At 41.0% G+C, this 72089-nt stretch overlaps 1 long non-coding RNA gene across 3 annotated transcripts; it reads left to right on the top strand.

Moving 5' to 3' along the window:
• The first annotated feature begins 23297 nt into the window (after positions 1-23297).
• On the top strand, positions 23298-68460 carry LOC147349839 (uncharacterized). Of its 3 annotated transcripts, XR_015150209.1 has the most exons (5): positions 23298-23497; positions 30770-30830; positions 36349-36453; positions 50311-50370; positions 67800-68460. It is a non-coding gene; the product is annotated as an uncharacterized LOC147349839 (long non-coding RNA). The 3 variants fall into 3 exon arrangements; XR_015150210.1 differs by lacking the exon at positions 30770-30830; XR_015150211.1 differs by lacking the exon at positions 50311-50370.
• The last annotated feature ends 3629 nt before the right edge of the window (positions 68461-72089 follow it).

Below are 72089 nucleotides of genomic sequence, written 5' to 3'. Positions count from 1 at the left end.
AAAAGCACACAGTCTTAGAAAGTTGTATCTTTCTAAAGAATTTGTTCATTTCTTCCAGGTTGTCCACTTTTTGCATATAGTTGCTTGTAGTAGTTGCCTATGATTCTTTGTATTTCTGTGGTGTTGATTGTAACTTCTCATTTTTCATTTCTAATTTTATTGATTTGAGTCCTCTCCCTTTTCTTCTTGAGGAGTCTTGCTAAAGATTTATCAATTTTGCTTATCTTCTCAAAGAATCAATGTTTAGTTTCATTGATCTTTGCTATTGTTTCATTTGTTTCTAAGTCATTTGTTTCTGCTGTGATATTTATGATTTTGTTCCATTTAAATACTTTGGGTTTGTTATTTCTTATTTTTCTAGTTGCTTTAGGTGTAAGGTGAGGTTTGTTTATTTGAGATTTTTCTTGTTTCCAGAAGCTGGATTTTATTGTCATAAACTTCCTTCCTAGAATTGCTTTTGCTACATCTGGCAGGTCTTGGGTTGTCAGGCTTTCATTGTCATTTGTTTCTAAGTATTTGTTGATTTCCTCTTTGATTTCTTCAGTGATCCATTAGTTATTTGGGTCACTGAAGAAATTAGTTATTTAGTAGCATTTTTTTAGCCTCCATGTGCTTGTGTTTTTTACAGATTTTTTCCCCCTGTAATTGATTTCTAATCTCATATCATTTTGGTCAAAGAAATGCTTGAAACAATTTCAATTTTCTTAAATTTACCAAAGCTTGAATTACCAGGGTATGATATATCTTGGAGAATGTTTTGTGTGCACTTGAGAAGAAAGTATATTCTGATGCTTTTAGATAGAATGTCCTATAAACATCAATTAAGTCTACCTAGTCTATTGTGCGGTGCTTGCCAAGTGGCACTAGTGGTAAAGACGCCACCTGCCAATGCAGGAGATGTAAGAGACATAGGTTTGACCATTGGGTTGAGAAGATCCCCTGAGAGTGCATGGCAACCCACCCAAGTACTCTTGGCTGGAGAATTCCATGACAGAGGAGCCTGGCAAGCTACAGTTCACAGGGCCACACAGAGTACCACACAGAGTAGGAGATGGCTGAAGTGACTTAGCACACACACAGTCTATTGTATCATTTAAATCTTGTGTTTCCTTATTTATTTTCTCTCTGGGTAGTCTGTCCATTTGTTTAAATAGAGTGTTAAATTCTCCCTGTTATCATTATGTTACTGTTGATTTTCCTTCTTTAGGCTGTTAGCATTGCCTTATGTATTGAGCATAATTATGAATCTTATTTTTATGTCCATTCAATCAGTCTGTGTCTTTTGGTTGGAGCATTTTCCACTTACATTTAAGATAGTTATAAACATGTGTGTTCTTATTACCCCTTTCTAAATAGTTTTGGGTTTGTTTTTGTTGGTCCTTTTCTTCTCTGGCATTTCTTGCCTAGAAAAATTTCCTTTAGCATTCTTTGTAAAGCTGATTTGGTGGTGTTGAATTCTCTTAGCTTTTGCTTGTCTGTAGAGCTTATGATTTTGCCACTGATTCTGAACAAGATCCTTGCTGGGTAGAGTAATCTTGGTTGTAGGTTTTTCCCATTCGTTCTTTAAATATGTCTTGAAACTCCCTCCTGTACTATAGAATTTCGGCTTTGAAAAATCAGCTGATAACCTTACAGGCTTTCCCTTGTATGTTACTTATTGCTTTTCTCTTGCAGCATTTAACCCTTTTTTCTTTGTATTTAATTTTTATTAGTTTGATAGTACATGTCTTGGCATGTTTCTCTTTGGATTTATCCTGTATGAGAACCTGTGCTTCCTGGATTTGGATGACTATTTTCTTTCTTATTTTAGGGAATGTTTTGAATACAGTTTCTTCAAATATTTTCTCAGACTTTTTCACTTTCTTTTCCTCCTCTGAAGCCCACATAATTTGAATGTTGGTGCACTCAGTGTGGCCCTAGAGGTGTCTGACACTCTCCTTATTTCTTTTCATTCTTTTTCTGAATTCTTCTCTGTGGCAGTTATTTCCATCATTCTATTTTTCAGCTCACTTATCTGTCCTTCTTCCCCAGTCATTCTCTTATTAATTCCTTCTAGTGTATTTTTCATTTCAGTTATTGTGCTGTTCATCAATGTTTGTTTTTTAGTTCTTCTAGGTCCTTATTAAACATTTCTTGTATCTTATTGACCATTCTATTTCTGAGATCTTGGATTATTCTAACCATCATTACTCTGTATTCTTTTTCAGAATTGCCTATTTCCTCTTTGTTTATTGAATTTTATGGATTTTTATCTGGCTCCTTCTTCTGTAACATAGGTCTCTGCTGTCTCACTTTGTCTGACATACTCCATCTGTGGTCTCCTTTCCACAGGCTGCAGGGTGGCAGTCCCTCTTCTGTTTTCTGCCCCCTGCTGGGAGAGTTTTGTCCAGCACTTTATGTAGGCTTCCTAGCGGGATTGGTACCTGCACTCTGGTGGGTGGAGCTGAGTCTTGTCCCTCTGATGGGCAAGGCCACATCAAGTGGTGTGTTTTGGGATGTCTGTGAGCTTAGCATGGCTTTATACCTTTCTGCTGATAGTTGGGGCCATGTTCCTGTTTTGCTGTTTGTTTGGTGTGTGGCCTCTGGCACTGGAGCCTACACCCATTTGGGTGGAGCCATGTCAGGTCTTCCCAGGTGGCACTATGTTCCCTGCCAAATCAGGAGACATAAGAGATGCAGGTTTGATCCCTGGGTCGGGAAGATCCCCTGGAGGAGAGCATGACAACCCTCTCCAGTATTTTTGCCTGGAGAATCCTATGGACAGAGGAGCCTGGTGGGCTACAGTCCATAGGGTCACAAAGAGTCAGACATGATTGAAGTGATTGAGCATGCAGCATGCATATCTTGGTGTCAAGATGGAGACCTCTGGGAGAGTTCATGCTAATTTGTATTACCTGGGTATGGGAATTCTCTGGTGTTTCAGTGCCTTGGACATGATGCTATTACTCTGAGGCTCAGGCCTAACCCCTGGGCAGAGAACCAACATCCCATAAGTGCATGGCATGGCCAGGGGAAAAAAGGAAAAGAAAAAAACAAAAAAAGAAATCAAACAGGTAAACAAAACCCAAGACAAATTATAAAAGCAAAACCAAATAAAGAGAAGGAAAAATAAGGAAATAGAAAATCAAGAAAAAGCAGAAAATGTTAGTTGCTCAATCATGTCCAACTCTTTGTGAGTCCATGGACTCCAGTAGCCCTCCAGGCTCCTCTGTCCATGGGATTCTCCAGGCAAGAATAATGGAATGGGTGCAATTCCCTTCTCCAGAGGATCTTCCCAAACCAGGGATTGAACTCAGGTCTCCTGATTGCAGGCAGATTCTTTACCATCTGAGCCACCTGGGAAGCCCAGAAAATCAAGAGAACAACTTAACAAAGGAACCCCAAAGCAAAAACAAACAATAAAAAGAAAACTAGCAAAACAGGACAAAAACAGAAAGCAAACTAAAAAAAAAAAAAAAAGTTAAACAAACACACAAAAACAATTTTTAAAAATCTGTAAAGAATAAAAAGAAAAACAAGAAAAAAAGCACACACAAAAAAGTAAAGTGACACTAGAAAATGTTTAAAAATACACTAAAAAATTTAAAAAAGAAGGAAAAAGGAAAAAATTTTAAAACTTTAAAACATAATATAAAATAATACCAATAGAACAAAGTGAAACAAGAAAAGAAAAAGAAAAAAAATAATAGTAACAATAATATTTTCCTGAAGCCTCCACTGATAATGTCCTTGACTACCCACAGTGAGCCACAGCCAACACTCACCTTCCCAGTAGGCCCTCCAATGTCTCTGGGTATGTCTCTGGACCCATTGTGGGCACTGTGGGTACAACTCAGACCCTGACCTGGTCCAGTTCCTTCATGAATTTGCCTCCAAAGTCCACAACTGCCAAAGATAAACCCATTCTCAGCTGTTGGAGTACTTGTGTATTCAGATATTCCACAGATGCAAAGGTTTACTAAGCAGAGCATGGTGATTCTAACTGCAGCTTGTGCAGTTGAACAGAGAGATTTCCGTACTTCTTCCTTTTTTTTTTTTAATTTTAATTTTTTTTTACTTTACAATATTGTATTGGTTTTGCCATACATCAACACACATCCGCCACGGGTGTACACATGTTCCCCATCCTGAACACCCCTCCCACCTTCCTCCCTGTACCATACCTCTGGGTCATCCCAGTGCACCAGCCCCAAGCTTCCTGTATCCTGCATCAAACCTGGACTGGCGATTCATTTCTTATATGATATTATACATGTTTTAATGCCATTCTCCCAAATCATCCCCCTTTCCCTCTCCCACAGAGTCCAAAAGACTGTTCTATACATCTGTATCTCTTTTGCTGTCTCGCATACAGGGTTGTCATTACCATCTTTCTAAATTCCATATATATGCGTTAGTATACTGTATTGGTGTTTTTCTTTCTGGCTTACTTCACTCTGTATAATAGGCTCCAGTTTCATCCACCTCATTAGAACTGATTCAAATGTATTCTTTTTAATGGCTGAGTAATACTCCATTGTGTATATGTATCACAGCTTTCTTATCCATTCATCTGCTGATGGACATCTAGGTTGCTTCCATGTCCTGGCTATTATAAACAGTGCTGCAATGAACATTGGGGTACACGTGTCTCTTTCACTTCTGGTTTCCTTGGTGTGTATGCCCAGCAGTAGTTCTTCCTTAATTGCATAGCCCCTGGGGCTCAGCTTTGTTTTCCGCCCCATCTCTGCATGTAGGTGACTTTGTTGTGCATGTACCTTGCCCGGGTGAGAGGGAGCAAAAGCAGCAGCTGACTGAAGCCCTCCTGATGATTGGGGCACTTATTTGCTCAGGCTGGTCAGGGATAAGGCGACCACAACTAGGATATGCATGAAGTGCCTGTGGTGACAGAGACCAACAGAAAGATGCAACAGACTGGGACAAGCTTACTCTGGTGGAAGATCCTCCCAGTACATGCAGAGGCAGGGGCAGTGGGGGAAAGTAGGGGATTGTAATGGCGGCCCCGCTCCTTGTGCACCACTCAACCTCATTTCCAAGGTGATCATGCTTCCTCTAGGAGCTCCCTGCAGATGTGGAGCCTTTCGCCCTCATTGTCTCAGGTTACCTTTGCAAGGCCAACAGCAGTCCTCTCCCTGGGCCCACTCTTCTAACCCCACACTTTAGCACTCAGCCTCTGCCAGCACTGATGGCTTCCCATTTCAGGCTGTGGTGCCCAGGGCTGATTCCAGAGGAGGCTTTGACATTGGTGGCTCTTAGGACTCTGGAGCCTGCACTGGCCAGGAAGTCTTGGCCTGAGGGGCAAGCAAGCCTGCTCAGTGGGGAGCCCCTCCCAGTCCTCACGGAGGCAAGAGGCTGGAGGATGGGGAAGGGGGTCTCAACGTGCTTTGTGCACCACTCTGTAATGGCAGCTTGCTTCTGTTTGCGCCCTCGGTTTCTTCAGAAAACATTCCCGGCTGTGGAGGGCCTTACTCCTGTCCTTCAGGGTGTTCTTCACAGCCAGAAACTGCTCCCCTCCTGGGTCCTTTCTCTGAACCCCACTTTCTAGCAACCAGCACCCCCCTCCCCCTGCCCTCTGCACCAGAAGACACATGACTCAGACTGGATGTGAAGGGCAGTGGCATGTCATGCCCTTCTTACTGATCCCTGCCTTCCACAGGCCAGTTTCTGTTTCCCTTCAATCCTCCTAAGGTCCCTTTCTGTCCTGCTGGTTTCCTTGCCTTGAATGGGCTTTTCTGAGAGTGGGAATTTCTCCTCACTTTCGGTTGCCTACCAGGGGTGCTGGTCCTTTCCCGTTTCCTCTTCTTCTTTTTTTTTTTTTTTATTTTGTCCTACCTGGTGTGTAGCAACTTTTCTTGTTTTAGCTTTCCAAGGTCTTCCACTAGTATTCAACAGGTGATCTCTGAGAATTTTTCTATTTGTAGATGTATCCATGATGTACTTGTGAGTAGCAGTGAATTCCTGTCCTTTTATTCTCCTACCTTGACTCCTACCTGATTGTTGTTTTTTTTTGTTGTTTTTTTTTTTTTTATGTTGAGTGAGTTCTTTACATATTTTAGATGTTATCCTCTTACGGGATATATTTTTGCAAATATCTTCTCCCATTTAGTAGGCTGTCTTTCCTTTTATTAATGGTCTCCAAAGAAACACAAACTGGAATCAAGATTGCTGGGAGAAATATCAATAACCTCAGATATGCAGATGACACCACCCTTATGGCAGAAAGTGAAGAGGAACTCAAAAGCCTCTTGATGAAAGTGAAAGTGGAAAGTGAAAAAGTTGGCTTAAAGCTCAACATTCAGAAAACTAAGATCATGGCATCCAGTCCCACCACTTCATGGGAAATGGAGAAACAGTGGAAACAGTGTCAGACTTTATTTATCTGGGCTCCAAAATCACTGCAGATGGTGACTGCAGCCATGAAATTAAACGACGCTTACTCCTTGGAAGGAAAGTTATGACCAACCTAGATAGCATATTCTAAAGCAGAGACATTACTTTGCCAACAAAGGTCCATCTAGTCAAGGCTATGGTTTTTCCTGTGGTCATGTATGGATGTGAGAGTTGGACTGTGAAGAAGGCTGAGCGCCAAAGAATCGATGCTTTTGAACTGTGGTGTTGGAGAAGACTCTTGAGAGTCCCTTGGACTGCAAGGAGATCCAATCTGTCCATTCTGAAGGAGATCAGCCCTGGGATTTCTTTGGAAGGAATGATGCTAAAGCTGAAACTCCAGTACTTTGGCCACCTCATGTGAAGAGTTGACTCATTGGAAAAGACTCTGATGCTGGGAGGGATTGGGGGCAGGAGGAGAAGGGGACGACAGAGGATGAGATGGCTGGATGGCATCACTGACTCGATGGACGTGAATCTGAGTGAACTCCGGGAGTTGGTGATGGACAGGGAGGCCTGGCGTGCTGCGATTCATGGGGTTGCAAAGACACGACTGAGTGACTGATCTGATCTTACTATGCAGAAGTTGTAGTCCCAGTTGCTTATTTTTGTTTTGCTTCCTTTGCCTGAGAAGACATATATAGAAAGATATTGCTAAGACCAATGTCAAATAGTGTACTGCCTATGTTTTCCTTTGGGAGTTTTATGGTCTCAGGTCTTACATTCAATTCTTTAATTTAGTGGCTCAAGTGGTAAATAATCTGCTTGCAATGCAGGAGACCTGGGTTCACTCTCTAGGTTGGGAAGATCTCCTGGAGAAGGGAATGGCTACCCACTCCAGCAGTCTTGCCTGGAGAATGACAGAGGAGTCTGGTGGGCTATGGGGCATGGCTGAGAGATTAACACTCTGTGTATGGTGTGAGATGGTAGTCTAGTTTCATTTGTTTGAATGTAGCAGTCCCAGTTTTCCCAACCCCACTTATCGAAGAGACCATTCTTTCCCCATTGTGTGTCTTTTCCTCCTCTGTCATAAATTAATTGCCTGTAATTATGTGGGTTTATTGCTGGGCTCTCAATTCTGTTCCATTGATTTATGTGTCTGTTTTTGTCTCTATACTATGCTGTTTTGATTATTATGAATTTGTAGTACAGTTTGAAATTAGGGTTACATTCAGAAAACGAAGATCATGGCAACTGGTCCTATCACTTCATGGGAAATAGATGGGGAAACAGTGGAAACAGTGTCAGACTTTATTTTTCTGGGCTCCAAAATCACTGCAGATGATGACTGCAGCCATGAAATTAAAAGACACTTACTCCTTGGAAGGAAAGTTATGACCAACCTAGATAGCGTATTCAAAAGCAGAGACATTACTTTGCCAACAAATGTTCGTCTAGTCAAGGCTATGGTTTTTCCTGTGGTCATGTATGGTTGTGAGAGTTGGACGGTGAAGAAGGCTGAGTGCCGAAGAATCGATGCTTTTAAACTGCGGTGTTGGAGAAGACTCTTGAGAGCCCCTTGGATTGCAAAGAGATCCAACTAGTCCATTCTGAAGGAGATCAGCCCTGGGATTTCTTTGGAAGGAATGATGCTAAAGCTGAAACTCCAGTACTTTGGCCACCTCACGCGAAGAGTTGACTCATTGGAAAAGACTCTGATGCTGGGAAGGATTGGGGGCAGGAGGAGAAGGGGACTACAGAGGATGAGATGGCTGGATGGCATCACTGACTCGATGGACATGAGTCTGAGTGATCTCCAGGAGTTGGTGATGGACAGGGAGGCCTGACGTGCTGCGATTCATGGGGTCACAAATAGTTGGACACGACTGAGTGACTGATCTGATCTGATCTTGAAATTAGGGAGTGTGATATTTCCAATTCTGTTCTTTTTTCTCAAGATTGTTATGACTACTTGGGGTGTTCTCTGATTTCATATAGAATTTTTTGTTCTACTCCTGTGAAAGATGTCCTTGATATTTTTATGGGGTTTGCATTGAATCTGTTGATTGCTTTGTGTAGTATGGTCATCTTAACAATATTTGTTCTTCCAAAACAAGAGCACAGGATATCTCTCCGAATAATTGTGTTATCTTCAATTTCTTTCACTCATACATGGAATATTAAAAAAAAATAAAGAAACAAAAATAAATGAACAAATCAAACCAAACAAATGCATAGACAAAGAAAACAGAGTATTGGCTAGCAGAGGCGCAGAAGTTGGGAGAGTGAAATGGGGAAAGGGAATCAACTGTATGTAATAGATAAAAAAATGTGGGGTGGTAGTTGTAGGCTATACAGAAATAGAAATATTATGATGTACACATGTAACTTACATGTTTTCAATCAATATTACCTCAATAACAACAGCAAACATGAGTTTGAGCAAGGTCTGGCAGTTGGTGATGGACAAGGAGGCCTGGCATGCTGCAGTCCATGAGGTCATAAAGAGTCAGACATGACTGAGCAACTGAACTGAAAACAACAAAGAATCTCTACAATGGCTGAAAAAAATTTCAATCAGAAATGAATAATTTCACCTTTTAAACTCTAAGTACTGTGCAGTGGGTCATTGGCTGCATGGAACCTGGTTTTCTGGTTTGGGTTTTAGATGACTTCTTTCATATATCTCTTCTTTCTGGCCAATTTATTAGAGAGTGAGGAGAGAAGATGAGAATTTCAGTGTAGGGGGAAGTGGACTTGAGAATAGGATGTGAAACTTGCCTTTTAAGATTCTCTTGCATTGTAGTAGTTAACAACACTTGAGTGAATAAAATCACATCACTTAATTAGTGTGTTGGGACTTTTAGGAAACCACCAAAGAGGGGAAAGTTATACCTATTAAACATCATTTTAAGTAAGTGAAAGCAACACACCTAAATAGGTAGGCCCATTCTGCAAGCATTGGCCTTGTAGACTTGTTTTCTTCTTGCATAGGCACAGGTACCTGAGGCCCATTTTCCAAGAAGCACAGAGTGCTTCTGAACAGAGTGCAGTCTGAATGTCAGAAGAGAGTGCTCTGAGCACCCTGCGATGGTATGGCAGTGTTGCTGCTGACTGGCTTTTGTTTGTGATTAAATGAGCACATGTCTGGGGGTCCAATAACCCATTGTGAGTGCTGGGGCCATCAACCTGCATGTCACATCCCATCTGATTGACAGATGAAACTGATTGACACCGTGAGGAGAGACTCTAGGAGAATTCCAAGTAAGGTGATAAGATATAAGAGCCACTAAGCATAATGTCTCTAAAAAACTATTTCTTTTGCTAGTAAAATATGCATAATATAAATGCTGCCAAAAGAACTCACTGGTCATAGCAAACACTCTTTTTCAACAACAAAAGAGACGATGTTACACATGGACAACACCAAATGGTCAATACCAAAATCAGATTGACTACATTCTTTGTAGCCAGAGATAGAGAAACTGTATACAGTCAGCAAAACAAGACTCAGAGCTGACTGTGGCTCAGATTATCGGCTCCTCACAGCAGAATTTAGGTTTAAACTAAAGAAAGCAGGAAATATCACTAGGCCATAAGGTACAACTTAAATCAAATACCCTGTGAATATACAGTGGAGGTGATGAATAGATTCAAGGAATTAGATCTAGTAAACAGAGTGCCTAAAGAACTGTGGACACAGGTTCATAATATTGTACAAAAAGCAGCGAACAAAACCCCCAAAGGAAAAGAAATTCAAGAAGGCAAAGTGGTTGTCTGAGGAGGCTTTACAAATAACTGAAGAAATATGAGACATGAAAAGCAAGGGAGAAAGGGAAAGGTACACTCAAGTAAATGCAGAGTGCCAGAGAATAGTAAGGAGAGACAAGAAGGCCTTCTTCAATGAACAATACAAAGAAATAAAGGAAAACAACAGAAGGGGAAAAACTAGAGATCATTTCAATAAAGTTGGAAACATCAAAGGAAATTTTCATTCAAAGATGAGCACAATAAAGAATAGAAATGGTAAAGACCTAATAGAAGCAGAAGATATCAAGAAGAAATGAAAAGAATAGACAGAAGAACTTTACAAAAAAGTTCTTAATGACCCACATAACCATGATGGTGTGATCATTCACCTAGAGCCAGACATCCTGGAATGTGAAGTCAAGTGGGCCTTAGGAAGTATCACTATGAATAAAGCTAGTGGAGGTGACGGAATTCCAGCTGAGCTATTTCAAATCCTAAAGGATGATGCTGTTAAAGTGCTGTGCTCAATATGTCAGCAAATTTAGAAAACCCAGCAGTGGTCACAGGACTGGAAAAGGTCAACCTGCCACCCAGTTCCCAAGAAGAACAGAACTAAAGAATGTTCAAAGCACTGGACAGTTGCATTCATCTCCCACGCTAGCAAGGTTGTGTTCAAAATCCTACATGCTAAGCTTCAGCATCATGTGAACCGAGAACTTCCAGATGTTCAAACAGGGTTTAGAAAAAGCAGAGGAACCAGAGATCAAATTGTCAGTATTCTCTGGATCATAGAGAAAGCAAAGGAAATCCAGAAAAATATCTACCTCTGCTTCATTGACTATGCTAAAGCCTTTGACTGTGTGGATCATAGCAAGCAGAGGAAAACTCTTAAAGAGATGGGAATACCAGACCATCTTACTTGTCTCCTGAGAAGCCTGTATAGGGGTCAAGAAGAAACAGTTAGAATCTTGTATGGAACAACTGACTGATTCAGCGTTGAGAAAGGAATACAACAAGGCTGTTTATTGTAACCTTGTTTATTTAACTCATATGCAGAGCACATGATTCAAAATGCCAGGCTGGATGAGTTGCAAGCTGGAATCAAGATTGCCAGGAGAAACAGATATTTAGATGATACCACTCTAATGCAGAAAGCAAAGAGAAACTAAAGAACCTCTTGATGAGGGTGAAGGAGGAGATTGAAAAAGCTGGCTTAAAACTAATTTTAAAAAAACTAAAATCATGGTATGTGATCCCATCACTTCATGTCAAATAGAAGAGGAAAAGCTGAAAGTAGCGACAGATTTCCTCTTCTTGGGCTCCAAAATCACTGCAGATAGTGACTGCAGCCATGAAATTAGAAGATGATTGTTCCTTGGTGGGAAAGCTATGACAAATATAGACAGCATGTTAAAAAGCAAAGACATCACTTTGCCAATAAAAGTTCATATAGTTAAGGCTATGGTCTTCCCACTAGTCATACAGATGTGACAGATGGACTATAAAAGATGGCAGAGTGCTGAAGAACTGATATTTTGAATTGTCGTGCTGGAGAAGACTCCCGAGAGTCCCTTGAACATTGAGGAGATAAAACCAGTCAATCCTAAAGGAAATCAACCTTGGATATTCATGGGAAGGACTGATACTGAAGCTGAAGTTCCAATACTTTGGCCACCAGATGCAAAGAACCAACTCGTTAAAAGACACTCTGGTGATGGGAAAGATGAAGGCAAAAGGACAAGAGGGCGACAGAAGATGACATCTCACCTATCCAATGGACATGAATTTGGGCAAACTCCTGAAGATAGTGAGGGACAGGGAAACCTGATATGCTTCAGTTGGACGCAACTTGGTGACTGAACAGCAACAATACAAATTTTACCCTCTTAACTGCTTTTAAATTACATTCACACTGTTGTGAAACTATTATCCATCTCTAGATCTTTTTGTTCTTCCCAGACTCTGCCTAAATAACAACTTCTCAAAAGCCCCTCCTCCTTGTTCTTAGCAACAAGCATTCTACTTTCTATGAATTTGCCTTCTCTGCTGCTGCTGCTGCTAGGTCGCTTCAGTCGTGTCCGACTCTGTGCGACCCCATAGAGGGCAGCCCACCAGGCTCCCCCATCCCTGGGATTCTCCAGGCAAGAACACTGGAGTGGGTTGCCATTTCCTTCTCCAATGTATGAAAGTGAAAAGTGAAAGTGAAGTCGCTCAGTCGTGTCCGACTCTTAGTGACCCCATGGATTGCAGCCAACCAGGCTCCTCATGGAAAAGTCCCCATGGGATTTTCCAGGCAAGAGTACTCTAGGGACCTCATGTAAGTGGAATCATTCAATATTTGTTCTTTTGTATCTGATTTTTGTTACTTGGTATAGTGTCTTCACCTGTGCTAAAATTTTAAAGACTTAATAATAATATTCCATTGTATGGGTAGACCACATTCTGTTTATCCAGTCATCAGTTCATGACCATTTGGATTGTTTCCACCTTTTGATTTTTGTGTAATGCTACTATGCAATGGGTGTATAAGTATCTTCTTGAGTCCCTGTTTTCACCTCTCCTGGATAATTGCTTAGAAGTGGTAATGCCAGATAAAATGGTAATTCTGTGTTTAATTTTTTGAGGACCTACAACATTTTCCATAGTGGCTCTTTCCTTGTGGGTCAACTGGCAAAGAATCTGCCTGCAATGCTGGAGACCTTGGTTTGATCCCTGGGTTGGGAAGATCCCCTGGAGAAGGGAAAGGCTACCCCCTCCAGTATTCTGGCCTGGAGAATTCCATGGACTGTATAGTCCATGGGGTCCCTAAGAGTCAGACATGACTGAGCGATTTTCACTTTCACTTTCTACCATTTTGCATTCCCATCGGCAATGCATGAGGATTCCAATATCTCCACATCCTCACCAACACTTATTATCTGTTGTTGCTATTTTGTTTAACAATTATCCTATTGGGTGTGAGTTATTAATAATATTCCACTTAAGTTTTGATTGACATTTCCCTAATGATTAGTAGTTTTGAGCAAATTTTCATGTGCTTTTTGGTCATTTGCATGTCTTCTTTGGTAAAATGTCTATTCATACCTAGTACTTTTTTGTTTAACAAATATCTATTATTACAATTAGAAAGTTTCCTCACTGAGGAAAAATAGGATGAACAAAATAAGAATTGAAACCAAGTAGAAAGTGACACTTATGTCCAGTTTTTACTTCCTCTCAGTTTAACAAGGCACTCATTCCCTGGGGATTCTGAGCTGGTGGTCCTTGACCTGGGTTGCCCATGCCTCTATTAGAAACTTTGTAATGTTGACAAATATGGCTTGTAGTACTAATGTCAGAGTCATTGGACACACTGAAAGGATCCCCAGCAAAGATGCAAATGTGCTCAGAGTTAAATATTTCAGAAGAAGCTAGATGGAAATATCTCTTCCGAGCATTTGCCATTGCTCCCTTATTTTAGAAGAGAAGAGAACACCCATCTAGCAAAGAGAAGATTTACAGCGATGATCTTGATTTTGAATGGAAACTCAATATAGATTTCCAAGGAAGAAGAGAAATCCTCTTGAGTCCTATTTCCTCCAGCCACTGCATTGCAAGCAGGAGCCCATGTGCCCCATGAGATGGTGATATACATATATTGAATATTTTTCCATAAAGCCATTATAATTGTTGTTTGGTTGAGAAGTCAGGTCCAACTCTTTGTGATCCCAAGGGCAGTAGCACATCCCTGTCTTTCACTATCTTCTAAAGTTTGCTCAAATTCATGTTCATTGACTCAATGATGCTATCTAAGCATCTTTTCCTCCATCACCCCTTCTCCTTTTGGCTTCAATTTTTCCCAGCATCAGGGTCTTTTCCAACAAGCCAGTTCTTTGAATCAGGTGACCAAAGTATTGGAGCTTCAGCTTTAGCATCACTCCTTCCAAAGAGTATTCAGGGTTGATTTCCTTAGGATTGACTAGTTTGCTGTCCAAGGGACTCTCAAGTGTCTACTCCAGCACCACAATTCAAAATACATCTTTGTAAAACACACATCTGTGCCTTATTTTTCATCATTTTTGTCATTAATTCTGATATTTTTATAAGGATGATGTTGATTTCTGGGACCCAGACCTCTAGTGGATGCTATCTCACCCAAATGAAACAAGATCTACCCTAAAATGTCCAGGCTTGCAGCTCTCTCCAGGAACAAGTGAAACTATCAGACAAGTAGCCTGTGACAGCCTTAGGAGTCACTCTGGTAATTAGGTAAGATGAACATAGAAATCTTGAACCAGAGAACTCACTGTGACAGTTCTGAATTTCATAGCCATGGATGTGGCTCATGCAACATAGAAGCCTCTTCTTCTTCTTTGTCCCTTGTCCACTTAAAATTCTCCTAAACTGAAGCACTTCAGAGTATAATTGAATAAATATGCATATACATAATTGTCTAACTGGCCTATTAATAACTTGCAGACATATACTTCACAGTGTTAAGAAAAGGGTATTTGAGGAAGATTTATTTTATTTAAAATTGTATATTATTTTAATTTATTTCTTTTGTATCAAGTACCTTCACCTAGAGTGTTTATGCTCCCTTTTGTCTTCATGCAAACCTATGCATTATACATAATGCAGAATACATCATTAGCAGAGGGAGGTGTTGGTGGCAGCATTTCACAGCAACAGAAGGGAAAGATTGCTCCAGCTGAGGAGCCTGGCCTTGATCTGGCCAGTGCTGCCCAGGGACACCCAATGGAACTTACAGAGCTTTGTGTCCTGGGAATGCAGGCACCATGCTGTTCTGTGCTTTGGACTGCTGTTGGTGGGCATCACCCGAAACAGTGGTGCTTCCTCTACTTTGGACTCAGTGACAGTCCTCAGAGTTGACACCGCAGCTGCTAGAGTTGGTGCATTAATTCCTGTCTGACTGGCCAAATGCTGGACCCATGGAGGAAACCCGTGGGATCAATTCCTAAATCAGTATTTAAGGTCTGTTTTCAGAAAAGCAATCAGGTTTTGGTGAAATTAGCACCTGCCTGAGTAAGTGAATGAGTGAGCTCCATCTGTTCACAGCGGGGGAACCTTGGGGTGGCACGAACTCTGTCTCACCGGGCAATGGCCTTGAAGCACTCAGGGCACCACGAGCTAAAGGGACTCTTGCTATCTGCCAGGCTCAGTGCCAAGCACTCCATGTGTGTTTTCTCAAAAGCCTTGGATGAATATTATGAGCTGGTTCTCTCAGCATCCTATCCTGCAGATTCTAGAAAGCTTAATCTCATGCTGCACTGCAGATAGAGCTCTGAATGTGGTTTATTATTCCAGTCAGAAGTCCTTCCACATGATTCCCATAGATAAAATATTGCCACTGATGAACTCACAGTATACAGAAGGAAACAATTCACCATGAATGGAAGTCAAAAGACGCAATAAACTTTAAGGTTAGACTCTTGAAAATGTCAAGAAAGAGCAATGGTGCGGGTGCTGTCGGCACTGTCATCAGCTGCCTTCTAGCGGCTAATCACGAGCTGATGTCCAGAGGCAAGGCCGACGGTGTCCCTCGGGCTTGGGTTTTGCAAGTAAGGACTGGCAGGCACGTCTCAGCTGCGTTGCAGTGCAGCGGCCTTGTTGTCCCTGCCCACAGTGAACATCATGCCTCCTGAAGGCAGAGGCTCCCCTGAGTGGCCATTTCTCCCTTTCAGGGCATCAATTCCAGAGGCCAAGTCAAGAGCCAGCCCCTCTGACTCTGCCAACACTTTCTGTAAGCATTTAACTTCTCTGTGTGGAATTCCTTGCAGTTAAAATTTATTTTTTTCTGCAACTGAACCAACCAACCAATAAAGAAAAGATTTATCATTTTGATTCAAAAAGGAAGTAACTGGGGTTCAGTAAGGTTAAGAAAAAACAATGAATGTGTGTCAGAGGTTGAATTTAAATCTCAGTCTGTTATCTCCAAAGAGAACACATTTACACCGTGCCTTTAGATTTGTTTCCAAAGTGAGTCTAAATCAATAAAGATTAATGAAACAGAAGTTACTCTTCTTACAAGGATGTAGAATATAAGTCTGGGAAACCCTGTCTTTCCTCAACAAGGAAGGTACAGGATAAAGCCTAACAAACACTCTTTAAATTGATGTTTTTCTTTAGGGGGAAAAAAAAAAACAAAGTGAAAATGTGAGGCAATTTACAGAGAACTGAAAAGGATATGACAAACATGGAAAGTCAGCTGTGATTCAGTAGCTCAGCCTTGTGAAAAGTTGCTGCTATTGTTTGTAATTCGGGGCTTTGGTTATAATACTGATCCAGGTAAGGAGAAGAGGAATGTCTTTAGGCTGCAAACAGGTGCATATTTGAAACTGAGATTCACACATCAAACCTGAAATGTAAAGGTGCTACCCTCAATGAAAGCCTTAGTTGACCTTAGTCTGAGCTCTGAGTGAAGCAAATGCATGTGTTAGAACTTGTATCATTCTGTCTTCAACTATCATGGGTTTGGGGTTCAAATTTGTTTTGTTGGAGGAATATAGAAATTCTCAAGCTGAGAAATTAACATACAAATCATTTTAGGGAACATTTATATGGGATTTCTTGCAAGAAGTGTACGTAAGCCTTATTTGGAGGGTCATGTTCTCACATGATTCCCATACATAAAATACTGCCATTGATGAACTCACAGTATACAGTCATAAAGCACAGAAGGAAGCAATTCACCATCAATGGAAGTCAAAAACTGTAAGGTTAGACTCTTGAAAATGTCAAGTGATAAAACTACAAAATAAACACTATAAAATATTTTTCAAAGATTAAAGGCATACAAGATGAAATTGGAAAACATGAAAGAACAAAATACTATGAAAAAGAAAGGCAGATTTGTAAAGTAAAATAACTTCTAGAAATAAAATGATTAATACTCAGTGTATGAAGCAGTATGTTATACCCAGCTTAAGAATTACTGAACGAAAGAAATATCTAAAAAGTATACAGAATAGAGAAAAGCAAGAAATAAATTATGAAACAGATTATGAGTTTGACAAAGCATTAGTTGTTCAAATAATGTCCATCTATGTTAGACAAAGCATTAGAAGCTTCCGGGTAATTTAAAAAGGAAATCCTGGTGCTTCCTTGTCTCTGGTATGAGGGCAGGAGAGCACCTGATTGACTCCAAGTGGGTGTTGATCACAAGGTGTGGAAAACACTCACCTCATCATGCCTGGTCCTCCAGGTCCCCTCATCACAGGAAGATTTAGAATGATTGTTGTATTAATAGGTAAAATTCAGTTTCCATACACAAGTGCCAAATTGAATCTCAAGAGTTTTGGGTGAAGTGGAAAAGAAGAGCTTTGTTGCTTTGCCAGGCAAAGGGGCCACAGCTGGCTAACGCTCTCAAAACTGTGTCCTGACCTGAGTGGAGAAGCCCACAGGCCACAAGGAAGTGTAGCTCCTGCTTGCCACAACTGGAGAAAGGCCCGCATGCAGCAACAATGCAATGCATTCTTTAGCCTCCGAGCCACCAGGGAAGCCCAAGGAGACTGGACTGGGTAACCTGTCCCTTCTCCAGGGAATCTTTGTGACCCTCAGGAATCAAACCAGGGTCTCCTGCATTGCAGGCATATTCTTTATCAACTGAGCCACCAGGGAAGTATCACTATGAACAAAGGTAGAGGAGGTGATGGAATTCCAGTTGAGCTATTCCAAATCCTAAAAGATGATGCTGTGAAAGTGTTGCACTCAATATGCCAGCAAATTTGGAAAATTCAGCATTGGCCACAGGACTGGAAAAGGTTAGTTTTCATTCCAGTCTCAAAGGCAACACCAAAAAATGTTCAAACTACCAGACAATTGCACTCATCTCACATGCTAGCAAAGTGATGCTCAAAATTCTCCAAGTGAAGTTTCAATAGCACATGAACCGAGATCTTCCAGATGTTCAAGCTGGATTTAGAAAAGGCAGAGGAACCAGAGATCAAATTGCCAACATCTGCTGAATCATTGAAAATGCAAGAGAGTTCCAGAAAAACATCTACTTCTGCTTAATTGACTACACCAAAGCCTTTGACTGTATGGGTCACAATAAACTGGGAAATTCTGAAAGAGATGGGACTAGCAGACCACCTAACCTGCCTCTTGAGAAACCTGTATGCAGGTCAGGAAACAACAGTTCGAACTGGACATGGAACAACCGACTGGTTCCAAATAGGAAAAGCAGTACGTCAAGGCTGTATATTGTTACCCTGCTTATTTAACTTATATGCAGAGTACATCATGAGAAACGCTGGGCTGGAGGAAGCACAAGCTGGACTCAAGACTGCTGGGAGAAATATCAATAACCTCAGATATGCAGATGACACCACCCTTATGGCAGAAAGTGAAGAGGAACTAAAGAGCCTCTTGATGAAAGTGAAAGAGGAGAGTGAAAAAAGCTGGCTTAAAACTGAACATTCAAAAAACTAAGATCATGGCATCTGGTCCCATCACTTCATGGCAAATAGATGGGGAAACAATGGAAACAGTGACAGACTTTACTTTATTTTAGGGCTCCAAAATCACTGTGGACAGTGACTGCAGCCATAAAATTAAAAGACACTTGCTCCTTGGAAAAAAAACTATGACCACCTTAGTGTATTAAAAAGCAGAGACATTACTTTACCAACAAAGGTACACCTAGTCAAAGCTATGGTTTTTTCCAGTAGTCAAGTATGGATGTGAGAGTTGACCATAATGAAAGCTGAGCATCGAAGAACTGATGCTTTTGAACTGTGGTGTTGGAGAAGACTCTTGAGAGTCTGTTGGACTGCAAGGAGATCATTCAATCCTAAAGGAAATCAGTCCTGAATATTTATTGGTAGGACTGATTCTGAAGCTGAAGCTCCAATAGTTTGGCCACCTGATGTGAAAACTGACTCACTGCAAAAGACCCTGATGGTGGGAAAGATTGAAGGCAGGAGGAGAAGGGGACAGCAGAGGATGAGATGATTGGATGGTATCATGGACTCAATGCACATGAGTTTGAGCAAGCTCATGGAGTTGGTGACAGACAGGGAAGCCTGGCGTGATGCAGTCCATGGGATCACAAAGAGTCAGACATAACTGAGTGAATGAACTGAACTAAAATGACCTGGAGAGGGTAGTGAGGCAATTTATAGTAATAATTCAAAATTGTGAACAGTCTTTTGTTTGGTTGCTTGTGAGGTAATCTGCAATCAGCATCATTAACCTTCTAGTTCCAACTGGTCTGGTGTCTATGTGCTTGTGAGCAGCATAGTTAACTTCTTCCACCTGGTAGGTGTTTCAGTATGTACGAAACATCTCAGAGATATCTGTCAAAGATATTTTGTATCCCTTGAGTGGGAACCAGGACCCTGCCTCAAGGCTATACTATTATTTCTTAATTGCTTCTCCCTTGTCTCTGTATCCCCTCCCTTCCCTGATTAGCATCTATTTGAAACTGCCCTTCAAAACTCAGGGAAGTTCATGGAGGCTGAACAAAGCCTATTTCAAATGAATGAAGATTATTTCAAAATAATCTTATTTTGAAAGTTTGGGAGACACTGCATACCACGTCTCAGAGAGGAATTTTCTGGGCAGGTGTGTGAATTTGGTGTGAAGCATTTTCCAGCCACATGAGGTCACACACATCAGGTGTGAGGAACTGCACCAACAACACCTTTGTCTACCCTAGTTTTCTCCAGATGCATGTGACAACTATACAGGTACTACTAACATCCTATGAAAACAGTCTTCTATAAAAATGTTGCAGGGAAAAGCCAGTTCAAACTCAATGCTGAAACTTTCTTTGTTTTGCTTTTGTGATTATAATAACACACAATGGCCATCCTGAGAAAATCCTGCCCCTCTGCCTGACTGTTAAAGTGCCTTTGTTCAAAACCCTATCCACCTATGGATGGCAGGCAGGAAGAAATTAACACATACCCTACCTGTGGCTTGTCATTTTAGGAGATATTTGCAAGATTAATGACCTTTTTACTTTGTTTCCTCACCTCGCCATCTCTGATCTGTAAAAGTACCTGACATCCAGACTCTGATGAGATGGTTATTTTGAAAACATTAGTCAGCCATCTACTTGGTCAGCCAGCTCTCCAAATAAAGTCGTTTTTCTTGTCTCAGCACCTTGTCTCCAATTCATTGGCCATTGAGCAGCACACAGAGCAAGCTTGGACTCAGTAACAAAACTTCCCTCAGGAAGGCTGCTTCTATGGATGAGAAACCCAAAGCCAAGAATGGGGAGGACTTTCTTTTTTTTTAATTGTAGGATAATTACTTTACAATATTGTGGTGGTCTCTGCCATACCCGTTGAGGTCATCGCAGAGCAACAGGCTGGGCTCCCTGTGTTATACAGCAGCTTCCCAATTGTTACCTATTTTCCACGTGATAGTGTTTATATGTCAAAGTTACTTACTCAATTTGCCCCACCCTCTCCTTCCCATACAGCAAATTTGGAAAACTCAGCAGTGGCCACAGGACTGGAAAAGGTCAGTTTTCATTCCAATCCCAAAGAAAAGCAATGCCAAAGAATGCTCAAACTACCGCACAATTGCACTCATCTCACACGCTAGTAAAGTAATGCTCAAAATTCTCCAAGCCAGGCTTCAGCAATATGTGAACCATGAACTTCCTGATGTTCAAGCTGGTTTTAGAAAAGGCAGAGGAACCAGACATCAAATTGCCAACATCTGCTGGATCATGGACAAAGCAAGAGAGTTCCAGAAAAACATCTATTTCTGCTTTCTTGACTATGTCAAAGCTTTTGACTGTGTGGATCACAATAAACTGTGGAAAATTCTGAAAGAGATGGGAATACCAGACCACCTGATCTGCCTCTTAAGAAATTTGTATGCAGGTCAGGAAGCAACAGTTAGAACTGGACATGGAACAACAGACTGGTTCCAAATAGGAAAAAGAGTTCATCAAGGCTGTATATTGTCACCCTGTTTATTTAACTTATATGCAGAGTACATCATGAGAAACGCTGGGCTGGAAGAAACACAAGCTGGAATCAAGATTGCCGGGAGAAATATCAATAATCTCAGATATGCAGATGACACCACCCTTATGGCAGAAAGTGAAGAGGAACTCAAAAGCCTCTTGATGAAAGTGAAAGTGGAGAGTGAAAAAGTTGGCTTAAAGCTCAACATTCAGAAAACGAAGATCATGGCATCCGGTCCCACCACTTCATGGGAAATAGATGGGGAAACAGTGGAAACAGTGTCAGACTTTATTTTTCTGGGCTCCAAAATCACTACAGATGGTGACTGCAGCCATGAAATTAAAAGACGCTTACTCCTTGGAAGGAAAGTTATGACCAACCTAGATAGCATATTGAAAAGCAGAGACATTACTTTGCCAACAAAGGTCCGTCTAGTAAAGGCTATGGTTTTTCCTGTGGTCATGTATGGATGTGAGAGTTGGACTGTGAAGAGGGCTGAGCGCCGAAGAATTGATGCTTTTGAACTGTGGTGTTGGAGAAGACTCTTGAGAGTCCCTTGGACTGCAAGGAGATCCAATCTGTCCATTCTGAAGGAGATCAGCCCTGGGATTTCTTTGGAAGGAATGATGCTAAAGCTGAAACTCCAGTACTTTGGCCACCCCATGGGAAGAGCTGACTCATTGGAAAAGACTCTGATGCTGGGAGGGATTGGGGGCAGGAGGAGAAGGGGACAATAGAGGATGAGATGGCTGGATGGCATCACTGACTCGATGGACGTGAGTCTGAGTGAACTCTGGGAGTTGGTGATGGACAGGGAGGCCTGGCATGCTGAGATTCATGGGGTCGCGAAGAGTTGGACACGATTGAGCAAGTGATCTGATCTGAACTCCTTCCCTGCTGTGTCCACCAGTCTGTTATCTACATCTACGTCCCCATTTCTTCTCTGCAAATAGGTTTATGATCATCAAACTATTTTTATACATTTCATATATACGTGTAAGGGAAATGCTACCAATCTGGCCTGGAGAATTCCATGGACTGTATAGTCCATGGGATCTCAAAGAGTAGGACACAACTGAGCAACTTTCACCTCACTTCACACCATACTTGAATTTCTCTTTCTGACTTACTTCACTCTGCATAAGAGGCTCTAGACTCATTCACCTCACTATAACTGACTTAAATTTGTTCCTTTTTATGGCTGAATAATATCCCTTTGTATATATGTACCACAACCTCCTTATCCATTCATTGTTGATGGACATTCAAGTTGCTTCCATGTCCTGGCTAATGTAAATACAGCTGCAATGAATATTGGGACGCATGTGTCATTTTGAATTGTAGTTTTCTTAGGGTATATGTCCAATAGTGGGATTGCTAGGTCATATGTGAGTTTTGGGCTTCCCTGGTGTCTCAGACGGTAAAGCGTCTGCCTGCAGTATGGGAGACCTGGGTTCAACCCCTGGGTTGGGAAGATCCCCTGGATTAGTGTCGGGAGCCACCTTAGGGATTACTGACAAAATGGAGGCACAGCCCCCAGCCTCCTCTCCTCATTCCACAGGCACGGACCTGGGATTAAGGAGTTAGGCCTTGTAATTCTGACTTGTCTTTTCCCCTCCTGGGCTGACTTGACTGAAAAGGAATATTAAGGTGCTTATTGTTCTTGAGACGAGCATGAGAAGGCACAAAGCCTTCTGCAGCTGTGCTCAGAAAATAATTCATAAAGTTAATCACTGACATTTGTTAAAGGACTTTTACAAAAGAGTGTTCCAGGATGAGCAAATAGGCCGTAGCTTGAGGCCATGGGAGGGATTTCTATCTGAAGCCTATTTGTGAGGAGAATGTTTATGGCAAAGGAGTTTACTGAATTTAGGGCTTAGAAATAATTAAAACAGTTAAAAGTTAAAGATTTAAGGAATGTTGTAAAGTTAGCATATTTTACTATATCTTATAGAAGTTAGGAATTTTTAGAGATACTATAGCTAGAAGCCTTTTTAAGAGATAGTGAGCTCAGGATGTTAGGGGCAAACAGGATTTAGGAAGATAAGTAGTAAACTGAGGAATGTAACATGAGTTACAATGTAATCACAAGTTAACTATAGGACACATTAGAGGAGGTAAATAATAGATGATAAGGCTGATTCTGAGAGAAACACTGAAGCAGGAACTCTGAAGAGCAACAATGATTTGTGGAGATAATAAATCTGGGAGAAGGGGAACTGAAAAGGTCAAACCTCTGGCCTAATGTTTTTGTAAAAGTATAAAAGAGAATCTTAAACCTGAAATAAACAGTAAGTCCAAAAGAAAACTGAGAGGCTGCCTCATTGCTGACACCGTTCATCTCTTCAGGTTGAATCCCTGGCTGCTGGAGCTGGACTCCAGCAGAGAAGGAAATGGCAACCCACTCCAGTACTCTTGCCTGGAAAATCCCATAGACTGAGAGTCCATGGGGTCGCAAAGAATCAGACACAACTGAGCAACTTCACTTTCATGTGAGTTTTATTCCTAGTTTGTTAAGGAATCTTCATACTATCCTCCACAGTAACTGTACCAATTTACATTCCCACCAACAGAACAGCAAGATTCTCTTTTCTCTACATCCTCTCCAGCATTTATTGCTTGTAGTTTTTTTTTGATAATGGTCATTATGATTGGTGTGAGGTGATACCTCACTGTAGTTTTGATTTGCATTTCTCTAAATGAGTGATGTTGAGCATCTTTTCATGTGTTTGTTGGTAATCTGTATGTCTTCTTTGGAGAAATGCCTGTTTAGGTCTTCTGAACATTTTTTGACTGTGCTGTTTGTTTTTGTGATATTGAACTGTATGAGCTGCTTATGTATTTTGGAGATTAATCCTTTGTCAGTTTCTAAGGCTAACTTATCAATTTGTTTTCCTTTGGCAGCCCTTTCTGCCTCCCATGCATGTTCAATTCTATCATCACTAGAAAGCTGTGTGCTTTTCCTTTGCTGTAAGTCATTAAGCATTCTGAAAAATGTATTGATCTGAAAAAAGAGGAGGTGGACAAAAGCATTTGAATCCAGCTTTATGCCAAATAATTATTGGTGGGGTCTACCCAGTCCATTCTAAAGGAGATCAGCCCTGGGTGTTCTTTGGAAGGAATGATGCTAAAGCTGAAACTTCAGTACTTTGGCCACCTCATGCGAAGAGTTGACTCATTGGAAAAGACTCTGATGCTGGGAGGGATTGGGGGCAGGAGGAAAAGGGGACGACAGAGGATGAGATGGCTGAATGGCATCACTGACTCGATGGACATGAGTTTGAGTGAACTCCGGGAGTTGGTGATGGACAGGGAGGCCTGGCGAGCTGCAATTCATGGGGTTGCAAAGAGTCGGACATGACTGAGCAACTGAACTGAACTGACACATATGAAAACGTGTTTTTGAAGTCATGTAATTATGTATTTCATTGAATATTCAATAAAAGGATTTTATCCATCCCTTTGGGAGGTGATCATAGAAAACATTATGTCTAATATCAAGATCAAGTCCATTTTATAATTCGAAGTGGAAACTTCTTTACCTGACTCTAAAATTGTTTAGTCACTAAGTCATATCTGACTCCTTTGTGACCCCATGAGCTGCAGCCTGCCAGGCTCCTCTGTCCATGGTATTTCCTAGGCAAGAATACTGGATTTGGTTGTCATTTCCTTTCTCAGGGGATCTTCCTGACCCTAAGATTGAACCCATGTCTTCTGCATTGGCAGGTTGGTTCTTTAGCACTGAGCCACCAGGGAAGCCCTAGCTCTAAAATTAGAACTAGAATTTTTCTCAAGCCACAGACCCCAACAAACTTTTTACCCTGGGATCTGTCCCATGACTGTGAACCTACTCAGTGGGTTTTTTTTTTTTTTTTTTTTGGATGCTTTGCGGCATGCTTCAGTTCATACTTCAGGGCTTCCCTGATAGCTCAGCTGGTAAAGAATCTGCCTGCAATACAGAAGACCCTGGTTCAATTCCTGGGTCAGTAAGGTCTGCTGGAGAAGGGATAGGCTATCCACTCCAGTATTCTTGGGCTTCCCTTGTGACTCAGCTGGTAAAGAATCCACCCTGGATTGGGAAGATCCCCTGGAGAAGGAGTGGCTACCCACTCCAGTATTCTGGCCACCCACTCCAGTATTCTGGCCTAGAGAATTCCATGAACTGTATAGTCCATGGGGTCGCAAAGAGTCGGACACGACTGAGTGACTTTCACTTTCACTTGGCATGCTTGTGCCATATGCAAGGTCAGATGGTATGGCTTTCATGCTGCGTGCGAAGGCACTTCTGTCATGTTTGACTCTTTGTGACCCTATAGACTGTAACCCACCAAGCTCCTCTTTCCAGTGGAATTCTCCAGGCAAGAATACTGGAGTGGGTTGCCATGTCCTCCTCCAGGACATTTTCCTGAATTCTCAATTTCAGTGTTATTTAGGAAATTTAATCTTAGGGTCTTCCTCAGTTCCCTTCTTTCATGTTAATTTATTTCATGTCTGGCACAGTATCTTTACAAGTGTGTTAGTTGCTCAGTTGTGTCTGACTGTCTGCAACCTAATGGACTGTAGCCTGCCAGGCTCCTCTGTCCATGGAATTCTCCAGACAAGAATAATGGAGTGGGTGGCTATTGTATTTTCCAGGGTATTTTCTCAACCCATGGATAGAACCTGGGTCTCATGTATCGCAGGAAGATTTTTTACTGTCTGAGCCACAAGGGAAGCCCATCTGTACAAGAATCCTAAGGCTATCATGGACATAGAGATGATCATATGAAATGAAGCAAGTCAGACAGATAAAGACATGAGATCATTTATATGCAGAATTGAAGAAAATGATACAAATTAACTTATTTACAAAAAAGAAACATACTCACAGGCATAGAAAACAAACTCATGGTTACCAAAGGGAAAAGGTGGAGAAACAAATAAATTAGGAATTTGGGGATAACAGATACACACTACTAATATAAAATAGATAACCAATTAGGACCTATTGTATAGCACAGGAAGCTATAGTCAATATATCATAACTTATAAAGAAAAAAATCCGAAAATTATGAGAAAGGAGTATGGCAGGGCTGTCTGCTGTCACCCTATTTGTTTAACCTATATGCTGAGCACATCACGAGAAATGCCAGACTAGATGAGTTACAAGTTGGCATCAACAACCTCAGATATGTGGATGACACTACTCTAATGGCAGAAAGTGAAGGGGAACTAAAAAGCGTCTAGATGAGGGTGAAGGAGCAGAGTGAAAGAGCCGGCCTAAGACTACGTATTAAAAAACTAAGATCATGGCATCTGGTTCCATTACTTCATGGCAAATAGGAGGGGAAAAGGTGGAAGTAGTGACAGATTTCCTCTTCTTGGGCTCCAAAATCACTGCAGACAGTGACTGCAGCCATGAAATCAGAAGACAATTGCTTCTTGGCAGGAAAGTAATGACAAGCCTACAGTGTGTTGAAATGCTGTGGCCAACAAAGGTCTGTATAGTTAAGGCTATGGCCTTCCCAGTGGTCATGTATGGTTGTGAGAGCTGGACCATAAGTAAGTCAGAACGCCAAAGAATTAATGCCTTTGAACTATGGTGCTGGAGAAGATTCCTGAAAGTCCCCTGGACAGCAAGGAGATCAGACCAGTCAATCTTAAGGGAGATCTGCCCTGAATATTCACTTGAAAGACTGATGCTGAAGCTCCAGTATTTTGGTCATCCAATTTGAACTGAGGGCAGAAGGAGACGAGAAGGTCAGAGACTGAGACAGCTGGATGGTATCCTGATGCAATGATTATGAAATTGGGCAAACTCTGGGAGATGGTGAGGCACAGGGAGGTCTGGCATGCTGCAGTCCGTGGGGTCACAAGAGTCGCACACAACTAGGTGACTAAAAAACAACAACAACACACACACACACCTGAATCACTTTGCTGTACAAAGTGTTACCAGAAACTAACACAACATTGCAATCAACTATATTTCATTAAAGAAAAAAAGGCTATCAGTTTTGGGGTGAAAGAGAGGTATGGATGTGTATACCCTGATGGACTGTTGTATGTGCTGTTTAAGGAAAAGAATAAATTTAGTGAATGTGCTTGGAGGACAGAGCACTCACTCTGGAAGTGTAAAGTTATTTTTGTTGTGAGAGAGACATTTAAATTGGTTTTGTAAGAAAATACAGAAAAGAAAGGAGGGCAGGACATTTCAGAGAGTAGGAAGATTTTGGTTCTAAAATGTTATGGAATGTCAAGAAATCTAACCACATCACATAACCCTCTTCTCATCCAAGTTTTGAAGAAGTCTTGTGACTCTCAGCCCTGCCTGTGGTCCTTCTTCCAGAGAGGCATCCGCCTGGACACACACCCTAGGCTGCTCCCAAATGGGTACCCCACATACTGCCTCCAGCGTGCTCAGTCACATCTGACTCTGTGGCTCAGGCAAGGATACTGCAATGGTTGCCATTGCTTACCTCCCAACCCAGGAATGGAACCCATGTCTCCCGCACTGGCAGGTGGACTCTTTCCTGCTGCAACTCCTGGGAAGCCCCACATTACAATATCTTCCCTTCCAAATAGTAAATAAAATAATCATTTTTTAGTCTTTAATTTCTCTTTATAAATAGACACATCAAATTGCACAAAATACATATATCACTGTCTTGCATCTGTAGATCAGAAAATAGTTACTACTAACAGCCTATAAGGCAATGGCACCCCACTCCAGTACTCTTGCTTGGAAAATCCCGTGGACGGAGGAGCCTGGTAGGCTGCAGTCCATGGGGTCTGCAGTCCATGGGGTCTCGAAGAGTCGCACACGACTGAGCGACTTCACTTTCCCTTTTCACTTTCATGCATTGGAGAAGGAAATGGCAACCCACTCCAGTGTTCTTGCCTGGAGAATCCCAGGGGTGGGGGAGCCTGGTGGGCTACTGTCTATGAGGTCGCACAGAGTCGGACACGACTGAAGCAACTTAGCAGCAGCAGCAGCAACAGCCTATAGTTAGTAAACAGCACACTATTAGCATGTGATACTAATTTCTTTTCAACTTAAAAAGATACTACTTTACATTAGCATTTTTCATTTACTTCTTTCAAGATAATAATTTATATGTCTCTTTCACTATTCCAGCTGCAATATTTTTATACATTTAATTACATTCTTTGCAGCTAAAGATGAAGAATCTCAATATAGTCAGCAAAAGCAAGACCAGGAACTGACTGTGGCACAGATCATGAACTCATTATTGCAAAATCAAGACTTAAATTGAATAAAGTAGGGAAAAACACTAGACCATTTAGGTATGACTTAAATCAAATCCCTTATGATTATACAGTGGAAGTGACAAAGAGATTTAAGGGGTACAATCTGATAGGCAGATTGCCTGAAGAACTATGGATGAAGGTTTATGAAATTGCACAGGAGGCAATGATCAAGGCCATCCCCAAGAAAAACAGATGCAAAAGGCAAAATGGTTGTCTGAGGAGGCATTAAAAATAGCTGAGAAAAGAAGAGAAACTAAAGGAAAAGGGGAAAAGGAAAGATACACCCATTGCAGGCAGACTTCCAAAGAACAGCAAGGAGAGAAAAGAAAGCCTTCCACAGTGATCAATGCAAAGAAGTAGAGGAAAACAATAGAATGGGAAAGACCAGAGATCTCTTAAAGAAAATTAGAGATACCAAGGGAACATTTCATGCAAAGATGGGCACAATAAAGGACAGAAACAGTATGGATCTAAGGAGAAGCAGAAGATATTAAGAAGAGGTGGCAAGAACACAGAACGATACAAAAATGATCTTCATGACCCAGATAACCATGATGGTGTGATCACTCACCTAGAGCCAGACATCCTGAAGTGCAAAGTCAAGTGGGCCTTAGGAATCATCAGTACAAACAAAGCTAGTGGAAGTGATGGAATTCATTGAGCTATTCCAACTCCTTAAAGATGATGCTGTTAAAGTGCTACACTCTCAGTTCAGTTCAGCTCAGTCACTGAGTCGTGTCCGACTCTTTGCAACACCATGAACTGCAGCTGGCTAGGCCTCCCTTTCCATCAACAAATCCCAGAATCTACCCAAACTCATGTCCACTGACTCGCTGATGCCATCCAACCATCTCATTCTCTGTCGTCCCCTTCTCCTCCTGCCCTCAATCTTTCCCAGAATTAGGGTATTTTCAAATGAGTCAGCTCTTTGCATCAGGTGGGCAAAATATTGGAGTTTCAGCTTCAACATCACTCCTTCCAATGAACACCCAGGACTGATCTCCTTTAGGCTGGACTGGTTGGATCTCCTTGCAGTCCAAGGGACTCTCAAGAGTCTTCTCCAACACCACAGTTCAAAAGCATCAATTCTTCAGTATTCAGCTTTCCTTATAGTCCAACTCTCACATCCACACTTGACTACTGGAAAAACCATAGCCTTGACTAGATGGACCTTTGTCAGCAAAGTAATGTCTCTGCTTTTTAATATGCTGTCTAGGTTGGTCATAACTTTCCTTCCAAGGAGTAAGTGTCTTTTAATTTCATGCCCCCAAAAATAAAGTCAGCCACCATTTCCACTATTTCCTCCATCTATTTGCCATGAAATGATGGGACCGGATGCCATGATCTTAGTTTTCTGAATGTTGTTTAAGCCAACTTTTTCACTCTCCTCTTTCACTTTCATCAAGAGGTTCTTTAGTTCTTCTTCACTTTCTGCCATAAGGGTGGTGTCATCTGCATATCTGAGGTTATTGATATATCTCCCATCAATCTTGATTCCATCCAGCTTGTGCTTCATCCAGCCCAGCATTTTGCATGATGTATTCTGCGTACAAGTTAAATAAGGAGGGTGACAATATTCAGCCTCAATGTAGTCCTTTCCCGAATTAGAACCAGTCTGTTTTTCCATGTCCAGTTCTAAATGTTGCTTCTTGACCTGCATACAGATTTCTCAGGAGGCAGGCCAGGTGTTCTGGTATTCCCATCTTTTTAAGAATTTTCCACAGTTTATTGTGATCCACACAGTCAAAGGCTTTGGCATAGTCAAGAAAGCAGAAATAGATGTTTTTCTGGAACTCTCTTGCTTTTTCCATGATCCAACGGATGTTGGCAATGTGGTCTCTGGTTCCTCTGCCTTTTCTAAATCCAGCTTGAACATCTGGAAGTTCACACTTCATATATTGCTGAAGTCTGGCTTGGAGAATTTTGAGCATTACTTTACTAGCATGTGAGATGAGTACAATTGTGCAGCATTTTGAGCATTCTTTGGCATTGCCTTTCTTTGGGATTGGAATGAAAACTGTCCTTTTCCAGTCCTGTGGCCACTGCTGAGTTTCCCAAATTTTCTGGCATGTTGAGTGCAGCACTTTAACAGTATTGTCTTTATCTAAGTGATATTTTAGGGTAGTGTGTCCTGAACCTCCATCCCTGTGAATGTAAGTCAGTTAGAAAGCAAGAAATAAAACTGTACCAGAATTGTTGATTCATTTTGAGAGAGCTAATTATTAGGTAGGTTGATAGGGGTTCCAGGGCCCTCCAGGAGGAGGAAGGGACAAACATTTTTTTTTTTTTTTCTACATTTCTTTGTCTCAGTCACATAAGACATTCTTTCTTAAGCTCTAAGCTGTTATGGCAACAATCTATTCACCTAAGACTAACTTTTTTAAGTCTAGATCTAATGATTACACAACAAAACAATGCATCTTTTTCAAGCTATGTTTTTCCTTATGTTCTGCGCTAATGATTATATAACAACAGTGTGTCTTGACTGAGGACATGTTTCTCTTTCTTAACAGGAACTCATTCCTTCTGGCTAATCTTGTTATCTGAAGACTTTATGTTAGTGGAGTGGGCCTGGTAAGACCTTTACAACCTTGAAACATTCTTTGGATCTATTGTGAGTAACCAGTTGAAAAAGTATACAAATGCCTTCCTAAGACAAGTGAGGTGGCATCTTTCTGCCCTATCCTGGTGTCTGTGTCAGAGCATTTTCTATCCCTTTTTGCTTTCATAAAACTTTCGCTGCATGAAGCTCTGAGTGACTGAAGCCCTGTCTTGGGCCCCAAAGTGAAGTTTTCTCCTTTGGAAATCACAAATCTGACACCATTCACCATAAGCTATCAATTTCATGAACACATTTGAAAAATATCATTTCATTTCCATGATCATTAATTATGGGGAGTTGAATTAAAAATTAAACATTCATTTATATTTTGACAATTTATTCAGTGAAAACTGAGGGTGTATTTATGGTTTTTGGAGGATTTAATATACTTACACATTGACTCAACATTATTACATATAGGTGGTGAAGTGAAATGTAAATATCCATATGCTTTTTGAGAGAAGTGGTGATCACTTCAATGGCACATGAAATTTCTTTGCCCAAGTTCACCAACTAAGCTTCACCTCTAAATCTAATAGTGTTCCCTAATCTAACCTGACAACGGCATCATCCCACTGAGCTCCTTCACTCCCCTCAGCTCTCTCCTTCCCTCTCCCTCCCTATGCCCTTTCCTAATACCTTGGCAGCTTCCCCGCCATCCCTCTCTCACCATTGCTTTTGTTCAGACATCAGTCACTCCCCACCAGCACTAGGACAGGTTTTAACTTGAATCTTCACTTAGCCTGCCTCCAAAAATTGTTCTCTGTGCTGCAGTCAGATAAATTTTGCTAAAATACACACTGTGTCTTTTCTTTTCCTCTCTTGGCTATCTCTAGTGACCCTGCCACTGCAACAAAGTGAAAGCCATGAAAAGCCCTTTTCTCTCCCTTGAAATCTTGTCTGCTTCACACTTTGCTCACACTTTGTTCCAAGGGACTGGATGCACAGTGACAACCGTCAGTTACCAACACACTATGTTCCATTGTGTGAAACTCTCAAAAATACCCTGGGAGACAATATGATATGTGCATTTCAGGAGACATTCAGAAGTGCTCAGTAATTTGTACAAAGTCACATGCCTGCCTTAGTGTAAGGGAAGAGCAATTCTAATAAAAGGATTTTACCTTAAGGCTATGAACTTCCCCTTTGCCTTGCTGTTATTTCTGACAATTTCCAGGAATAAATCTCTGGCCTTTGAACAGAACTCTTTCATCTCCTATCTCAGCAGTAACCTCATCCCACCTGGCCCTGGGGTCCCTCTGACATTGGGCCTTAGTTCTTCACCTTTCTTAATCAGGTCCATCTGCCGGGCACACCCAATGACTTATTAATGACTTGGGTCCTTCAACATCTTTTACATTTGTGTCCTCCACCCTGGTGATAATTCTAACACAGAAACCATGCTCAGAAGGTGTCTATGCAAGTAAGAAATGAACAAATTTCAAGAACCCTTAGCAACTTTTGAGAGGTCAGTCCAGGCCAGGTGCCAGAGGGTGACAGTGAATGCTAAGACCCAGCCCAGCTTCCAGGGCAACCAAGCCAAGGGGCATGTGAGTCTGCTGTCCTCTGAGGTCTCATCAGACTGAATTTTACAACCATCAGAACAACCCCTATATTTAGCATCACACATATTGTGTGTTTGCATCCATAAAAGTGCCGGGTTGGATGAATCATAAGCTGGAATTAAGATTGTCAGGAGAAATATCAATAACCTCAGATATGCAGATGATACCACTCTAATGGCAGCAAGTGAAGAGGAACTCAAGAGCGTCTTGATGAAGGTGAAAGAGGAGAGTGAAACACCTGGCTTCAAACTCAGCATACAAAACACCAAGATCACAGCATTTGGACCCATCAGTCAATTCAGTCACTCAGTGGTGTCCAACTTTTTGGGACCCCATGGATTGCAGCATACCAGGCTTCCCTGTCCATCACCAACTCCCGGAGCTTGCTCAAACTCACGTTCATCGAGTCAGTGATGCCACCCAACCATCTCATTCTCTGTTGTTCCCTTCTCCTCCTGCCTTCAATCTTTCCCAGCATCAGGGTATTTTCCAATGGGTCAGTTCTTTGCATCAGGTGGCCAAAATATTGGACCCACCACTTCATGGCAAATGGGAAACAAGTGGAAACAGTGACAGATTTTATTTTCTTGGGCTCTAAAATCACTGCAGATGGTGACTGCAGCCATGAAATTAAGAAATACTTCTTGGAAGGAAAGCTATGACAGCATATTAAAATACAGAGACATCACTTTGCAAACAAAGGTCCATATAGTCAAAGCTATGGTTTTCCCAGTAGCCATGTATGGATGTGAGAGCTGAATGCTGAAGAAGGCTGAATGCTGAAGAACTGATGCTTTCAAATTGCATGCTAGAGAAGACTCTTGAGGGTCCCTTGGACTGCAAGGAGATCAAGCCAGTCAATTCTAAAGAAAATCAACCTTGAATATTCATTGGAAGGATTGATGCTGAAGCTCCAATATTTTGGCCACTTGATACAAAGAGATGATTCAGTGGATAAAACTCTGATGCTGGGAAAGATTTAGGGCAAAAGGATAAAAGAGTGGGAAAAGATGAGATGGTTAGATAGCATCTCTGCTTCAATGGATGTGAATTTGAACAAACTCTGGGAGATAATGGAGGACAGAGAAGCCTGGTGTGCTACAGTCCATGGGGTTGCAAAAAGTTGGACATGATTTAGTAACTGAACAACAAATTCATAAAAGGTACTGCAAAAAGCAATGCTGCAATGTGGGCACAAATAAGCAGGAATTGTCTAAAAATATCTTTTCAACCCTTCTTGGACACCTGTTCTGAAAGATTTTTATTCACTTAAATTCCCTGCATTTATTAAGGAATTTTCTATTTATGTGATCTCTTTTATATCATTTACATTTTGATTTTAATTAACATCTATAATTAAGAGCTCTAAATAGTATTGTGAATTGTTGGCATGAGGCTCGAGGGGAAACTCAAAAGCAGAGAGGAAAAGGGGTGAAAAGGGAGAAATCCCCTTACCATTGAAGAAGGGAGACAAGGCTACAGTTTGGAGATGGAGGCTGTAAGGTTTCTGTAGATTTGAGTATCCTTTCTAACTTTTTAAAATTTTGTTTTGTTATTTTATTTTACTCCCTTCAATTTACATTCAAGCTTAGCACTACATGGTTCAAGTAAAAATGTGCTTCTTTTCAGAGAAGGAAAGCAATAGTGGAAAAATTATGTCCCAGTTGAGCTCCAGCCTTGAAGGAGGAACTATCCCCAGGAACAGATTGGGTAGTCACAGGTGCAGAGAAGAGAAAAACAAGTTCAACTGTGCCCTGCAGTGAGAAGGAAAAGGTGATTGGGGACTGAGCTTGGCAAGAGAAGATATTTGCTGGAAAGCTGCTGAAATTTTCCAACATAAACTAGAGGAGAGGGTACCCCCTGTATATAAACACTAGTCGATTCCTACCAGGTTAACTCATGGAGACTTATGAAATCCCCTTCTAAATATCTACAAAGAAGTCATTTGCTCTCTCCCCTGAAGGGCAGGTCCTTCCCTTTCTCTTAGGGATGTCTTCAGTTTTAATTCAGCATAATTTATTTTACTTTGTTAATTAGGTTTGTGGCTGGCCCCTGGGATGTTAATTAGCTGGGTTTTATAGTTAGAAAACAACAGGACCATTAAGATGATAGCCTCATGATTTGCTAGACACATTTCATATTTTAATTGGAATCTACTACATTCATTGTTTCATGAAAGCTGTTAGTCAAACCATCCCTTGTCCAGACCTCTCAGGAAATTTTCGATGCCCATTATTACAACTCAAACACCCATGCATCTGCAAGTCACTTTCAGTGTACGATGTTTAACCAAATGTCACGCAAAAAAAATAATTAATATATGGAGCTGTAACCACCAGTGTACTTGGAGAATTAAATATCCATCCTCTAGACTTTGCTAATGTTGAACTAATAAAAATGAATAAAAGGCAGTTTGACTAAGGCAATCTATATTAACTTGAATAAAGGGGGAAATAGTTTTTTGCACGTAGAGAAATATCATGATTTTATCTCTCCTGAAGAAAGTATTATGCCTATTATATTGGTTTTTTAAAGTTTTTTTTAAGTTTTTTAAAGTTTAATTGAGAAAAATGTTAACAAATGTTATTTTTCAAAGATTCTTTTAGAATGAGTTTTTAACATTTTCTTGAAAAGGAAGTCTATTATAAATGTGTGAAGCTATTTTTAGGGACCTTTTTGGAGCTAAGTAAGATCTTAACTCACAGAATAATTTTCAAGTGGAAATTTGGCCTGGACATAGGAGGACAAGAGAAACATCATGATTTTATTTTGAGGTAAATCTGTGGGTGGTCCCAGAGGATCAGTGGTGAGCTGGAGTCTCCCCCTCCAGTAGGACAAGAATTTGTTCTAAGAGGTTTGGTGATTTAATGAATATTTCTGACACTTTGGGGCTTACCTCATGGCCCAGATAATAAATAATCTGCCTGCAATGTGGGAAACCTGGGTTCAATCCCTGGAGTTTGGAAGATCTCCTGGAGAAGGAAATGGAAACCCACTCCAATATTTTTGCCTGGAGAATCCCATGAACAGAGGAGCCTTGCCGGCAAGAGTTGGGAGATGACTGAGACTAACACACTTTCTGACACTTTGGACAGTAATTACTTTTACTGATTTCTCCAAATCCCATGTAATCCTTCATTGTGAGATGATTTAACCAGGCCCAGAATTTAAATCATCTATTTCTGCACTTGATAAATTTTTTTTTTTTTAAGGTCCTTATTCAAAAGAAGTTGGAAATAGGAATTAGAAGATCAGAGTTCAAATCCTGGGTGTATCATTAAGGATGTGCTTTCTGCTCCTGGACAAATTAATTCTCTGAAATAAAGTCAACAATCAGTTCAGTTCAGTTCAATTGCTCAGTCATGTCCAACTCCTTGCAACCCCATGAATTGCAGCATACCAGGCCTCCCTGTCCATCACCAACTCCCAGAGTCAACAATATTCCCCTCCCAATGTTGAGAGAATTAAATGAATTAGATGACCCCAGTGCCTACCAGATGCTTGGCATATAGTGCAAATTTCATTCGCACTTGTCCACTATCTTTCAGCTGTAATATTCTAAAATTCAGTTCCACTTATGAACTTGGAATCAGAGGAAAACTAATCATTTTAGATTATTAGTCCCTTTCTACTCTGTAAGAACCACATGACATATTCAAACTGTTGATTTACTTGCTTTTAGATGAAGGCACAGAAACACATTTTCTCATCTGGAAGATTGAATGGAGAAAGGTCATTTCATTTCATTTTCCTTTCTGAGAACTCATTTGTCTTTCAAGCAGTTACAAATTTCTACTTGGCAGGGATTGCTCTCATACAAATATGGGACATGCGCGGGTCCTTATAAATGCCATACCATGGCTTTGACCAGCTGTTTCCATTTCTACAGGGTTTAATGCTTTAATAAAGTTGTTTCATCTTTTAGGATTTGAAATAGCTCAACTGGAATTCTGTCACCTCCACTAGCTTTATTCGTAATGATTCTTCCTAAGGCCTACTTGACTTCACACTTCAGGATGCCTGGCTCTAGGTGAGTGATCACACCATTGTGGTTATCTGGGTCATGAGGATCTTTTTGTATAGTTCTCCGTATTTTTGCCACCTCTTCTTAATATCTTCTGCCTCTGTTAGGTCCATACCATTCCTGTCCTTTATTGAGCCCAACTTTGCATGAAATATTCCCTTGTTATCTCCAATTTTCTTGAAGAGATCTCTGGTCTTTCCCATTCTATTGTTTTCTTCTATTCCTTTGCACTCATCACTGAGGAAGGCTTTCTTTTCTCTCCTTACTATTCTTTGGAACTCTGCATTCAAATGGGTATATCCTTCTTTTTCTCCTTTGCCTTTAGCTTTACCTTGGAAAACTCGGCAGTGGCCACAGGACTGGAAAAGGTCCTTTTTCATTCCAACCCCAAAGAAAGGCAATGCCAAAGAATGCTCAAACTACCACACAATTGCACTCATCTCACACGCTAGCAATGTAATGCTCAAAATTCTCCAAGTGAGGCTAGCGCAGTACATGAACCATGAACTTCCAGATGTTCAAGCTGGATTTAGAAAAGGCATAGGAACCATAGACCAAATTGTCAACATGCATTGGATCATCGGGAAAGCAAGAGAGTTCCAGAAAAACATCTATTTCTGCTTTATTTACTATGCCAAAGCCTTTGACTCTGTGGATCACAACAAACTGTGGAAAACTCTTCAAGAGATGGGAATACCAGACCACCTGACCTGCCTCCTGAGAAATCTGTATGCAGGTCAAGAAGCAACATTTAGAATTGGACATGTAACAACAGACTGCTTCAAAATTGCGAAAGGAGTATGTCAAGGCTATAGACTGTCACCCTGCTCATTTAATTTATATGCGGAGTACCTCATGCAAAATGAAGCACAAGTTGGGATCAAGATTGCTGAGAGAAATATCAATAACCTCTGATATGCAGATGACACCACCCTTATGGCAGAAGGTGAAGAAGAACTAAAGAGCCTCTTGATGAAAGTGAAAGAGGAGAGTGAAAAAGTTGGCTTAACACTCAGCATTCAGAAAACTAAGATCATGGCATCAGGTCCCATCACTTCATGGCAAGTAAATAGATGGGGAAACAATGGAAGTGGTGAGAGACTTTATAGTCTTGTCCTCCAAAATCAATGCAGATGGTGACTGCAGCCATGAAATTAAAAGACATTTGCTCCATGGAAGAAAAACTATGACCAACTTAGACAGCATATTAAAAAGCAGAGACATTACTCTGTCAATAAAGGTCTGTCTAGTCAAAGCTATGATTTTTGCAGTAGTCAGGTATGGACATGAGAGTTGAACTATAAAAAAAGCTGAGCAATGAAGAATTGATGCTTTTGAACTGTAGTGTTGGAGAAGACTCTTGAGAGTCCCTTGGACTGCAAGGATATCAAACCAGTCCATCCTAAAGGAAATGAGTCCTGAATATTCACTGGAAGGACTGATGCCAAAGCTGAAACTCCAATACTTTGGGCACCTGATGCAAAGAACTGACTCACTGGAAAAGACCCTGATGCTGGGGAAGATTGAAGGCAGGAGGAGAAGGGGATGACAGAGGATGAGATGGTTGGGTCACATCACTGACTTGATGGCCATGAGTTTGAGCAAGCTCTGGGAGTTGGTGATGGAAGGGAAGCCTGGCATGCTGCAGTCCATGGGGTCACAAAGAGTAGGACAGGACTGAGTGACTGAACTGAACTCTAAGTTGTTTCATACCCACACTTCGATGTTTTTCTCATAAGTGTGCTATAAGGTAGGAGGAGTTCTTTGCTTTTTCCCTAAATTCATCTGATAAACATGAACAGGAAAGAACAAGCCATATTGTCCAATTATCCCATGAAGTCACTATTAGATGAAAAAGGGAAAAATAATTTGCATGCTTGTAGTAATTAGTCTTCTCATTATCACCATCCAAATGTTTACTATTATGATCTATTCAAATAATTGAATCTTGTTTTTCATATATATGTGAATGTGTATAAATATACTTGCATAGTTTGTTCTATGTCAATATGACTGACAAATTATTATAATGCATATTTAATTATTTAAATGGTCCTCTTCAAATACAGCAAGTTCAGGAAGATGGGGGTAAGAATAGGGTTATTGTTTACAAGATACAGCAGTGTACATTGGAAAAGAAATCATGTTTATCTCTACCTTTACTTTTTATAGGTAGTATGTAATAGACTTAAACCAGTCTGAAACTCAGTTTCCTCATTTGTGAAATAGGGTTAATAATGCTAAAAAGACCAAAAGAGGTATATGGGAAAGCAGCTTGAGACTAACAGACTTGGATATCCTTTAACAAAGTGCTTGTCCAAGATTTATGTTCATTTTTCTATTGGGTTGTGTTTTTCTTAATGATTTCTTCACGCAGGCCACATACAAGACTTTTCTGTTTGCTTGTTCAGTTCAGTTCAGTTCAGTCGCTCAGTCACGTACGACTCTTTGTGACCCCATGGACTGCAGCATGTCAGGCTTCCCTGTCCATCACCAACTCCTGGACCTTGCTCAAATTCATGTCCATTGAGTCAGTGATGCAATCCAACCATCTCATCCTCTGTCATCTCCTTCTCCTCCCATCTTCAATCTTTTGAAGCATGGGGGTCGTTTCCAATGAGTCAGTTCTTTGCATCAGTTGCTCAAAGTATTGGAGCTTCAGCTTCAACATCAGTCCTTCAAATGAATATTCAGGACTGATTCTTTTAGGATGGACTAGTTGGATCTCTTTGCAGTTCAAGGGACTCTCAAGAGTATTCTCCAACACCACAGTTCAAAAGCTTCAATTCTTCTGCACTCAGCTTTCTTTACAGTCCAACTCTCACATCTATACATGGCTACTGGAAAAACCATAGCCTTGACAAGATGGACCTTTGTTGACAAAGTAATGTCTCTGTTTTTAAATATGCTGTCTAGGTTGGTCATAACTTTTCTTCGAAGGAGTAAGTGTCTTCTTTAATATCATGGCTACAGTCACCATCTGCAGTGATTTTAGAGCCCCCCAAAATAAAGTCAGCCACTGTATCCACTGTTTCCCCATCTATTTCCCATGAAGTGATGGGACTGGATGCCATGATCTTAGTTTTTTGAATGTTGAGCTTTAAGCCAACTTTTTCACTCTCCTCTTTCACTTTCATCAAGAGGCTCTTTAGTTTTTCTTCACTTTCTGCCATAAGGGTGGTGTCATCTGCATATCAGAGGTTATTGATATTTCTCCTTGCAATTTTGATTCCAGCTTGTGCTTCCTCCAGCCCAGCATTTTGCATGAGGTACTCTGCATATAAGTTAAATAAGCAGGGTGACAATATACAGCTTTGACATACTCTTTTTCCTATTTGGAACCAGTCTGTTGTTCCATGTTCAGTTCTAAATGTTGCTTCCCTGACCTGCATACAGATTTCTTAAAAGGCAGGTCAGGTGGTCTGGTATTTCCATTTCTTTCAGAATTTTCCACAGTTTGTTGTGATCCACAGAGTCAAAGGCTTTGGCATACTAAATGAAACAGAAATGGATGTTTTTTTCTGGAACTCTCTTGCTTTTTCGATGATCCAACAGATGTTGGCAATTTGATCTCTTGTTCATCTGCCTTTTCTAAAACCAGCTTGAACATCTGGAAGTTCACAGTTCATGTACTGTTGAAGCCTGGCTTGGGGAATTTTGAGCATTACTTTACTAACGTGTGAAATAAGTGCAATTGTGCAGTAGTTTGAGCATTCTTTGGCATTGTCTTTCTTTGGGATTGGAATGCAAACTGACCTTTTCCAGTCCTGTGGCCACTGCTGAGTTTTCCAAATTTGCTGGCATAATGAGTGCAGCACTTTCACAGCATCATCTTTCAGGATTTGAAATAGCTCAACTGGAATTCCATCATCTTCACTAGCTTTGTTTGAAGTGATTCTTCCTAAGGCCCACTTGATTGAGGATGTCTGTTTGCTTGTATGCTTTGCTAATTTAATATCTCATTCTGTGTCCTGCCTTTAAACACTATTAATACTATCCTTAAACATTTTTAATACTGTGGTATCACTGACTCAATGGACATGAGTTTGAGTAAACTCTGGGAGTTGGTGATGAACAGGGAGGGCTGCTATGCTGCAGTCCATGGGGTCACATAGAGTTGGACACTTCTGACCGACTCAACTGAACTGAAGTGCATACTATCTTTTGTTGAACTGAAATCTGTATTTTAATACAGTCCAACTTATCAGTGCCTTATTTATGATTAGTGCTTTTTGTGATTTAAAAGAACATTTTACACCATGATTCCATAAGTATATCATATGCAGCAGGTTCTTGAAGAATTATTGTTTTGGTTTTAGATCTATAACCATTCAGAACTGATTTCTGTGATATAAACTAGGGTTTATTAGTTTTGTGAGGGCTGCCATAACAAGGTTCCACAGACTGGGTACTACTCATCTGCAGTGAGCAGTCCTGAAGAGATATCTTAGTTCCCTGCCCAGAAATTGAGCCTGGGTAACCTGGATGAAAACCAGGAGTCCTAGCCACTAGACTGACAGGGGCTAGAGGCTAAAAGCAAAGGAGCCCTGTCTCTTTCCTCAATTTGAAAGCAAGAATATTTCAAGAAGGCAAAATCCAAAGAATAATGTGGGTATCCTGAGTGAGAAGTGCAGTAAAGAGGGATGCAAATCACTTATAAAGGACAGTCCTCCTGGGTGTTTGTTTACATTTGACTAATTATCTTGCTTTTTTCTTCACACCTGACTGTTCCTTGGACCCTCTCCAAGATGCATGTTCAACTTTTTTCTAAGATTGATCCCACCACAGAGGCCTCTAGGTCCATGTCCATTCTTATTATGAGGTGAGGCCTCCTCCCTTTTTGATCCCCAAGAAGTCTTCCCGCACCTGTGCAGACAGGGAAGTCTTCCTGGACCTCAGGAGTGAGCACCTTATCTCTACTCTTTAGCAGAGCTCAGCTTTTGCCACTAGCTTTGTCCTTGGAGTGCCTGGGTGAGAACAAAGGGCGTCTTACCCCACTAGACAAATACCAGCTGTCCAGCCCAGGGCCCATCCACCTCCTACCTCAGCTTAAACAACAGAAATATATCATCTCACAGTTTTGGAGGCTAGAAGTCCAACAACAAGTTGTCAAGAGATCTGGCTTTTTCTGAGGGCTCTCTTCTTCACTTTGGCTGTTAGTTTTCTGTGTCTTTCCATGAACTTCTTACGTGTGGGCTTCTGTGTCTTAATTTCCACCTCTTCCAACACCAGTCATATTGGATTTGAACCCACCTTGAAGTCCTTATTTTAACTTAATTACTTCTTCAAAGACCCTAGCTTCAAATAAAATCACATTCTGAGGTAGTGGGATTTCAATATATAAATTTTGAGGGACATAATTCAGCCCATAACTTATGGTCAATTTTTTTTTCCTTATGTGCGTTCAGTTGACCTCTTACATTCATTGAAAATAATATTTTTCTTTCTTATTTGGTACCAAACTAATCAGAAGTTAAGTATTCATACATATGTGAGTCTTATTTCTCAACTTCCTCTATATGTCTTATGGTCACAATGCTTTTATAATGACTGGGTGTTTTTTATAAGTCTTGATATTCATGGAAAAAAATCTTTTGACTTGTCCTTCTTCTTTAACAGAGTCTTGGCTAATCTTGGCCCTCTTTATTTCCAAGGAATTTTGTCTCCCCACCACTAACTCACACCCTCCAAAAAGACTTGTTGGTATTTTATTGGGATCAGTTCAGTTACTCAGTCATGTCCAATTCTTTGAGACCCCATGAACTGCAGCACACCAGGTTTCCCTGTCCATCACCAACTCCTGGAGCTTGCTCAAACTCATGTTCATCAAGCTGGTGATGCCATCCAACCATCTCATCCTCTGTCATCTCCTTCTCCTCCTGCTTTCAATCTTTCCCAGCATAAGGGTCTTTTTCAGTGAGTCAGTTCTTCACATCAGGTGGCCAAATTATTGGAGTTTCAGCTTCAGCATCAGTCCTTCCAATGAATATTCAGGACTGATTTCCTATAGGACTGACTGATTGGATCTCCTTGCGGTCCAAGGGACTCTCAAGAGTCTTCTCCAACACCACAGTTCAAAGGCATCAATTCTTCGGTACTCAGCTTTCTTTGTACTCCAACTCTCACATCCATACATGACTACTGGAAAAACCATAGCCTTGACTAGACAGACCTTTGTTGGCAAAGTAGTCTCTGTTTTTTAATATGCTGTCTAAGTTGGTCAAAGCTTTTCTTCCAAGGAGCAAGCATCTTTTATTCGCTGCATTTTACTGGGATGGGATTGACTTTATGGACCAATTTGGGGAGAATTTATATTTTGAAAGAGCTGAGTCTTCTGATGTGTCCCCTTGACACATGCCTCAATTAATATATATTTTCTAATTTATGTCAGCAACATTTCATACTTTCTGTGTAGAGATCTTGCACATTTTCATCAGATTTATTCCTGGTTTTAAAACTTTTATTATCATTGTATATTATATCTTACTGCAAAATTTTACTTTTAAGTGATACATTGTTTCTTGTTCCTCTTGTTCAGTCACCAAGTTGTATCCGAACTCTTTGCGACCCCATGAACTGCAGCATGCCAGGCTTCTCTATTCTTCATATCTCTGAGAGTTCGCTCAAATTCATGTCTACTGAGTCAGTGATGCTATCTAACCATCTCATCTTTTCCCACCCTTTTGTCCTTTTGCCCTAAATCTCCCAGCATTGGAGTCTTTTCCAATGAGTCAGTTCATCACATCAGATGGCCAAAGTATTGGAGCTTCAACTTCAGCATCAGTCCTTCCAATGAATATTCAAGGTTGATTTCCTTAATATTGACTGGTTTGATGTCCTTGCAGTCCAAGGGACTCTCAAGAGTATTCTGCCGCACCACGGTTCAAAAGCATCAATTCTTCAGTGCTCAGCCTTCTTTATGGTTCAACTCTCACATCCATACATGACTACGGGACAAACTATAGCTTTGACTATTCATTGGTGGTATATAGAATTTTAGTTAATCTTTCTGTTGACTTTAGCAAACTTGCTGGATTTACTTCTTTTTTTTTTTTTTTTACTGGGATGACACTGACTGTTCATATCACTTCAGGGAGAACTGATATCTTAACAATTTTGAGTCTTCCTATATGGATTTACTTCTTAATCCATAATTTGCCTATAAATTCCTTGAGTTTTCTATAAACATAATCACAGCCTGCAAAAGATGACTGTTTAATCCCTTATTTTATAACCCTCTTAATTTTTATTACTTTCCCTGGACTATTTGAATTGGTATAGTTTCTAACCTATGTCAAATAGCAGTGGGGAGTCCAGACATTTCTTGTCTCTTTCTATCTCATATGAAATGAAACTGAATGATGTGCTTCATTAGATTTAAGACATTATCTCCAATTTTTAGTAGACTAAGAGATTTTATAACAATGGGTGTTAGATTTTGTAACTTTTTGGTCTGTACTGAAATAACCATATGCTTTTTTTTTTCATTCTGTTAAATTGCAAATTAGAACAGTTGATTTTTAAATCAGTCACTTGTAAGTTAATCTTGAACTTCTGGAATTAATAAACTTGGTTTTATGGAATTACTCCTTCTATGTAGTGCCAGATTTTATCAGCTATTATTTTGTTTAAAAATTTTACAGCTGAATTTATGAAAGAACTGGACCTGTAATTTTCATTTCTACTAACTACCATTTTCCCTTGTTAGATTTTGAAATCAAAATTATACTGGCTTTATATTAAACAATTTAATATTTATTTTTCAAGACCATAAAAGAATTAAGCAAGATTGGCATGGTTTTCATTCTTAAATTTGTAACAGAATTAGCTGGTAAAACCAGCTGGGTTTGTAGTTGTCTTTGTGGGAAGATGTATAATTACAGTTTCATTCTCTCTAATAATTGTAGGATTCTACATTTTCTATAGTTAGTTGTATTTTTCTATTGTTTTCCATTTCATCTAAATTTCCAAATATATTGGCATTAATTTCCTCCTATAATATTTGTAATATCCTTATTATGCACTCGTTTTAAAAATTATTCTGATCTTTCTGATGATCTCTATTTACCTTGATATATTTTCTTCCTGATCAGCCTCTCCTGGGATTTATTAATTTTTTATGGAAAACGTCAGTTTTCATTCTAAGCTCAGAAAGGTAATGTCAAGATATATTCAAACTACCATAAAATTGTACCTCATTTCACTTGCTAGCAAGGTAATGCTCAAAATCCTTCAAGCTAGGCTTCAGGAGTATGTGAACAAAGAACTTTCAGATGTACAAGCTGGAATTAGAAAAGGCGTAGGAATCAGAGACCACATTGTCAATATCTGTTGGATCAGAAAAAGGAAGAGAATTTTTTTTTTTTTTGAGATCTACTTCTGCTTCACTCATTCTTAAAGAGATGGAAATACCAGACAATTTTAACTGTCTCCTGAGAAAACTGCATGAGGTCAAGAAGCAACAATTAGAACAGGACACAAAGCAATGGACTGGTTCAATACTGGGAAAGGAGTACGTCAAGGATGTATATTGTCACCTGCTTATTTAACGTCTGTGCAGAACACATCTTGCTAAACGCCAGGCTGCAAGACTCACGAGCTGGAATCAAGTTTGTTTGGGAGAAATATCAATAACTTTATATATGCAGATGATACCACTCTAATGGCAGAAAGCAAAGAGAAACTAAAGAACCTCTTGCAGTTGTTGTTCAGTTGTTCAGTCGTGTCTGACTCTGCAACCCCATGGACTGTAGCATGCCAGGCTTCCTTGTTTTTCACCAACTGCTGGAGCTTGCTCAAACGCATTAGTTGGTGATGCCATCTAACCGTCTTGTCCTCTGTCATCCCCTTCTATGCCTGCCCTCAATCTTTCCCAGCATCAAGGTCTTTTCTAATGAGTTAGCTCTTCCCATAAGTGGCCAAAGAATTGGATATTCATTCAGACCTTCCAATAAATACTCAGGACTCATTTCCTTTATGATGGACTGGTTGGATCTCCTTGTAGTCCAAGGGACTCTCAAGAGTCTTCTCCAACACCACCATTCAAAAGCATTAATTCTTTGGCACTCAGCCTTCTTTATGGTCCAACTCTCACATCCATACATGACTACTGGAAAAACCATGTCTTTGATTATATGGACCTTTGTTGGCAAAGTAATGTCTCTGATTTTCAATATGTTATCTAGGTTTTTCATAGCTTTTCTTCCAAAGAGCAAGCATCTTTTAATTTCATGGCTGCAGTCACCATCTGCAGTGATTTTGGAGCCCAAGGAAATAAAGTCTCTTATTGTTTCCATTGTTTCCCCACCTATTTGCCATGAAGTGATGGGACTGGATGCCATGATCTTAGTTTTTTGAATGTTGAATTTAAAGGCAGCCTTTTCACTTTCCTCTTTTGCATTCATCAAGAAGCTCTTTAGTTCCTCTTAGCTTTCTGCCATAAGGGTGATGTCATCTGTATATCTGGAGAAGGAATGGCAACCCACTCCAATATTCTTGCCTAGAGAATCCTGAGGATGGAGGAGCCTGGTGAGCTGCTGTCCATAGGGTTGCACAGAGTTGGACACGACTGAAGCAACTTTTCATGCATGCAGGCATTGGAGAAGGAAATGGCAACCCACTCCAGTGTTCTTGCCTGGAGAATCCCAGGGACAGGGGAGCCTGCTGGGATGCCATCTATGGGGTCACACAGAGTCAGACACAACTGAAGTGACTTAGCAGCAGCATCTGCATATCTGAGGTCATTGATATTTCTCTCATCAATCTTGATTCCAGCTGTGCTTCAGCCAGCCTGGCATTTCATATGATGTATTCTGCATATAAGTTAAATAAGCAGGGTGACAATATAGAGCCTTGATGTACTCCTTTTCCAATTTGAAACCAGTCTGTTCTTTCATGTCTGGTTCTAACTGTCACTTCTTGACCTGCATATAGGTTTCTCAGGAGTCAGGTAGGGTGGTCTGGTATTTCCAGCTCTTTAAGAATTTTCCTCAGTTTATTGTGATTCACACAACCCAGATAATCACGATGGTGTGATCACTCACCTAGAGCAGGATCTTGGAATGTGAAGTCAAGTGGGCCTTAGGAAGAATAACTACGAACAAAGCTAGTGGAGGTGATGGAATTCCAGTTGAGCTATTCCAAAGCCTAAAAGATGATGCTGTGAAAGTGCTGCACTCAATATGCCAGCAAATTTGGAAAACTCAGCAGTGGCCACAGGACTGGAAAAGGTCAGTTTGCATTACAATCCCAAAGAAAGGCAAAGCCAAAAAATGCTCAAACTACCTCACAATTGCACTCATCTCACACGCTAGTAAAGTAATGCTCAAAATTCTCCAAGCCAGGCTTCAGCAATATGTGAACCATGAAATTCCAGATGTCCAAGCTGGATTTAGAAAAGGCAGAGGAACCAGAGATCAAATTGCCAACATCCGCTGGATCATCACAAAAGCAAAAGAGTTCCAGAAAAACATCTATTTCCTCTTTATTGACTATGCCAAAGTCTTTAACTGTGTGGATCACAATAAACTGTGGAAAATTCTGAAAGAGATGGGAATACCAGACCACCTGATCTGCCTCTTGAGAAACCTGTATGCAGGTCAGGAAGCAACAGTTAGAACGACATGGGACAACAGACTGGCTCCAAATAGGAAAAGGAGCATGTCAAACCTGCATATTGTCATCCTGCTTATTTAACTTATATGCAGAGTACATCATGAGAAACGCTGGGCTGGAGGAAGCACAAGCTGGACTCAAGATTGCCAGGAGAAATATCAATAACCTCAGATATGCAGATGACACCACCCTTATGGCAGAAAGTGAAGAAAAACTAAAGAGCCTCTTGATGAAAGTGAAAGAGGAGAGTGAAAAAGTTGGCTTAAAGTTCAACATTCAGAAAACTAAGATCATGGCTTCCAGTCTCATCACTTCATGGGAAATAAATGGGGAAACAGTGGAAACAGTGGCTGACTATTTTTCTGGGCTCCAAATCACTGAAGATGGTGATTGCAGGCATGAATTAAAAGACACTTACTCCTTGGAAGGAAAGTTATGACCAACCTAGACAGCATATTCAAAAGCAGAGACATTACTTTGCCAACAAAAGTCCATCTAATCAAGGCTATGTTTTTTCCAATGGTCATGTATGGATGTGAGAGTTGGACTATAAAGAAAGCTGAGTGCCGAAGAATTGATGCTTTTGAACTGTGGTGCTGGAGAAGACTCTTGAGAGTCCCTTGGACTGCAAGGAGATCCAACCAGTCCATCCTAAAGGAGATCAGTCCTGGGTGTTCATTTGCAGGACTGATTTTGAAGCTGAAACTCCAATACTTGGGCCACCTGATGCGAAGAGCTGACTCGTTTGAAAAGACCCTCATGCTGGGAAAAATTGAGGGCAGGAGGAAAAGGGGATGACAGAGGATGAGATGTTTGGATGGCATCACCGACTGAATGGTCTTGGGTTTGGGTGGACTCCAGGAGGTGGTGATGGACAGGGCAGCTTGGCGTGCTGTGGTTCATGGGGTCACAAAGAGTTGGACATGACTGAGCAAGTGAACATAAGTGAACTGAACACAGTCAAAGGCTTTAGTATAGTCAGTGAAGCAGAAGTAGATGCTCTTCTGGAATTAGGTTGCTTTTGCTATGATCCAATGGATGTTGGCAATTTGGTCTCTTGATGAGGGTGATAGAGGAGAGTGAAAAGGTGACTTAAAATTCAACATTCAAAAAGCTGAATCATGACATCCAGTCCCTCCACTTCCTGACGAATGGAGAAAAAGTGACAAGTTTTTATTTCTTGGACTCCAAAATTACTGTGAATGATAATGGCAGCCATGGAAATCAAAGATGCTTGCTCCTTGGAAGGAAAGCTATGACAAACCTAGACAACACATTTAAAAGCAAAGACATCACTTTGCTGACCAGGGTCCATCTAGTCAAAGCTCTGTTTTTTCCAATAGTCATGTAGAGATGTAGAGTTGGACCATAAAGAGGCCTGAGTGTAGAAGAATCAGTGCTTTTGAATTGTGGTGCTTAAGGAGACTTGAGAGTCCCTTGGACAGCAAGGAGATAAAATTAGTCAATTCATAAGAAAATGAACCCTGAATATTCATTAGGAGAACTTATGCTGAAGCTCCAATACTTTGGCCATCTGAGGGGAAGACCAACCCATTGGAAAAGACCCTAATGCTGGGAAAGATGGAGGGCAAGTGGAGAAGTGGAGGGCAGAGCATGAGATGTTTGGATCAGATAGCTTACTCAGTGGACATGAGTTGCAGCAAACTCCGGGAGTTTTCATGAGGTCACAAAGAGCTGGACATGCCTTAGTGAGTGAAAAGCAAGAGTGTTTCAGATAATTAAATTTCAGGTTATTTGATCATTTCTATTGTATACTTGGTTTCAAATTCATTAATTTCTGTGTTTATCTTTATTATTTTCATCTTTCTTCTTTTGGGGCTAAATTTGGTGTACTTTTATAACTTCTTGTGAGGGCCTTATTAATTTTCAGGCTAATTTCTTTTCTATACATTTTCCTTTGTATCCCATTTATTCTGATGTATAGTTTTAAACTTAAAATTTATTTCAAACTGCTTTCTAGATTCTGTTGTGATTTTTTTCTCTGACCCATATATTTTTAAATGGATATTTTTAACTTCCATAACTGGATTTTTTAGTCTGAAAGTCTTTGATGTTTGATGGAAGTATTTTAGTCAATTTAAAAATAGATTTGCATTTAGGTCTACCATTTCTTAAATTATTTACTATTTTCAGTCTACTATAAATTCATTTTTCTTCTTTCCTGCCTCATTCTAGAATACTTTTTATTATTCCATTTTTTCTATTTTCTTAGCTTTTGTTGTTGTAGTTGTTGTTCTTTTATCACTCTTTCTGTTACTAGGACTTCCCTAGTGACTCAGAGTGTAAAGAAACTGCTTGTGATATGACAGACGCAGGTTTGATCTCTGGGTCAGGAAGATCCCCCACAGAAGGGAATGGAAATCCACTCCAGTATTCTTGCCTAGAGAATCCAAGGGTGGAGATAGAACCGCATGGACTGTGGAGCCTGGCAGGCAAGAGTCCATAGGGTTGCAAGTCTATATTTTTGACTTACAAATATCTAATATTAATCAATATTTTTCTCTCTCAGTGACAGCACATAAGGATTAAGCCTTTCAATATTATTTATCCTGAAAAAGTGTATGCTGCTGCTGCTGCTAAGGCATTTCAGTCATGTCCGACTCTGTGCGACCCTAGAGACGGCAGCCCACCAGGCTTCCTCGTCCCTGGGATTCTCCAGGCAAGAACACTGGAGTGGGTTGCCATTTCCTTCTCCAATGCATGAAAGTGAAAAGTGAAAGTGAAGTTGCTCAGTCGTGTCCGACTCCTAGCGACCCCATGGACTGTAGCCTACCAGGCTCCTCTGTCCATAGGATTTTCCAGGCAAGAGTACTGGAGTGGGGTGCCATTGCCTTCTCCGGTGGAAAGACTAGTAGAAGCTAAATAATGTCTGGAATCTTGTTCGTGGCAGTCTTAAAGCTGGCTTCTCAGTTTTGATTGTGTACCATGGAAATGTAATACACTTACATTAGGACACATTTGGTGAGGGGCACGTGAGAACTCTCCATACTATTTTTTGTAACTAGTCTGTTGATCTTAAAATTATTCTAAAATAAAACGTGGGCTTTCCAAAGAAGTAACTGATTGAAAAAAACACTGATCAAAATACCAACCCCTCAGAACCTAAGAATCTTAAGAACAGTAAAGGAGAATTTTAACTTGAAAAACACCCCAGAAAAGGTCCTTTAGATAAGTCAGGCGGAACACAAAAGGCAACACATTCATCAGGTGAATCTGTGCTCCTCCCAGATGCAGAATCTGTAGGAAGTTCTTAGAAGACTACGGTGACTTGAAGTTCTCACCAGAAAGGTAAACCAGCTGGCATACGGAACTTAGTATTGTTACCTACAAAACCATTGGTAATTTTAAATTCCATGTATTTATATGTATGTGTATAAAGTAATAAGATATACATCTTAAATTCTATAAACTATTATTTTTGATTAGTCATTATGAAATTAAAATTTCCCAAATAGTTACTGAGAAATAATGAGTAAGTCTTAAAAGATATTGTACTGTCAAATATCAAAATTGGAGTCAGACTTTTCATTATAGTTGCCCTTTGATTATTTCTCCTTTTGCAATTTCTTGCTAGTTGTTCTTGGGCTAATACTATGTACTATTAGTATATAAAAGCTTATTAACAGTCAATTTTATGCCACTTAACCCTTCACTAACAGTAGTTTAATTCCATTTACCACTCCTCACCTCCATCTCTTGTGCTATGTCATATCTGTTACTTCCACATATTTTATTATTTCAATCTTACAAAGTTATTGTCTTTACCTTAATAGTTTTGCTTGTTGTTTAGTCTCCAAGTCGTGTCCGACTCTTTGAGACCCCATGGACTGCAGCATGCCAGGCTTCCCTGTCCCTCACCATCTCCCAGAGTTTGCCCAAATTCATACCCATTGCATCAGTGATGCCATTCAAATATCTCATCTTTTGTCCCCATCTTCTTCTGCCTTCAATCTTTCTCAGCACCATGGTCTTTCCTGGTGAATCGGCTCTTTGCCTCAGGTGGCCAAAATATTGGAGCTTCAGCTTCAGCATTAGTCCTTCCAGTGAGTATTCAGGGTTGATTTCCTTTAAGATTGACTGGTTTTATCTCCTTGCTGTTCAAGGGACTCTTGAGTCTTCTCCAGCACCACAGTTCAAAAGCATCAATTCTTTGGCACTCTGCCTTGTTTATGGTCCAGCTCTCACAACCCCATATGACTATTGGGAAAACCTTAATAATAAAAGAGTGTTATTCTCTGGGCTTATGAACTAAACTGCAGAGGGCTTATTGAACACCTTCATGGGCTCTGTACTCCAGTACTGACTCTCCCAGGCTCTCAGTGTGCTGCTGCTCCTCTCTGCCTCTTTCCTGGCCCTCTCAGAATGGACAGACACCCCAGATTCCAGGCCTGCTTCTCAAAGTCATATTATTGCAGAAGATCTTAGCTTTATTCTCTGTCATTATCTTGCTTACTCTTTCTTCAAACATATTTAAAATAATATATTTAGTCATGTTTTTCTGATTACTCCCAGGGGGTTGAGTCACCTACCATATAATTTACCATTGTTGAAAGTTAATATTCCCTCCCCATCTTATCATGACTAATAGCATATTTAATGGCTGAGTTTTAAAAGAATAAATAAGGCAAACACTCTGCTTGAGTAATAATATAATAATTTGATATATTACCTTCCTCTGGAAAGACATCAGTGTATTGAATCAAATAGTTTTCAGAACTCTCCAAACATTTTTGCTGCTTTAATTCCTATTGTCCAAATGAAACTCTATGGATGTCAGGCACCTGTACATACTGGTCTCATTACTCATCAGGAGTAAAAGGACCTGTGTGAAACTGGTGCAGGTAAACACCTCACACCTACAGACACCCCATCATCCTTCTCATGGCCAAGCTAGTGGCAGGCTCCAGGCTGGGCTGCAATTGCAGAGAAGCATCTATTTGAACACTTTGTGAGATGCTATGGGAAGCCCTCATTAGTTGGTGGAAAAGATCAAGATTTGATGGAATGTGGAGAAAGTTGAGACTCTTAGCTAGTGATAAGAATCCAGGTTTATAAATTTCCTTCTTTTTAGCATCCATTTCCACATTTGCAGACAATTCTGCAAGACCTGTGGGCCCTTGATTCCCACCTACAAAGTTGTCCAGACTGCACTGACCAAGTTTAAGTGCACACTCAGCTGTTCAATCTGCAGCCTGGTCCTTCTGTCTAGGTGTGCCCTACTGCACTTCAATACCACTAGTGTCCGGGGCTTCTGCAATCCAGACACCATTTTACACTTGGAAATTTTCACTGAGACTGACTTCTTCTTATGAACTGTTATCTTTCACCTGGTCAATTTCATGACCTCCTGCAGGTCAAATCCAATATTTATCCTTGTGACAGTCATATATTAGTACCTATCCTCATGTAGAAACAGAGTCTTCTCTCTTCTGGGCTCATCGTTTCTAGATCCTTCAGTCATTTCTTAGGCCAAATATTTAAATAATTTATTGAATTCAGATAAGTAAAACAGAGGAGTGAAATGGGCCCCTGGTCTTTGTGTTAAACACTTTCAGTTAGGACTCTTTAATTTTGCTGGACACAAGAGCAGAGGAATATCTCTCTATCTGGAGAAAAGTGTCAGCATAAGTCTCAGGGTAACTGATGACTAACCAGCATTCTCATTTGAAAGGAGACACTGGCCAGTGGGGGCCTGAGTCCACTAGGCTTGCACATTGTCTAAAAACTGCAGCTTTTCTGTTCTCTGACCCATAAGTGCCTCATAGGAAAATGGAACCAATGCCATTAGGCCTTCTGATTGTGATGAAAAAAATCAGTAACTAGATTTGTATTTGACATAGTCTGACTTTCACATGTAAGTTCAAATCATGTTTGAGACCCATGTGGTTTTGAACAAAGCAGTGGTCCCTTGCTTGCTCTCAGCTTACCAAACCCTGTGACTTCCTTCAGCCTGCTCTAGGAAGCCCATCTCCTTCCTGGAACATGTCTCCCAACTCAGGAGGCTATTTTCCAAATACAGTAAGTCCCTTACATATGAATGAGTTCCATTCCATTTGTAAGTCCAATTTGTTCATAAGTCCAACAATGCTAACCTAGGTACCAAACTAACACAATTAGCCATATAGTACTGTACTGTAATAGGTTTAGAACACACTTCACACAAATAATACATAAAACAAACGAACACAATTAAAAGAAATTTAATATTATAGTACAGCTTCCTTCATTATTGCTTGGTATTTCTTAGCAGTACTGGCTACATCACTGCTGTTTTTATGCTTACTTCCAACATCTGAGAAGAGGGTGGCAGAGGATGAGATGGCTAAATAGCATTACCAACTCAATGGACATGAATCTGAGCAAACTCCAGGAGTTAGTGAAAGACAGGGAAGCCTGGCATGCTGCAGTCCACATGGTCACAAAGAGTCGTACATGACTTAGCAACTGAACAATAACAGTTGGCATCCTGGGCTTGAAGTAAAGATATTATACTATTGTACTCTATTCAGTTCTGTGTATTAAAGCACACAAAAGCACAACCACTTGTAGAGGAGGCATGCACCTGACTATGTACACCAGACATGTAAACTAATTTTCTTGATTGGACATGTGAACCCACATTGGCATCTTTGAAAGTTCACAGTTTGAAGGTTTATATGTGAGGGATTTACTGTATTGTGTTCACAGTGTGGATAAGGTCATTCTCAGTTCAGTTCAGTTGCTCAGTTGTGTCCACTCTGTGCAACCCTATGGACTGCAGCACCCCAGGCCTCCCTGTCCATCACCAACTCCTGGACCTTGCTCAAACTCATGCCCATTGAGTCAGTCATGCCATCCAACCATCTCATCCTCTGTCATCTCCTTCTCCTCCTGCCTTTAATCTTTCCCAGAATAAGGGTCTTTTCAAATGAGTCAATTCTTCACATCAGGTGGCCAAGTGTTGGAGTTTCACCTTCAGAATCAGTCCTTCCAATGAATATTCAGGACTACTTTCTTTTAGGATGAACTGATTGGATCTCCTTGCAGTCCAAGGGATGCTCAAGCATCTTATCCAACACCACAGTTCAAAAAGCATCAATTCTTTGGTGTTCAGCTTTCTTTATGGTCCAAATCTCACATCCATGCATGACTACTGGAAAGTCATTCTAGATAAATTAAACTGCCACCTAAAGTCACTTAAGCTACTGTGGGGACAGAGGAGGATAAGCAGCACACTGTCATGCTTGGCTCACACTGAACTTCCTGACAGTTACGATCTCTAAATCTTTTTTTTTTTTTTCTGGTCAAGTCTAAACAGAAGCAGAAGATATTAAGAAGAGGTGGCAAGAATACACAATAGAACTATACAAAAAAGATCATCATGACCCAGATAACCATGATGGTGTGATCACTCACCAAGACCCAGACATCCTGGAATGCGAAGTCATGTGGGCCTCAGGAAATATTGCTATGAGCAAAGCTAGTAGAGGTGATGGAATTTCGTAGAACTATTTAAAATCCTAAAAGATGATGCTGTTAAAGTTCTGCCCTCAATATGCCAGCAAATTTGAAAACCCAGCAGAGGCCACAGGACTGGGAAATGTCAGTTTTCATTCCAATCCCAAAGGAAGGCAAAGCCAAAAAATCTTCAAGCTGCTGCACAATTGCACTCATTTCACAGGCTAGCAAAGTAATGCTCAAAATTCTCCAAGTGAGGCTTCAACAGTACGTGAACTGTGAACTTCCAGATGTTCAAGCTGGATTTAGAAAAGGCAAAGGAACCAGAGATCAAATTGCCAACATCCAGTGGATAATCAGAAAAGCAAGAGAGTCCCAGAAAAACATGTACTTCTGCTTTATTGACTATGCCAAAACCTATGACTGTATGGATTAAAAAAAACTGTGGAAAATTCTTCAAGAGATGGAAATACCAGACCACCTTACCTGCCTCCTGAGAAATCTGTATGCACGTTAGGAAGCAACAGTTAGAACTAGACATGGAACAGACTGATTCCAAATCAGGAAAGGAGTATGTCAAGGTTGCATATTGTCACCCTGCTTATTTAACTTATATGCAGAGTACATCATGTGAAATGCCAAGCGGAATGAAGGACAAGCTGGAATCAAGATTGCTGGGAGAAATATCAATAACCTCAGATATGCACATAAGACCACCCATATGGCAGGAAGTGAAGAGGAACTAAAAAGCCTCTTGATGAAAGTGAAAGAGGAGAGTGAAAAAGTTGGCTTAACACTCAGCATTCAGAAAACTAAGATCATGGCATCCGGTTCCATCACTTCATGCAAATAGATGGGAAGACAATGGAAACAGTGACATACTTTAATTTTTTTGAGCTCCAAAATCACTGCAGATTGTGACTGCAGCCATGAAAGTAAAAGATGATTGCTCTTTGAAAGGAAAGCTATGATTAACCTAGACAGCATATTAAAAAGCAGAGACCTTTGCCAACAAAGGTCTGTCATCAAAGCTATTTTCCAGTAGTCATGTATGGATGTGAGATCTGGACTATAAAGAAAGCTGAACACGAAAGAATTGATGCTTTTGAACTGTGGTGTTGGAGAACACTCTTGAAAGTCCCTTGGATTGTAAGGAGATCCAACCGGTCCATAGTAAAGGAAATCAGTCCTGAATATTCATTGGAGGGACTGATGCTGAAGCTGAAACTCCAACATTTTGGCCACCTGATACAAAGAACTGACTCACTAGAAAAGACTCTGATGCTGGGAAAAATTGAAGGTGGGAGGTGAAGGGCATGACAGAGGATGAGATGGTTGGATGGAGTCACTGACTCGATGGACATGAGTTTGAGTAAGCTCCAGGAGTTTGTGATGGCCAGGGAAGCTTGGCATGCTGCAATCCATGGGGTCACAAATAGTCAGACATGACTGAGCAACTGAACTGAACTGAAATCTTGTTTCCCTCCTCCTGTTCTAAGAATTTATGGGTCCTTTGACTCTTTTTCACCAAGGGAGGACAAGGAGACATTTCTGCAGAAAGCCCAGCTCCTCCCACCTGCACTTCCTTTAGCCTTCCATCTTCATCCCTTTAGACAAGGTGGTTGGTCTTTGGGTTTAAGGGTCTTCTTTCTCATTCAGCCTCTGGGGACTTCTCAGCAGATCCTGCTGGTCTGTGGTGCAGCAGTTGCCTCCTGTGTGCTCACATCTCAGGGGACAGAAATGGAAGAGAAATCAGATGATACATTATCTTTATAGACCACACTGTGACCTCTGTATTTAACTTTTCAGCAGCAGAATGAGAGAGGAGAAAACTGACTCAGGGGAAAAATAGCTTCCTGGCTCAGAGATGAATCACACAATTAATTGACATGTACTTGCACTCAGACATCCCAAAGTCAGAAGACTTTTCTCCTCCAGACAGGCACAGAATATATGAAACCTCTGTATGCAGACATGAGATTGCCACATGACAGGACAGGATGAGAGCCGAGGCAGGCAGCTGTTAAAAGACAGAGGTGGCCCTTCTGCTCAAGGGCTGTGAAACCAGCAAACCTGTGATGCACTTGGTCCTTATAGCATGCTTAACTTCAATTAGTAATAATGCATCTTGAATTTTTTTCCTGTTACTAAATGCAAGTTCATGTGACCTACACATAGTAGGACAAACAAACAAAAACATCAGAGTTTGGAGCAGAGAAAAGGCTTATTGAAGGGCCAAGCAAGGAGATGGGTGGCTCGTGCCCCCCAAACACCAAATTCTCTGAAGGATTTCAGCAAGGCGCATTTAAATATTTCTCTTTTTTTTTTCATTTTTATTTTTGTATTGGAGGGTAATTGCTTTACAATATTGTGTTGGCTACTGTCACACAACAACATGGATCAGTCATAAGTACACACAGGTCACCTCTTTTTGAACCCCCATGCCCCACTTACCCCATCTCTCTAGGTTGTCACAGAGTACCCCATTGAGCTTCCTGTGTCATACAGCAACTTCCCACTAGCTGTTTGTTTTACACATGGTAATGTATATATTTCAATGCTGCTGCTGCTGCTAAGTCACTTCAGTCGTGTCTGACTCTGTGTTACCCCCAGAGACGACAGCCCACCAGGCTCCCCCGTCCCTGGGATTTCAATGCTACCCTCTCAATTTGTCTCACGGTCTCCTTCCCTCACTCTGTCCAAAGTCTGTTCTCTAGGTCTGCGTCTCTATTCCTGCCCTGCAAATAGGTTCATTATTATTGTTTTTCTAGATTCCATATATTTGCATTAATATACAATAGTTATGTTTTTTTTTTTACTTCCTTCACTCTGTATAACAGTCTATAGGTTCACCCACCTCAATTCAACTGACTTACATGTGTCCCTTTCTATGGCTGAGTAATATTCCATATTTATATTTGTCCAACTGCTTCTTTATCCATTCATCTGGCAATGGACATTTAGCTTGCGTCAAAGTCCTAGCTGCTATAAATAGTGCTGCAGCAAACATTGGGATTATGTGTCTCTTCCCACCTTTCTTGCGTGCCTGCAGGACCCATCGCAGCAGAGGGGGCCCTGAAGAGCAGAGGGTGCTCTGGAGGGCAGATGGCTTGGCTGGGAGGGTGGGAAGGGCCCCCAAGGGCAGAGGGGCCCCTGAGAGAAGAATACAGGCCCACGGCCCCAGAAGGCTCCCCATGGCCAAGTGTGTGGGGACCCTCAGGGGCTTCCCCTAATGGTTCTTCCCATCCCTGAGGGTCCCTACCCCTCACCAGCAAGCAGGCATGCCTCTTCTGGCACCCAAATCTCTTTCCCACCCCCAGTAGCCCCTGGGTCATGCCAGCTCCCTGCCTCAGCCTTCCCCCATTCTCCCTACCTGGTGCATGGTGGCGCCCTCTCAGTCTGGTCATTAAAGGGCTCCCACCAGTGTTTGGTAGATGTTTCAGACTTGGGGAGACTTGGCCTTCATGTTTTCTCTAACTGCCATCTTCCCTTTGGCCCTGAGCAAAGTGCTTTTAAAGGCAAAGGGAGGAAGAAACCTGCTTAGTTGTTGCAGATTTCTTGGTGTAGGAATCCTGTGTTCTTGTCGCTATCCACTAGGTCAGGTCATGATGTTCTTATAAATCTCTAACAAGACAAATGTTATTCTCTGTTCTGCAGCTTTTTCTTTCTAAATGAATAAACTCTTAAAGCCCAGAGAATAGGCTATCCTGTATATTTCAGGCTATAGGCAATATTCTTTTACAAAAGTGGAAAACCAGCATGACTAAGCACAGGAAACACAGCACAAAGGCTAAAGGAATAGATCTAATATGGAATCAGATGTTATTCCCTATTACACTCACTTCTGTATAAATAAATGCACCAAGGCTCATACGGACACACAGAAACATGCACACTGAGGCTCACTTTCTGGAAGGCCAATTAGAAGGTAGGCTCCTATAAGCCCGGAAGAAACTCCTAAGAGTTTGCTTTGTTTCCTGCCTGCGTTCTTAGACAGCAGGGAGATCTCAGCAGAGCGACAAGGGCTGGGCTCTTCAACAAGAGTGTGACTGCCTGAAGAACAAAGGAAATCAGGGCCCCGGGTGCTGCCCACCCTGGCTACCTGTTACATCGGAGGGGAGGGGGTCCATTTATGGACTGTGTGCTTGTCCAGGTTCCCGGGATCCTAGGACACCCCTTTCCCATTGTTAAAGGGCTTCTCTTACTATCTACTCTACCAGGCCTTGTGATCATTAAATGAGAACTCTGACTATAAACAGAAAAGGACTTGCAAATGATGTTAACAAGCCCTGGTAGCCTGATAGGGTCTGACAACTGTTACTAACAGCTTCACTGAGTGTGAGCCCACAAAGTGTTGGGACCTCTGGGGATGTTGCTCTCAAATTCAGATTCCCAGACCATACTGCACAGAGTGTTAGATTGTTTCATAAGCAAGTCTTCGTAAAATGTTCTGGAAAAATATCCAGTGGTGTAAAGGGGGTCTTACTTATGGCACCTCTTTCTTTTAAGAAGACCAGAAATACTTTATGATAAAAAAGATGCGTGAGTGTTCACAATGTTCAGTGAACCAAGGCCATGCTGATCCCTGCCCTCTGCTCCCCTCTTGCTTCTCAGTTCCCTGGAACATTGCACTGTTAATGAGATAAATAAGGGGCAGCCTCAGAAGCGAGGAGCTGGAACAAGCAGCAGCTCTCTGTACCCCACTCACTCTGTGTACCTGAGCTTGCTGTGGACGGCACTGGCTGTGGCCAATGAGTAAAAGTCAGCCTTGCCTCTCGGAGCATCAGCTGCGGTGGAGAGCTTGCAGGGGACCTCACAGCAGCACAGACCACCCTTTAGCCAGCACAGGGGAGCCCTGGGTGCCACCCACAGCTGGCACAGGCTGCGTGGTAGTGGTGGCTGCACACCATGCTCACCCTGCCTTCCCTGGGAGGCCAAAGAGAGGTATCACCTTCTGAAAAGCAGCTGAATCCTGGCCTAAGAGAAAGAAAATAGCCAGCTACGGTCTTACTGCTGAAGTCTGCAGAGTGGCAGCACTCTCCTCAGCCCTCACATCTGGTATCAGCTGACTGGGCCAGGAAGGGGCACAGAACCTTGGTTCTGGTGCTGCTCAGGGCTGACTCTGAGACTGGTTCTTGCCCTGGTCAACTGGGTCCCTTGAGCAAACTCCTAAGCTCCCTCTGTTCAATGCACTTCAGTGCCCTCCTCTGTTGAACCAGGAGAGTAACACCAAAAACTGCAGAGGAAATGCCCACCTCAGGGGTCCCAGCTTCTGTTTGGCACATAGGGGAATGGTTGCCTCTCTGATCTTGCCAGCTGGATATCAGAGGAGCATAATCTCAGTTTAACAACTTCCTCAACACTCTGACATTTTGGATTATTTTCTTTGTTAATCATTAAAAAAACAAACAAACAAACAAACACAAAACAAGAAAATAAGGGCCTCTGTCATTCCCACCTGCACACAGACATCCTGGGTCATTGTTTTTCTTGTCCCACACACCTCAGTTCAGCAAGTGGCTGACAGTCCCTACTATGTTCGTCTATACTCTCAAATGGCAGGGTGAAATGTCACTCAGTTTGATGCTGGGATTCCATTCAGTAAAACAGCACCAAAGAAGGACACAAACTAAAACAAGGAGGCATAACTGGAAGGTGAATAAAACCTAGGACAGTTTTTATGGCAACTGCTCCAAAAGCATATGAATTGTACATCTGGAGACCCACCCATGAAACTGTCTTTTGACAAAGTAAAAACTTTGGCCCACGCACCACCTGTTTACATTTGCTTCTTGCTGTAAAAAGTGAAATGTGTGTGTGTGAAAAAAAAAAAAAAAATCATTGTTCAATGGCTGTGTTTTTATTGTTTGAAGTATGATGATTCACAGAACCAACATCTTAGTGTTTCTAGGCAACTGAACATCAACTTAAAGACGTTGTTTTCTCCACTGTTGGGGTTGGTCTCTTTATTCAATTAAGCAAGCATTTTTAGGGTATTGATCTTGTCATAGACACTGTGCTCTGCACAGCAGATAGAAAAATGGATTAGGTGAAGTTCCTGCCCTTGGAGCTTATCCAGTAGTTGGGGGGTCAGATAAATGATTCATGTGGACCTTGGTTGGATGAAAACACAGGACAGTTAAGTAAACCACTTGGAGGGACTCTTAGCTCAGACAGGTCAAGAAAGGCTTCTGGTGAAGAACTGTAGGGGCCAAGGTGAGAGTGGTTGAGGGAGAAGAAAGAGGAGTATGCCCCAAGCACGAGGGAGTGTAGTGGCTGGGAAGTTTTGCTTGGCTGGTGCCCGGGACCAGCCCCGGCTGATCCAGGGTACTCGAAGGAGAGACGGCGTCGGCGAGGGTCAGGATACGATAGTTTCAATTAGATATTAATTAGAGATATAAAGAGTAATAGAATAAGGATAGCTCAGTAGGAAAATTCAGTGGAGAAAAGAGGCTGAGTAGCTTGGTTTACGCGGGGGACCAATAAAACTTCAAGACAAGAAGCTTGCACCACTTACGTAGGCCGCAGGCGTCCTTCCGTTCTCCCGAAGGAGAGGAGACACTGAGGCCTCCCCGGTCGGATCTTAGAAGCCCAGGCAAAATTAGTAAGCATGGCGGGTTCCGCGCTCCAGATGGAGACTCAGCCAGAGGGAGAGAGAGAGAGCGACATGGGGAGACCAGTATTTCGAGAAACTGATCCCAATTCTTTATTTTCCAGAGTCTGTTTTTATACACTGAGATGTTATGCAAAAGTCACGCGGGGTCAGCAGTCCTGACTTTTATCAAAGTCAGGTGCTTCATACAAAGGTATACAGAGGTCTTAGGGGTGTTACATCATCTTCTGGCCAGGGGGGCCTGCTGACAATTTACGACCCTCTCCTTGTGACAGCGGTCAGTCAATCAGGACACTTATTTCTCCAGGGCTGATTATTCTCAAAACAGATGCCACCCAAGTAAAGTTACATTCCTACAGGGTGAGGGTGTAGTGGGTTTTAGTTAAGGAAAGAATTTACTTAGCCTAAGGTCTAACGTGATTAATATCAAAGGTTAATTCTATATATTCATTAATGTGTGTAAGGGCAGGGGATATGGAGACTTAGCAACAAACATTGGCTCAACAAATGAAAAACCCTTCACCAACACAATTTCTAATCAGCCCATTATACTTATACTAATAGTTTTCTAACTTTTCTAAGGAACCTGTTTTTAGAAGGTTTAAAGCATCTCATGCCTCTCACGGTTGGGAGGCTGTGAGCAATCACATGTGGCCGGACGAGCCTGTCAGGCAGGCTAGAGAACCTTCAGAGGAGTTTGTAGGTTAAAACACTCTTATCACGCCCAGGAATTATTATAAACTGGAGCTCTAAGTTAACTCCTTCTCCAAAAGAGGTGGTGGGGGACAGCCCCCCGTAAAGTCAGAGGTGTAGGTGAGCACAAAGTAGTAAAGTAGGCAGGCTCTGGTTATGGGGGTAGACGCTCGAGGATTTCCAGGGGGACTCCTGAGGCTCGATCCCGCCTTTGCGTATGTCGAGCCTCCTTCCTCATGACCTTTGCCATGGGCGGAGTACCTCACTCTGGCCCCCAACAGGCTGGGACAGAGTGATGAGTGATGAGGCTGGAGTCGTAGGGAGAAGTGGGAGGTACCAACGGAGTTTAGACAGGGGCGCCACGGCTGTAATTATGCTTTAGAAAGCTCCATCTGGGTGCTCCATGGGCAGCAGGTCTGAAGGATGTGCTGGAGTTTGAGAGACAAGTTTCTAAGTCATTTACAATAATCTAGGCAAAGGCCCTGAACTGGAGTAATGAGGTAGAGACCCAGAGCGTGGGGGTGAGGGGCCGTATCAGCTACCTCTCCTGAGCATCATGCAGGAAGTACTGCATTCAGACCAATGCAGAACAGAAAATGCATAGCAGACTTCTGTTTTCCTTAAAAAGTTATAAACAACTGATGTAGGGGAGGGTGACAAAGTATGACATTATAATACCCATTGTGGAGAAGCCAGCTTCAGACTACAGGGGAGGGACTATGTTACACTGACACAATGACAGAAAGAACATAGCTTTAAGTGACAAAATTGCACTTATTAAAGAGAGTATTTTAGGCACCACATTCCACGTTATGGGGAGCCAAAAACAGATGGTACAATGCAATTTACTGGACTAGAGTTCTTTGAAAGTGTGTCTTAACTTGGAATCCTTCAATTTGCCAAATGCTAACAACATATCCTGCCTATTCCACTGCATATTAATTTGTATCAGGCTCAGTTGTTTAGGCTTTTAGTTATAGGAGAAATGCAAACATATTGTAAAAGTTTGGAGAGAAATACAGTAGAGAAGAGTATAAATTAAAAAAGAAATGTCTTCCCATCCCTACTTTCCCATCCAATTCTCTAGCTACAGTTACAGTTATCAATCTCATATAGATTGTCTTCATATTTTAATGGATAGAAAACATTCATACACATATACATTAGGTGGATAACCTTGTACATCTTTGCTTAAATGTATGGAAATTAACAAATTCTTAGAAGTAGAATTACTGTATCTAAAACTGTGTCCATTAAATTTTTAATAGATTTCACAAAATAGTTCTTCAAAAATACACAAATACCTCTCCACACACTATTTATTTATTTAATGCCATTTCATTACACATGTAGTGGTGACGTTTCATTGTGATTCAGTTTGCCTTCCCTAGCGTGACATGCATCTTTCCATATACTTACCTGCCATCAGTATACCTTCTTTGGTGAGGAGGCAGTTCAGCTCATTTGTTGTTGGACTGTTTATTTTCATACTGGATTCTGGAAGTTCTTCATATATTTTAAATAGAACTCTGTTGTCATGAGTGTTTTGCAAATATTATCTCCCAGTCTGTGGTTTGTATTTTTATGGAATTTTTTTTTATTTTAATGATCTCTATCAATTATTTTGTTCAGTTTTCAATCAGAGGAAAATTGCTTTACAATGTTGTGTTGGTTTCTGCCATATAGAGATGTGAATTGAGTCGGACATGACTGAGCGACTGATCTGATCTATTATAAATATCCCCTCCCTCCCTCCCCTTCCTCTCCTCTACTCTAGTTCACCCATCTAGGTTGTAGCAGAGCACCAGTCTGGGTTCCCTGTATTTAATTTATTTTTAATGAGTTGCATTTTTATTTATAGCTAGGAAATCTTTACCTGACCCAAAGTTATAACATTTTTAACTGAACTATCATGAATTTATAATGCTCTGTTAGTTTCAGGTGTGTAGCAAAGTGATTCAGCTATATATATATATATATATTTTTTCAGATTCTATTCCATTATAGATTATTATAAGAAATCAAATATATATAGCAATTTTTTCTATGATTTTTTTCTTTAAGTTTCATATGTCTAGGCTAAATAGATATAGAAGTTGTGGTACATATGCACAATGGAATATTACTCAGCCACAAAAAGGCACAAATATAAATCAGCTGAACTTAGGTGAATGTACCTAGAGCCTGTAATAAGTCATAAAGAGAAAAACAAATATTTTATATTAATGTATATATATCTGGAAAAAAGGTATTGATGAAGCTATTTTCAGGACAGGAATAGAGATGCAAAGAGAACAGACTTGTGGACACAGTGAGGGAAGGAGACAGTGGGACAAATTGACAGAATAACTCCGATATGTGTATATATATACACTACCATGTATAAAATAGCTAACAGATAGTTAGCTAGTGGGAAGCTGCTACATGACACAGGGAGCCCAGCCTGACACTCTGTGCTGACCTAGAGGAGTAGGATGGGGTAGGAATGGGAGGGAGGTCCAAGAGGGAGGAGATATACATAGAGCTATGATTGGTTCATATTGTTGTACAGCAGAAATGAACACAACATGGTAAAGTAATTATCCTCTTATTAAATTAATTAATTAATCACCATACATTTGTGTGTGGGACTATTTCTTGATGCTTTTACTATGTTTCTTTGTTCTTTATGTCTATTACTTCACCAATCACGCAGTCTTTTTTTTAAGGTTTATTTTTGTTTATTTATTTGGCCACACTGGGTCTTAGTTGTGGCACATGGGATATTCTATCTTCCTTGCAGCATGCAGGGTCTTCTAGTTTCAACATTTGAAATCTTAGTTGTGGCATGTGGGATCTAGTTCCCTGACCAAGGATCAAGCCCAAGCCCTCTGAAATTAGGAGGGTGGAGTCTTAGCCTTTGGACCACCAGGGAAATCCCAATAACATATGAGAGTGAAAGTGAAAGTGTTAGTGCCTTAGTCTTGGCTGACTCTTTGTGATCCCAGGGACAGCAGCCCACTAGGTTCCTCTGTCCATGAGATTCTAGAGGCAAGAATACTGGAGTGGCTAGTCATTTCCTCCAGGGGATCTTCCTGACCCAGGAATCAAGCCCAGGCCTCCTGCAGGCAGATTCTTTACCATTGAGCCATGAGGGAAGTCTTGATTAAAATAGTTTTCAGTTCAGTTCAGTCTCTCAGTCATGTCTGACTCTGCGACCCCATGGACTGTAGAATGCCAGGCTTCCCTGTCCATCACCAACTCTTGGAGCTTGCTCAAACTCATGTCCATTGAGTCAGTGATGCCATCCAACCATCTCATCCTCTGTCGTCCCCTTCTCCTCCTGCCTTCAATCTTTCCCAGCATCAGGATCTTTTCAAATGAGTCAGTGAAAAGAAACTAAAGAGCCTCTTGATGAAAGTGAAAAAGGAGAGTGAAAAAGCTGGCTTAAAACTCAACATTCAAAAACTAAGATTATGGCACCTGGTCCCATTACTTCTTGGCAAATAGATGGGAAAAATGCAAACAGTGACAGACTATTTTCTTGGGCTCCAAAATCACTGTGGATGGTGACTGTAGCCATGAAATTAAAAGACACTTGATCCTTGGAAAAGAAGCCATGCCAAGCCTAGACAGTGTGTTAAAAAGCAGAGAGATCACATTACTGACCCTTGTCCATATAGTCAAAAAACTCTTGTTTTTCTAGTAGTCCTACATGGATGTGAGAGTTGGATCATAAAGAAGGTTGAACACTAAAATTGATGCTTTCAAACTGTGGTAGTGAAGAAGACCCTTGAGACTCCCTTGGACTGCAAAAGATCAAATCAATCAATCCTAAAGGAAATCAACCCTGAATATTCATTGGGGGGACTGTTGCTGAAGCTAAAGCTGATGAAAAGAGCTAATTCATTGGAAAAACCCTGATCCTTGCAAAAAATGAAGGCAAAAACAGGAGGTGGCAGAGGATGAAATGGTTAGATAGCATCACCAACTCAATGGACATGAATTTGAGCAACCTCTGGAAAATAATTGAGGACAGAAGAGCATGGCATGCTGCTGTCCATGGGATCACAAAGAGCTGGACATCACTTAGCAACTGAACAGCGACAATGACAATATCCTATTGTAGTATACACATACACACACATGTACATATATATATACACACACATTTTTTTTCTCTTTATCTCTTCATCCAGCAAGATACACCACTTAGATATTTCTATGTCTTGGCTCTAGTGAATAAGGTTTATACATTTTCTGATGAAAGACTGTGGTCATTTGTACCATGAATATTTTCTTTACCCCTGAATATCCTTTTTCTCTAGTTGTTTACAAGAATTTTTCTTTATCTTTACTTTTGAGAAGTTTAATTAATATCTGTAAGAGTGTGACTTTCTTTGCTTTTTTTTTTTTTCCTTGAGATTCAGAGAACTTCCAGAATCTGTAAATTTATTAATTTTTCCAGCTTGGGGAAGTTTTGACCATTATTAATACAATTTTTTTTTTTTTACATTCACCAATTTTCTTTTCTCTTGCTGGGACTCAAATGACACAAATGTTAGACAAATGCATCATTAATATTTTCCCACATAAATAGCATTTCCCCAAAGTTCTCTTTTTTCACCTTTTTCCTTCTTTCTTTCAGATGGATAATTTACACTGACCTGTCTGCACGTTCACCAGCTCTTTCCTCAATCATTTCTGTTTTGCTCTTTAGCCTATTTTGCTAATTAGCCTATTTTGCTAATTTTGCTCTTTAGGGTATTTGCTCTTTAGCCTATTCTATTTTTAAGTTCTTAAGCTATTATTTGCTCTCTTTAAGTTTTTATTTTTCTGTTGTAAACTCCTTTCCATTCATTTCAATTGTATCTTTACCTCTTTGACAGAATTATCAATACATTTGCTGTCATAAAATCTTTGTATATTATGTTGTGTAGACCCTCAGTCCCATTCAAATCTCCTGAAAAATGTTAATATTTTATTTTAACAGCCCATCAGTTCAGATAGGATCAGATTCTAGGTTCTGTCCTGCTTTCTGTGAGTACTAGTTCCAGTCTTAGATTTGTTTGAGGCCTTTTGTTCCGCTGCATTGGGTCTGTTCTATGTATGTGTCACTAAGGAATTCTTTAAGACTTATGTGATGATTTAAACCTTACTTTGGTCCCCAAGTCTCTGCTACACTTGTCTGGGTCTCTCCTCCATGTTCACTGCCCCTGGATGAGCTCCAGGATGTGCGGACTCATACAGAGAATGAGCCCCCTTTCTGTTGTCTTCTCTGTAGGATTTCTACCTCTGATATGAAACAGTGTTTTTCCTGGTGCCTCTGGCCAGAAAATTTTTATGTACACTTGCCTTTAATGTAGGTTCAGTTCCATAATTGGGACCTACTCTTGGGACAAAACTACAGAAGAAAAATATGAACTAAACATATGAACAGGGACTGCCTCTACCATCCTCCCACCAGAGGGGTGCTTTTCATGATGCTTCTGGACAAAAAGTAGGGATTTTAACTTTAGCCTCCTTAGATAACATATGGAAACCATATATAAGCCCCTATGTCCTTATCTTTTGAAGTAAAAGGCTGACTCAAAACTTAATGATAGGGAAACGTGAAGATGTAGAAACAAGGAATGGGCTTCCCTGGTGGCTCTGATGATAAAGAATGTGCCTGCAATGCAGAAGACCCAGGTTTGGTCCCTGGGTCAGGAAGAAACCCTGGAGAAGGTAACGGCAACCCATTCCAGTGTTCTTGCCTAGAGAATTCCAGGGAAAGAGGAGTCTGGTGGGCTGCAGTACTTGGGGTTGCAAAGAGTTGAACACAACTGAGTGAGTAACACACACCCACGCACAGAAAATAAGAAGAGCTGTTGGGCTGGGGAACTGGTAGCAATTTGGGCTATAAATCTGCCACGTGGGAGAATCAACAAACTCATTTTTCTCTGAAAGATATATACATAATGGCCTGACACATATTACTATGATGTTTTTATAGGAAGCAGATGCCCACCAGATGAAAACTGCTGACCACAAGCACATAGATTCTCAACCAGTTGGAATGAGAGGATTGATGATGCTGACTTCCAATTACCTCACAATCAGAAGATTGTCCATGAGTTGATCACTCCCTGCTCCTTGAATCATTACTGTAAGACTAACCCTAACCCCTCTAGGATGGGACACATTAGTGGGACTACAGGCATTAGTCCACTGTGTCCCCCTTTGCCTGGCAAAGCAATAAAGCTATTTCTTTTGGCTTTACCCAAAACTGTGTCTCTGAGATTTAACCCAACACTGGTGCACAGAGGCTGAATTTCAGCAGTGATGTGACTCCACAGTGGGGACCCACACTCAGCTCAAAGCCATGAGAAGAAAACAATATGGAACTTCATTCTCTCAGGAGTTGTCACTCCAGTTTTAGCTCCTCTCCACAGTCTACCTTCTTTTGTTTGTGTAATTAACAGAGTCCTCCAGTGGTTACTTATTGTATTCTGTCCAGAGATTTTAGTAGTAATCATAGGGGCAGTGTGGCCATAGAAAGCTTACTTGTTTTCTGTAGGAAGTAGAAACTCTCTCATTGTAATTTGATTTCTTTTTAAAAATCACAAGAGGTCTTCCATGATTGTTGTTATTCAAATCCTTGTTCATATGTTATCTTGTGTTTATCAGTTTTAAAATATTTGAAATCAAATATCTTAATTACAGAACAGTAACGTAAAGCTTTTTTCCCCAAGATACTCCAAGGATTTGCATGAAAAACTACATGACAGTGTGTAACTTCCCTCAAGAAAGTTTCTTTTTATGAAAAAAAAAAAAAAAGTTCAAAATTGAGTGGAAGGTACAGGGATTTCCCTGCCCTGACACGTGTCCAGCCTCCCCCACTTACCCTGCAGGAGTGGTGCCTTTGTTACCATCTACACTGACACATCCTTATCACCTGAAGTTCTTACTTTATATTAGGGCTCATTGTTGGAGCAGCGCATGTGTGGGTTTGGACAAATGTGTATTACCTTTATAGTATCATACAGGGTAGTTTCACTGCCCTAAAAATCTTCTGTGGTCTCTGCCTGCTCATCTCTCTCCCCCAGTTTCATTAACTTTTAAAGATGTATCTATGTGTAATTATTAATATTTTTTATAACTTCCTAATAAATACACTTAGTAAAGCATCTTATTTATTTTATTGTTGCAGCTGATTCCTTTTTAACTCTGTATGTATGTAATCAAATCATCTGTAAATAATGATAACTTTTGCCATATGCTGTGCTATGCTTAGTGTTTTCAGTCATGTCTGCCTCTCTGCGACCCCATGGGATTCTCCAGGCTGGGATACTGGAGCAGGTTGCCATGTCTTCTTCCAGGGAATCTTCCCAACCCAGGGATCAAACCAGTGTCTCCTGAATCTCCTGCAGGTGGGTTCTTTCTTGCTGAGCCACCAGGAAAGCCCATTTTGCCACATACTTTGGGAAGCCCATTTAGCCACATATTTTCCCATATTTTCCTGTCACTTATTTCTTTTACGAAATTGCATTGACTCAGAAAAAGCAGTAAGTGGTGAAATTATAGGTCCCAGCTGTATTTCTTTTTCAAAATAGGAAAATTTTAGAATTTAATCAAAAGACTATTTATTAAAGGTATAAGTAGGGATTTGGCAAAACATCAAGAGAAGATGGCATGCCCTGGGCTAGTAAAAGTCTGAGCCTTTGCCCCCTAGGCCTGAAGCCCTGTGAAGAGAGCAGGACCCGGGAAGCAGGACTCTGTTGGGGGGTGATCTGTGCAGAAGATGGCCCCGGGGGCGGGGGGCAGTATCCAGGTGCTCCTTCCTTTCCAGTTAGGCTTTACAGAAAAACCAACAGAACACTTTAAGAACTCATGTACCCACCACCCACAATGAACAATTAAACTGTTAACATTTTAACATGATTTAGTCAGATCAAACAAAAATTCCATGACTAATATATTTATAATCCTCCTCTATCTGTTCTTTCCTCCCCAGGTCTAATTCTCCCTTCCTCTTCTGAGATACTCTTTCCCATGCATTTTTGTGTATTTACAATTTTACATAGAGGCAGATATAGATATACAATGTCTAAAAAATCCACAGGAATATGCAGTGATTTTACAACAATGGTCTTATAATATAAATTGTATTCTCATACTTGCTGTTTGTAAATGTATTTTTGACCACAGCCATGTCTAACTCAATGAAACTAAGCCATGCCCATGGGGCAACCCAAGATGGGCGGGTCATGGTGGAGAGATCAGACAGAATGTGGTCCACTGGAGAAGGGAATGGCAAACCACTTCAGTATTCTTGCCTTGAGAACCCTGTGAACAGTATGAAAAGGCAAAATGATAGGATACTGAAAGAGAAACTCCCCAGGTCAGTAGGTGCCCAATATGCTACTGGAGATCAGTGGAAAAATAACTCCAGAAAGAATGAAGGGATGGAGCCAAAGCAAAAAGAATACCCAGCTGTGGATGTGACTGGTGATAGAAGCAAGGTCTGATGCTGTAAAGAGCAATATTGCATAGGATTCATGTCAGGTCGATGAATCATGGCAAATTGGAAGTGGTCAAACAAGAGATGGCAAGAGTGAATGTCAGCATTCTAGGAATCAGCAAACTGAAATGGACTGGAATGGGTGAGTTTAACTCAGATGACCATTATATCTACTATTGCGGGCAGGAATCCCTCAAAAGAAATGGAGTGGCCATCATGGTCAACAAAAGAGTCCGAACTGCAGTACTTGGATGCAATCTCAAAAAGGACAGAATGATCTCTGTTTGTTTCCAAGGCAAACCATTCAATATCACAGTAATCCAAGTCTATGCCCCAACCAGTAACGCTGAAGAAGATGAAGTTGAACGGTTCTATGAAGATCTACAAGACCTTTTAGAACTAACACCCAAAAAAGATGTCCTTTTCATTATAGGGGACTGGAACGCAAAAGTAGGAAGTCAAGAAACACCTGAAGTAACAGGCAAATTTGGCCTTGGAATACGGAATGAAGAAGGGCAAAGACTAATAGAGTTTTGCCAAGAAAACGCACTGGTCATAACAAACACCCTCTTCCAACAACACAAGAGAAGACTCTACACATGGACATCACCAGATGGTCAACACCAAAATCAGATTGGTTATATTCTTTGCAGCCAAAGATGGGGAAGCTCTATACAGTCAGCAAAAACAAGTCCAGGAGCTGACTGTGGCTCAGATGATGAACTCCTTATTGCCAAATTCAGACTTAAATTGAAGAAAGTAGGGAAAACCACTAGACCATTCAGGTCTGACCTAAATCAAATCCCTTATGATTATACAGTGGAAGTGAGAAATAGATTTAAGGGCCTAGATCTGATAGATAGACTGCCTGATGAACTATGGAATGAGGTTCATGACATTGTACAGGAGACAGGGATCAAGAACATCCCCATGGAAAAGAAATGCAAAAAAGCAAAATGGCTGTCTGTGGAAGCCTTAAAAATAGCTGTGAAAAGAAGAGAAGCGAAAAGCAAAGGAGAAAAGGAAAGATACTTCCATCTGAATTCAGGGTTCCAAACAATAGCAAGGAGAGATAAGAAAGCCTTCTTCAGCGATCAATGCAAAGAAATAGATGAAAACAACAAAATGGGAAAGACTAGAGATCTCTTCAAGAAAAATAGAGATACCAAGGGAACATTTCATGTAAAGAAGGGCTTGATAAAGGACAGAAATGGTATGGGCCTAACAGAAGCAGAAGGTACTAAGAAGAGGTGGCAAAAAAACACAGAAGAACTGTACAAAAAAGAGCTTCACGACCCAGATAACCACGATTGTGTGATCACTCACCTAGAGCCAGACATCCTGGAATGTGAAGTCAAGTGGGCCTTAGAAAGCATCACTACGAACAAAGCTAGTGGAGGTGATGGAATCCCAGTTGAGCTATTTCAAATCCTAAAACACGATGCTGTGAAAGTGCTGCACTCAATATGGCAGCAAATTTGGAAAACTCAGCAGTGGCCACAGGATTGGAAAAGGTCGGTTTGCATTCCAATCCCAAAGAATGTTCAAACTACTGCACAATTGCCCTCGTCTCACATGCTCGTAAAGTAATGCTCAAAATTCTCCAAGCCAGGCTTCAGCAATATGTGAACCGTGAACTTCCAGATGTTCAAACTGGTTTTATAAAGGGCAGAGGAACCAGAGATCAATTTGCCAACATCCGCTGGATCATGGGAAAAGCAAGAGAGTTCCAGAAAAACATCTATTTCTGCTTTCTTGACTATGCCAAAGCCTTTGACTGTG

This window comes from Bos grunniens, chromosome 21 (assembly GCF_055505025.1).
Source record: "Bos grunniens cultivar Pamir isolate PY7600 chromosome 21, Bosgru_T2T1.0, whole genome shotgun sequence".
NCBI lineage: Eukaryota > Metazoa > Chordata > Mammalia > Artiodactyla > Bovidae > Bos > Bos grunniens.
This window is presented reverse-complemented; position numbering and strand designations above follow the sequence as displayed.